General features: G+C 35.8%; 2 protein-coding genes and 1 non-coding gene across 3 annotated transcripts; 2 read left to right on the top strand and 1 right to left on the bottom strand.

Annotated features, from left to right (window-relative positions):
• The first annotated feature begins 36101 nt into the window (after window positions 1-36101).
• Window positions 36102-39531, top strand: LOC147516718 (RNA-binding NOB1-like protein). The gene is made up of 5 exons (XM_086589191.1): window positions 36102-36453; window positions 36540-37647; window positions 38043-38211; window positions 38842-38961; window positions 39222-39531. The coding sequence occupies exons 1-5, from the start codon at window positions 36144-36146 to the stop codon at window positions 39366-39368; spliced, it is 1854 nt and encodes a 617-aa protein (XP_086445317.1). The 5' UTR covers window positions 36102-36143; the 3' UTR covers window positions 39369-39531.
• A 6681-nt stretch (window positions 39532-46212) lies between these two features.
• TRNAA-AGC (transfer RNA alanine (anticodon AGC)) lies at window positions 46213-46285 on the bottom strand. Its single transcript has one exon. It is a non-coding gene; the product is annotated as a tRNA-Ala (tRNA).
• A 9348-nt stretch (window positions 46286-55633) lies between these two features.
• Window positions 55634-59868, top strand: LOC147516720 (phospholipase A1 PLIP2, chloroplastic-like). The gene is made up of 5 exons (XM_086589192.1): window positions 55634-56413; window positions 56828-57331; window positions 57685-57744; window positions 58003-58419; window positions 59069-59868. The coding sequence occupies exons 1-5, from the start codon at window positions 55769-55771 to the stop codon at window positions 59645-59647; spliced, it is 2205 nt and encodes a 734-aa protein (XP_086445318.1). The 5' UTR covers window positions 55634-55768; the 3' UTR covers window positions 59648-59868.
• Window positions 59869-60607: the final 739 nt, after the last annotated feature.

The raw sequence follows: 60607 nt of genomic DNA on the forward strand, positions 1-60607 counted from the left end.
TTAAATACATCTTCTAGAATTGGGGTTTTTAGCAACTCTCGCTCGCTATAATTCTAAATGTTTGGGCTTATTGTGAGTATACGCTCTAAACATATGCCTGAGGTAACAAACACAACACATGTATTAACGAGTAGAATTAGGAGATGTCTAGTACTCAGTCCCACAAACTTCCTTTTCTCTACAAATTTTAGCATCCCACCAAAACCACAAAGTTCATAGATATAAACATGTGCATATGTATGTTGTGAAGTACAATCATACCTTAGAACAAGTATACTGCAGAACCATGAAACAAACAGAAATCAAAAGTTAACCCTAGAATGGTGAATAATTACATATTAGTTTAGAGAGAGAGGATATTACAACGATGGAGAGTAGTACTAAGATGTGTGGTGGTCAAGGTTGAGATTAATTATTCAGAAACTAAACGATAAACAGTCTGAAGGATATCGATGTATGGGGTAGCAACATCGTTAATCTTCAAACTGGTTCTCGTTTATATTTGAAAAACCATCTTTTTCCTATTTTTGAGTGCCCAGCCAAATGAGCAATGCCTAGAAATATGTTGATGTGGTAAACTCAAGAACTTAATTTATAGGAATTTGGCTTGGTTTGGCTTAGATTTAAGGCAACCAATATTGCACTTCAACAGACACACACTCAAAGTGTGACATCACCTCTCCTCCTGATTAAAAGAACTCTCATTCCCTTCTCTCCTTTCTCAATACATAATTAAGCTATCACTCAAGTACTCAACTCTCAAATTGAAAAATGGCCATTATTCACTTCTTGGAGGTTTGGAGTTTAGTGTTGCAATGAGAACCTCAACTTTTGGCTTGAAGAAAGATGTAAAAGATGTTTTAATGAATATTTCTGATAGTCTTTATTGATATAACCAGCAGATATATATACAAGAAGAACCTCCATGAATACAGAAGATCTCCTAGATTCACATATCTAGGAAAAGGTAGTACACTTACTAAGATTACAAGATACTTGCTAATACTAAAGAAAGTAACAAATATTCCAACACCCTCCCTCAAGTTGGTGCGTGGATATCGTACATGCCCAACTTGACAAGAGAGTCAATAGACACCTTGCTAGCCACTGCTTTAGTAGGACATCTGCTAGTTGGTCTTCAGACTTTACAAATGGAAAAGTAATAATTCCAGCTTCAAGTTTCTCTTTGATAAAATGTCTATCAATCTCCACATGCTTCATTCGATCATGTTGAACAGGATTATGAGCTATCTCTATAGCTGACGTATTGTTACAATACATATTCATTTTCTGGTTTAAAACCCAAGTCCTTCAACAAAGTTCTCAACCACAGCAACTCACATACCCCATATGCCATACCTCTATATTCAGCTTCAGCACTTGATCTTGATACTACTGCCTGTTTTTTACTCCTCCAAGTCACAAGGTTTCTACCTACAAAAGTGAAGTATCCTGAGGTAGACCTTCTGTTGTCGGCTGAACCTGCCCAATCTGCATCAGTGTAGCCTTCTACTTTTAGGTGATCATTAGTTGAGAACAATAAGCCTTTACCTGGAGCAGATTTCAAATATCTCAATATGTGTTCTACAACATCCATATGAGGTTTATGTGGGTCATGCATGAATTGACTCACGACACTAATTGCATATGCAATATCTGGCCTGGTATGCGATAAATAGATCAGTTTCCCTACAAGCTTCTAATATCTCCCCTTATCGGTTGGAGTTGCATTCAAACACAGAAACAGCTTGTGGTTATGCTTAATGGGAGTATCAATTGGCTTACATCCGAGCATTCCCATCTCAGATAATAAATCAAGAATATATTTCGGCTGGGATAAGAAAATACCATTTTTTGATCGGGCTACCTCAATCCCAATGAAATATTTAAGGTCTCCAAGCTATTTCATTTTAAATTCAGAAGCCAGATACTATTGTAAACTAGAAATCTCCTCATGACCATCACCTGTCAACACCATATCATCAACATAGATAATCAAAGCAGTGATTTTACCTCTTATGTGTTTTAAAAACAAAGTGTGATCCGAGTTGCTTTGTTTGTAGCCGAACTTCTTCATAGACTTTGTGAACCTGCCAAACCAAGCTCTTGGGGACTGTTTTAACCCATACAATGCCTTCTTTAGTTTACAGACCATTGTTGTATCTGAGTATTCTAGTATACCTGGGGGAGGATCCATATATACTTCTTTAGTAAGATCTCCATGCAAGAAAGCATTTTTTACATCAAACTGAAGAAGAGTCCAATCTTTATTAGCTGCCAATGGCAAAAGTACTCTCACAGTATTGAGTTTAGCAACCGGTGCAAAAGTTTCTTGATAATCTACACCATAAGATTGTGTATACCCTTTTGCAACCAGTCGAGCTTTGTATCTCTCAATAACCCCATCTGCTTTGAGCTTGACTATAAATACCCATCTGCACCCCCACTGTCTTCTTTCCCTTTGGTAAGATTACAAGTTCCCAAGTGGTATTCTTTTTTAGTGCTGTCATTTCTTCTGCCATAGCTTTGGTCCATCTAGATCTACTAAATCTCCCTGCATCTTACTAGGAATAGAGACAGATGATAACTGGAATACATAAGATGCATATGACTTGGACAACTTGTGGATGACACATGGTTGCTTATGGGATATTTCACTTTAGCTTTAGGATCAGGTTCATATTTAATTGGTGGTTAGCCACGGTTAGATCGAGGTGGAAGATGATATTGAACTAGTTCAGAATTAAGACTAGGTAGATTAACATCATGAATATTAGACTCACCAACATTATGAGTATTGGAACCAACAATAATAGAATCCGGCGATACCTCTAATGGGTCTTTTGGAGAAGATTGGATTAGTAGATCCGTTATAGGAGGTAATGTACTATCATGGACTTGATCTTCACATCCTTCACTTAAGCACTCAGTGGAGGTTGCATCGACTTCTTCTATTGAGTTTTTATCACTAGGTGATTATGGTCTCGATAAATCAAAGACCATTATATCATCATGATTCTGCATTTCATTTCTATTCTCCCCCTGAAGTGAAGAATCAGTGATCTCTGTATAAAAAAGGTCATGTTCATGGAAAATGACATCCATTGAGACAAAAAAAAATTTAGAAGATGGATGATAACACTTATAACCCTTCTGAGTTGAGCCATACCCAACAAAGACACACTTCAACGCACGTGGATCAAGTTTGGTGCATTATTGTGTATGTAAGTGAACATACACCACACACCGGAAGATATAAGGTGCTAAATGAACAATGGGCAGAAGCGTACAATGATCAGAAAGCACATATAAGGGTCTCCGAAATAGGACAACACTAGAAGGTGTACGATTCATCAAGTAAACAACAGAGTTCAAAGCTTCGCCCCATAAGTGAGATGGGACATGACCACCAATTAATAAAGACTGAGTGACCTCCAAAAGATGTCTGTTTTTTCGTTTGGCAACCCCATTTTGTTGAGGGGAATAAAAACAAGATGTTTGATGTAGAATACTAGTCGAATGCATAAAGCCAGTCAATTCCTTTTTGAAATACTCACCCCCATTATCAGAGCGAACAACCTTTACAGAGATTCCAAACTGTGTGAGCACCATCTGATGAAAAAGGGGAAAAACTATACAGACATCACTTTTATGTTTCAAAAAATATACCCAGGTCATCCGAGTGTAGTCATCGACAAATGTAATAAACCATTCCATCCCGTTATGTGTAGGACGTGGGGCAGGACCCCAAACATCTGAATGAACTAAAGAAAAAGGAGCATCAACTTTATTATCACTCGAAGAGAAAACAGTACGATGGCTTTTTCGCCATTACACAAGTTTCAAAAGAAAAATCAGAAAGACTACAACCATTAAATAAAGATGGAAATAATCTCCTAAGATAACCAAATGATGGATGTCCTAGTCGTCTATGCCAAAGCCAAATCTCGCCTTTATTTTTATTAACCTTATCGTCACTCATAACATGAGCTTGTATTCCTTGATTGGACCGTTGAAAACCATCCTCCAAATAGTACAATCCTCTACTTTGTTTACCACTGCCAATCCTCTCATTGGTATGGATATTTTGAAAAATACAGTGAGTAGGAAAAAACAAGGCAATACAATTATTAGATTTGGTTAATTGGCTAACAGAGAGAAGGTTATAGTTTAGTGATGGAACAAATAAAACATCATGGATAGATAAAGAAGGGGACAGAGGTACAGTGCCAACACCAACAACTAGAGATGACACACCATTAGCATTAGTAATGACTGATTTGGAACAACTAGAGGAGAAATGGTTAAATTTATAGCGATCACAAGTCATATGATTAGTAGCACCCGTGTCAATTATCCAATCACTATTTCCAGTAAAAGCAATAAGAGCAGAGTTAGATATACCCGGGCAACAAAAATGGGCAAAGAATGACTAAGTGACTCTTCTTCATATAAAGAGTAGACATGACAGCGGAATCGTTATTGGAATGCACAACAACGGAATCATTATTGGTAGGTAAGTCTGTCATTATGATATAGAACACAAACAATGAACTAGATCAATAGACAAAAACGATAAGGAAGAATAGGGTAATAAATACAATCTGATATAGTGTAATAAATTGTATTATATGACCAGAAAAAGAAACCAAACAAAAAAAAAAAAACTCTGATTCCTATAGTAATGGGGTAGTGGAAAGGAAATCGGAGTTGGTTTGAGTAGTTCGCGAGCTACTCGTTTTATAAGCCCATACATAGTATATAATTTATAATTTATATGCCATTTTATACTTTATACCTAACTATAATTTACAATTTATACTAGTTTTAATGTTTTAATTACATTTTTTTCGAGTTTGAGTTCAAACGAGCATAACTGAACTCGAGCTTGAACCTAAGCTCGAGCTCGAAATGTAAAACGAGCCGAGCTCTAGTTATTAGTAGAACTAGACGAGTCGAGCTTGAGCTTCAATATTAAGCTCGAAGGCGAGTTCAGGTCGAGCTTCTGCATGTGCGAGTCGAGCTTGAGTACAACAAAACTCGACTCGGGTAGCTTGATGACCAGCCCTAGAGAAGAGAGCCTTTGCCTTTATCTTCTTATTCCAATTTTTGTTCCTGGAAAAAGAAAGGGTAGCTAGGGGGGTAGGGCATGTGTCAAATTCTAGTGCATTTGATGTTGTGTACTTGTGTTAAATGATTCACTTTATTCACGGCTTGGCTTGACGAGCCAGATTCTACAACTACTTTCTTTCACTTGATCAAGTCTCCACATTAGGAGATTTCTGGGTGTTAGATGTAGAAAATTGACGGTAGAGAAATTGAGAAAGAAAATGAGTATGGAAGAGCGAGTAAAGTAGTAAACCGATCCCTTCCTATAAAACTTAAAGGGCAACTGAGAATGAGAGGAGAGCGATTTCATTACCGTGCTGGGCTCACTTGGTGTGTTGGGTAATCCATGGACTGGGCTATGGACCTTCTTTTATAGCCTACCGGGCTTGGACTTTGCGTTTTTCTTAACCTGAGTGCAAAATCTCACGTGGTTACTTATAAGCGTTACTCCTAAGCAAGTAATTTTTACACGTGCACTTATTTACCGTAGGGTTAGTTACTTAGCGTTAGTCCTAAGCAGGGGCGAGACAAGTGGGTGGCTGGGCCCCCCAAAGTTTGACCCAACATTAGGGCCCCATCTTCCAGAAAATTAATACACCATTAGTGTCTTTGTGCATTGAGTCATCATTTATACTCTTCTAAACCACATTCTACTCAAATCTATTTTGTAAAATCAATTGAATATATTTGTTAAAACTATCATTTATGGGCCCCGCTTGTGGAGTTTGACTTGGGCCCCCCAAAACCTCAGGGCCGCCACTATTTGCACACTACAATTTTCCCTTCGACAAGTTTGGGGTTCAATTGACCTGGCCTACAAAATGCAGCATCAGAAATTCCACTACCATTAGACAAGCTTCGAGCATAGACAAGAGGGAAAAATCTTTTGTTAGGTAATTCTAGACCACTGTAAAGAGAAACTCCGCTGAAAAGGTGATCCAAATACTAGAAAATATGTAACAGTCAGCTGGGATAGGGTGTGTAAGCCCCTTTCTAAAGGTGGTTTGGGGATTCAAAGACTCATGCACATGAATTCAGTAGTGCTGATGAAGTTGGCTTGGGAAATCAAGCAGGGAGAAAGTAAATTTGCTTTATTCATGAAAGCAAAATATTTTAATCTAGATGGAGAGATGAGTGAATCTTACAAGCCCACTTCTATTTGGCCTGGAATCAAGAAAGTTTTAACTGATGTAATACAATGGGTTGTTGCTATTGGAGAAAAGGTCGATATATGGAGAGACAATTGGCTGGGAAATAAGTGCTTGAAGAACTTGCTTAACATTAACTCTGTGGACCTGAAAGGTTGTTTGGCAAAAGTGTGTGGTTTGTTGGAAGGAGATAACTACCACATTCCTGATGCAGTACAAGCGGTAATGAATAGTGTCAATAAAAGCTCGGCATCGGTACTGAAATGTAGTGTTGATTTTGAAGACTATGTTGTCTGGTGCCTTGACTTGCAGGGTCACTTTTCAGTGAAGTCTGCATATGAAGAGATTTGGTCAAGAAAGCTGGTGGTTGAATGGTACAAGACTATATGGAGTGGATGTATCCACCCTCGTACATCAGCACTAGCCTGGAAAATCATACAAAGGGGAATATCAGCTGATCATTGTATACAACAAACTGGTATTCCTTTATCCTCTTGTTGTCGATTGTGTGGAGCTGAGGCTAAAACTAACAAACATCTGTTCTGGCAATGCAAGTTCTCAAGATCTAAACAGTTATGGAGCTGGATCAAACAGGTTTATCACATCAGTATTGCCATTGATAACCTACAAGACATTTTGAAGCCTAGTCAGAGATGGAGCTCTAGGATACAGGATTTGTGGAAATCTGGTATTGCTTCATGTATAGTGATCGAGCATCTGGAAAGAAAGAAATAAGGTTCACTTTGATGGTAAGAAACCGAGTCTTGTGAACTGTAAACAATATGTAAGACTACAACTCAAGATTACAGTAAACTCTCAACAGGCCACTACTATAATAACCCGCTAGAACTTGGCATTAAAAAAATTTGGAATGTGGCTGTTAGACTACGTTGGGCACCACAAGTTAAACATTGTAATTGGATCCCGCCCAAGCTAAATACAATCAAACTTAACACAGATGGTGCATCAATGAGAAATCCTGAACCCTCTGGCATTGGCATCTTCTTCAGAGGAAGCAGAGGCCAATTCTTTTACACACTCAGCATGAACATAGGTCATGGAGATAACTATAGAGTTGAGTGTATGGCCATCATTGTAGGTGTTGAGACAGCACTTCGGAAGAGGTGGAGAAAAATCTAGATCAAAACCGACTCTGAAGCAACAGCTCGAGCTTTTGAAACTGGATTGGTGCCATGGATGTTGCAACCTAGATGGCTAACATGCACTGAGAACTTGCATAGGTGGAGAATCTCAACAATTTGGAGAGAGGGAAACTTCACAGCTGATTTACTTGCAAAATAGGGTGCCACACTAACTGAGAACGAGGCATCTACCACTGATAGTGAACTAGCTTGGTTACAGAAGTGGGAGGTACCTTTTCAGCTTTTCTACATATTTAAATTGATACACCATACTCCTTTATGGTTATAGTCATGATCAAAGTAGGATCATGAAATAGGGGCCAACATGTTGGAGTTATCCCTCACATGAGGAGAAAAAGGAGTTCAGTTTGCGTGGAGAAGCTTGAGCGAGCCCGCGCCCATGCCATGGACAACTTACAGTACTTTGAGGGCGCACTTGCTCGACATTTGCCTTGCCAAGAGCGTGCCCGCACCCATGCCTATTTTCGACAGAATTCTATTTTTGTGGAACCATGAGTTTGCAATATAAGGTTTGGATTTTTGGCAAAACCTAACACGAAAAGCACACATAACACAGAAAGAAAACCCAATCTTGAAAGCAATCAAGATTGAGAGATAACCTTTACAGAGAGACAAGTATGTAAAGAAACATGACTGATCTAGTAAGGTGAGAGATTGAAAGGAGTGATTGTAATCTTCCTTCCCACTTTATAAAAGGATTAGCTCTAGTTAATAGTATCTTTGTGTTGTGGTATGCGTTTTACTTCTTTACATTATTATCTGTTGTTAATAGTTGTTTAGAGAGTTGGGCATGTTAGCTAGGTTGTAGTTGATATTTAGAATTTGTCTGGAGTTGAAGTGAGTTCAAATACAAGTTATATGTGTAGTGGGGATCGATTGATATCGGATTAAACCCCAACAAGTGGTATCGGAGCCTTGGTTAGATTAACCTAGTGTATTATCCAAATCTTGGTCAGAAGGTGTTTGACAAAATTCCTGAGAGAAGGTTTGAGTTTAAATAACTTGTAGAGATAGACCATTCTATGAACACTCACATGACGAGTCTGAATAGGAAGAACTACACCATTTGGAAAGCCAAGATGGAAGACTTGCTATATTGCAAGGACTTGGCACAACCCATTGAGAATGAAGGTGAAAAACCTGAATCGGTTGCTGCTACTGAGTGGAGCAAGCTTGACATAAAAGTAATTGGGTACATTTGACAGTGGATTGACGATAGTGTCTTTCACCATATATCCCAAGATACTACAGCTTTTGTCTTATGGAAGAAACTCGAAGACCTCTATGAGAGGAAGTCGGGCGAAAACAAAGTGCTGCTCGTTAAAAAGTTTGCCAACACAAAGGTTATTCAATGTCTGAGCATCTTAATGAAGTACAGAATACCATCAATTAGTTACATTTGATGAAGATTAAAATGGGAAATGAAGTTGAGGCTTTGTTTATATTAGGCTCTCTACCCGAAAGTTGGGAAACGTTAGCAATTTCTATACACTGATCAGCTAAGGATGGAATCATTTCCATGGAGATGGCTACCGCGTCTTTGTTGAATGAGGAGACTAGAAGGAGTTTAAGAAGCAGCTCCTATCACACAGAGATCCTTGTCACAGAGAAACAAGGGAGTGGTAGAAGCAGAAAACCATCTCATTCTAGAGGTGATGACAAAAGCAAATGTAGGGGTGAAGCTAGAACTCCTAAGGCAGAGAGGCAATGTTACTACTGTGCCACCAAGGGTCATTTCAAGTATGAGTGCAGAACACTGAAGAGGGATGAGAAGAATAACTGTGTACATGAAAACATGGTAAAGAGGAATGGAAACTCAGGCAGAGATACTACCGCACTAGTCGATGATGATCTAGTAGGAATTGTGTCAGATTGTGGTAAGTGTTGTCTCAGTACCTCATGTCAGGGCACAGAGTGAGTGGTAGATACGGGTGCTTCCTATAAAAGTTTCTTCACTACCTACAAATCGGGTGATTTTGGTGAGGTGAAGATGGGCAACAATGAAGTCTCGAAGATTGTAGGCATTGGGGATGTTCATATAGAAACCAATGTCGGATACACCTTGATACTCAAGGATGTAAGACATGTCTTTGACATTCGACTAAGCCTAATTTCCACTGGAAAGTTAGATGATGATGGCTTTGTAAACTCGTTTGGTAACGGGGTATGGAAACTGAGCAAAGGTTCCATTATAGCAACCAAAGGGAAGAAAACTTGATCTCTTTACAAAACACAGGCTAGTTTGTGTAAAGCAAAAGTAAATACGGCAGAAGAAGAAACTTCCTCCAAACTATGGCACAAGAGACTGTGTCATATAGGAGAAAAAGGCATGGAAGTTCTTGCCAAGCAAAAAGGCATTGCCAGACATCAAAGGTACACATTTAAGTAGATGTACTCACTGTTTGGTAGGAAAGCAACACAAGGTGTCTTTCCAAAGATTCCCGTCTCACAGAAAGGACAATGTCCTTGAACTAGTGCACAAAGATTTATGTGGTCCTATAAAAGTAAAGTCCCATGGGAGAGCTTTATACTTTGTGACCTTCATTGATGATGCGTCAAGAAAGATATGGGCATATAGTCTGAAGACCAAGGATGAAGTACTTTGCGTGTTTGAGAAATTCCATAGCATGGTGGAAAGAGAGACAGGGAAACTTTTAAAGTGTATTCGCTCAGATAATATGGGTGAGTATATTGAGCCGTTTGAAGAGTATTTCCAGAATCATAGGATTCATCATGAGCAGACCGTTCCCAAAACTCCGTAGTAAAATGGTATAGCCGAGAGGATGAATCATACCATTGTAGAGAGGATGAGATGCATGATGTCTCACTCTAAGCTACCTAGAAGCTACTGGGTAGAAGCAATGCGCACAGCCGTACATGTTATCAACCTATCGCCGTCGAAGCCTCTGAATAGTGATTATCCAGAGAGAGTATGGGCAGGCAGAGATGTTGATTATGGATACTTGAGGGTATTTGGGTGCAAGGCATTTGTGCATATTCTGAAGGATGAGAGATCCAAGCTTGATGACAAAGTCAAGCAGTGTATTTTTCTAGGTTATAGGGATGAGAAGTTTGGCTACAAACTCTATGATTCGATTAACAAGAAGGTAATCTGAAGTCAAGATGTTATGTTCTTGGAAGACCAAACCATAACAGATTTCGAGGAGGGTGAGAAGCTACAAGCTTTCACTAATGATCTTGTTGATTCAGAACCAGAAGTTCTTACTATGGAATGTGCAGAAGGCATTGAGAATGCAGAGAACCATGGGCTTAAAGCTCATGATGAGAATCCTATTGCTCATGATGGGATAGAACCTATTGATATAGAAGATGTAGATGAAGTGCATGAACCACCACTAGATCAAGCAGAAGTGCATCCTCCTGAGGCACCAGCAGATGGGGCAAGGAGGTCAGACAGAGAGAGACAAGCTTCAACTAAGTATCCACCACATACGTATGTTCTACTATCGAATGGTGGAGAACCTATGTACTATCAAGAGGCTCTTGAATGTACAGACAAAGAGAAGTGGTTGAAGGTCATGCATGATGAGATGGATTTTTTGCATAAGAATCACACTTATGAGTTAGTTGAGAAATCGGAAGGAAGAAAAATTCTCAAGAATAAGTGGATCTACAAAGTCAAGCATGAGGAGAATAATCCACACTCAAGGCACAAAGCTCGCCTTGTTGTGAGGGATTTGGTCAAAAGAAAGGTATTGACTTTGATGAGATTTTCTCTCCTATAGTGAAGATGATTTCTATCCGGGTGGTATTGGCTATGACCGCAAGTACGAACCTGGAGGTTGAGCAGCTAGATGTTAAGACAACTTTTCTTCATGGAAACCTTGAAGAAGATGTCTACCTAGACCAGCCAGAGGGGCTTGAGGTCAAAAGCAAGGAGCACCTAGTATGCAAGCTGATAAAGAACTTGTATGGGTTGAAGCAGGCACCGAGACAGTGGTACATAAAGTTTGATTCATTTATGGCGAAGAAAGGATACAAGAAGTCTGCTTCCAATCATTGTGTGTTTGTTTAGAAATTTCTAGACGGGGATTTCATAGTGCTCTTGTTGTATGTGGATGATATGTTGATAGTTGGCCCGAACATCAACAAGATATCCAAACTGAAGAAAGACTTGAGTAAGTCCGTTGAGATGAAAGATTTGGGTCAAGTAAAACAAATACTTGGGATGTGGATCACTCGTGATAGAAAGAGTGGGAAGTTGTGGCTTTCTCAAGAAAGCTATATTGAGAAGGTGTTGAAGAGATTCAACATGGATCAAGCGAAGGCAATCAATTGTTCACTTGGTGGCCAGTTCTGCATGACCAAAGAGATGTGTCCAAAGGGTGAGCATGAGCAGAGTAAAATGGAAAAGATTCCTTATGCATCCGCAGTGGGCAGATTGATGTATGTAATGGTGTGTACAATACCGAATATTGCTTTCGTCGTTGGTGTTGTAAGCTGATTTCTGTCAAATCTGGGTAAGGAGCATTGGAAAGGTGTTAAGTGGATATTGAGATATCTCGAAGGCACTTCCAAATTGTTCTTGTGTTTTGGTGGAAGTAAACCCTTACTTTAAGGCTACACTGATGCAGACATGACAGGTGATGTTGACTCGATGAAGCCCACCTCCGATTAATTATCTGGTTACTTTTGCAGGAAGAGCAGTTTCTTGGCAATCTAAGTTGCAAAAGTCTGTTGCCCTCTCCACTACAGAAGCTGAGTATATTGCAGCCACTGAGTGTTGCAAAGAGATATTATGGATGAAGAGGTTCTTCGATAAACTAGGGCTAAAGCAGAAACAGTTTGTAATTCTATGTGACAGTCAGAGCACCATCCATTTGAGCAAGAATTAGAGTTTTCATTCTAGATCCAAGTACATACATGTGCGTTATCATTGGATTAGAGAAGTACTCAAAGACAAGCATTTGTGCATTGAGAAGATCCATACCGACAAGAACGGGTCAGATATGATGACCAAAGTCTTACCGAAAAGTAAGTTTGATGTTTGCTGTTTGCTGTGTGATAATAGGGAAAACAATAGTTTTACCTACGAATAAGTGATGAAACTCAAACGTAAGTAAAACTAAAACTATTTTGTGCTTATATATCAAAGTTCTACACTCTCGATGCTATTGCAATAAGTGGAGTAGAGAATTCGTTTCACTCCTAGTTCTTTAGAATTAACGTTAACAACGATTATCAGTTCTATCAAAGTCAATAAGAGTACGGATTAATGTAATTATGCTAACAACGAGGGAAATAACGTAATCGAAATGTTCTAAATAATAAGACGGCAATTAAAATACTAAGGTTCGAATCTAGATAAAGAATTAGGGGGATTTGATTCCACCTTAATTCGACTTAATCAACTAGCAAGAATTATCGTAATCCTAATTGCAATGCTTTCACATAACAATTAGGTCTTTCTAATCCCTAATTGTTCATGGTAATCTCTACCAACTAACAACTAGCATGTGAAGCAATCAAACACATTCTCATGGTGAACTAACTACTTTCTAGAATGGAATAGATCATTACCAACAATTCTACGCTAATAACAATCAAGTTTCCTCAAGGCTTCCTCCAACCCCTCTAATGGAAGTTTTAGCCTTGAATCATTATACTATCATTTCTAACACAAGAATAATCAAAACAAGTCATTATTGAATAACTAATTAACTTTATTAATCAAATTTAACAATAGTCTAAGATTCAAAATTAAGTATTGAAATTAACTTTATTAAATACTGAAATATAAACTAAGTATTTTATTCTAAAATTCAAAACTTGTTCTAACAACTAATAAAATTGACAACTAACTATATTCATCCATAAAAACTAATTTAATGAATTAAAAACCAAGAATTTTGATCATTCACTAATTACCAACTAACTAAAAACTAATTGACTAAGTAAAAAAAACTCCGTAGCTTAAGAGCTAAGTCTTTGTCTCTTCATATGGAGGAGACAAGATCCACAATTTTGTGCATAGGCAGAGGTGTCATGTTTTGGGCCGGAAAATCGAGCCCAAAACCTTATTACTTCAGTCCACAAAGGGGTTTTCAACTGGATTTGACTTCAATAGCCTTTTCGTCCATTTTTGCTCCTCTAATTGGGTCAAGGCTTGGACTATTAGAAAGCTCTTTCTGAGACGGTCGTTTTGACATAAGGTAGGCCCAATTCTAAGGTCTGAGTCCAAAGATATGGCCTTCGAAATTCCTGCTGACTTTTGTGCGCTATTTCTGTCCGCTTTGACTTTTCAACTTTGATCGGGCTTTAAAAAGGTTTTTTCTCTTTGAATCTTGGTCTTTAATCATAGAACTTCTTAGCAACCAACCTTTGTTCCATTATCTCACAAAAGGGGAGCATTTCTGTACATATTCGACTCCAATGCCTGAAATACATAAGAACACGATAACAGTACTAACTCTTACTTATTAATCACATAATTGGTCAAAAAGCAATATTGTGCTACCGTCGGAATGGTAGCAGACTCCTCCTGTTGATTTGGAAATTACATGGAGGTATTCCCCCTCACTGTTCAGGAGGGGGAGATTGTTGGAGTTATCCCTCACATGAGGAGAAAAATGAGTTCAGTTTGCGTGGAGAGCTTGGCCAAGACGCGCTCAGTTAGTCTTGCTCAAAGGTGGCATGCCATGGACAACTTACAAGATTACTTTAATGGCAGCTCAACATTTACCTTGCCAAGTGCACACCAGCACCCATGCTGGCCTATTTTCGGCAGAATTCTATTTTTGTGGAACTGCGAGTTTGCAATATAAAGTTTGGGTTTTTGGCAAAACCTAACACGAAAAACACACAAAACACAGAGAGAAAACCCAATCTTGAAAGCAATCAAGATTGAGAGATAACCTTTATAGAAAGACAAGTCTGTAAAGAGAGAGGAGTGATCTAGTAAGGTGAAAGACTGAAAGGAGTGATTGTAATCTTTCTTTCCACTTTATAAAAGGATTAGCTCTTGTGGAAGTAGGCACCATTGGCCGAACCACGGTATATCTTTGTGTTGTGGTATGTGTTTTACTTCTTTACATTATTATCTGTTGTTAATAGTTGTTTAGAGAGTTGGGCATGTTAGCTAGGTTATAGTTGATATTTAGAATTTGTCTGGAATTGAAGTGAGTTCAAATACAAGTTATCGGTGTAGTGGGTATCGATTGATATCGGATTAAACCCCAACACAACATGTTGGCCACCGTATACAACACCTTTTGTATTTTGTTTCAAGTTTTAATATATTCTCACTTACCAAGCTAAAAAAAAAGAAACTCTGCCTAAAAACACTGTCGTTTGCTAATACAAAGGTCGGCTGGAAACCTTCTGTCAATGGTTCCAGCTCCAACCAGTATAATCCAGGGAGGTATGCTAGCCATAGTACCCAAAAAGGGACCCTGCGAATGCTGAAACTAGAACATTATGCTCCATGGCCCCAAATTGTGATATAGCCACGGGATCAAGGTGATAAGGTTTTTGAATATTACTAATAGATCGAGAAAGAGATTATGTTAACTCCATCTTCAATGGCCTTATCGTAGGCAGCAACAATATCAGCAGTGCTGCAAGAATAAATTGGCCAACATACCTTGTATACTACAATTCTGGATTTGGGTGCAATTCTAGTAGCCGTTCCAGGTGCATAACGAAAAAAGGATGCATTCACAACTACGCTTCCAGACACTGTAGAAGACGTGTGTGGAGTGTGGACCATGGCCTTCAAAGTCTCTTGGAGAATTATAACCTATAATTTCATCAGGTCCCCTGGAGAAAAATATGACTCCAACTAGTTTTCTGTTACAGTGCACCTTCGCGAAATTCTAGCCTTCACTGCGTTCTCCTTTCCAATGAGAGGGAATTGCAGAAAGACCATTGTCATTGTAACTTTGTCTTTCAGGCCATACGCCAGTATCAAAAACTCCAATGACGATTTCTGAACTGTAATTTGAATTTTTGATCAAGCCACTACGAGTTGGCACAAGAGGTTACTGTTAATCAGGCCAATGAACTGCAGTAAATGAGTTGTGTGAATCTGAAGTTTTTCATTTGGGAAAATGGCAAGAACTTCTGGGCGTGTGTTAAGTAGTTCAGCTTGCTATGAAGTTAACTCCGCAGCAAAACCATGAAAGACCTTTCTGTCAACATGGAGAAGACTACTTTGTTTGGAACTATTTTCCAAGTTGAGCGGGTTTACTGCGAGACTACTCAAGGTTGATTGGTACCAATTAATGTTCAACACCTGTGAATGTTGAAGGCCGGCTTCATATCATTTCTCACTCGAATTATGTACTTCTGAGACTCATTGTTGTTTGGTTGGCTGGACGAAGGTGAAGTAAGCATAGCACAGAAAACCAAAAACCAAAAAATCTCCATTGGAGAGAATTGAAACAAGAGACAGAGAGAATATTGGAGACAGAGGAATTAGTCTTGAGTTTAATAGATGAGTATGACTTTATAATGAAGTAATAGACTGAAAAGTACTAAATGCTTAGGAAGTGCTAAACGTTAATTTATTGAAGTGGTATTGTTGTGAGTGAGAAATTTTGGTCAGAGTTGTTTTGGTAATTTCAGATTCTCTTTCAATTTTTCATATTTAAGTACTAATATGAATTTCCTCTCCAGTATGCTTCTAATTGAACTACATGTGAGGGACTAATATTCACATCCAGTAAATATCAAACATGTGTCTAGCACAAATGGAACTACCGCGCTTTCCTCCAGGTCGCCAAATTACACCCCGCACCCTCAGCTATCTTCATAGCAACTCGCACAAAGAGTACGATCTCTTCAGAGAGATCTACCTACCAGTTTGACTAATATAGCGATCTCCAGAAGATCCACACTTGCTTATGCAATAACAGATGTTACAGGTGTCACCATCAAGACCGGACCTCCATATGCGCACTCCATTACTCCACCATAACTCGCCATCATGGCTCATTAAATAACATCAAGTCCATAACTTGACCTGACGCCCGCAGAGGAGGAAGCACGGACAACTTGCCTATATAAAGAGAAGAGGAACTACGTCTGACTTTATTCAAGTTTGGCTAAAGAACTTGATACGTAGGCAGCTCGCATCTATCGCAAACTTAGTCAACTCATACCAAATCCCCAATCTCCCTCCAATTCAAGACCTGTGAAGCCTAGACCAATTCGAGCATTTACATAATTAGCGCCGTCTGTGGCTCGATTTCTTGAGAAAAACCAATCTTCAACTCTAAAATACCTCAAGCCCACGAAGCATGGAAAGCCTACAAGAGCAAGTGAAGAGTCTGGTCAACCAGATGGGAACGATGAACGACAGCATCACCCTACTTCGCCAAGAAAACGCCGCGCTCAAAACTCAGGTCGCAATCCAAACACCAAACAGCAACACCGTTGAGGACGACATTCTCGAAGTAAACCAGTAAATCAACGAACTATTCTAGCGAATTGATCAGAGCACTGTTAAGCGAGATGCCACTCAGATCGTCTAGAAGATGCTAAAGACATATCGGGCTTCCCCGTTCATAACTAAGGTACTCAGTAAACCCTCTCCTCAAGACTTCATCTAATTAAGGTTTGAGATGTATGACGGCAGCACGTGTCCTGGTCAACACGTAGCTCGCTACATCCAAAGTTTTGCACTCTATAGTGCTCAGGAGTGGGACCATCTGCAATGTCGCCTGTTACCTGCCAGTCTCAAAAATGGCGCTCTGGATTGGCTCTATACACTAGAACCAAACTCGATTGAAAGTTTTGAAAAGCTCACTAACCAATTTGCTGGCCAGTACGTTCACAACCAGTGCAAAAAAGCCGACCTCAATTCACTCTTCCAGCTATCTGATAAGTGCTCAAAAAGTGCATTTTAACCCTCGATTATACCTCTTGTTTAGCCATCTTAGTGGACTAATAGTGTTTGTAAGTTATGTTTTATGATTCTACAGGTGAAAGAGAGAGTTTTGTAGAATATTAGAGAAAATGGGTAAAACGGAGCAATTCAGAGTATTAAAGATCACATGGGAAGTCCGTGGACAATCATGGAGAAGGCCAAGGAATTAAAGCTATTAAAGATGCAACTTGGACCTATTTTAAAGCCTATTTGGAAGCCCGAGGCCAAAGGATTCGTTGCTTGGACCAAAGCTCGCAAAAGAGGATAGAAGGATGGAGCAAAAGAGGGAAAATACACTTCCGCGTCTGGGACGCATGGATCGTGCGTCCAAACGCATGAAACGACACTGTAGCCACTTCCTTCTCAGTTTTGGAGACGAAGTTGGACTTTGAAAGAAGTTGATTTGTATTAGGAAACAAATGGCGATTTGGAATGCTTCTAGAACTCATTGTAACCACTATAAATAGAGGACCTAAGTTCCTCATGTAATTTGCCAATTCACTTATACTCTTGTCTCCAGAATTTGAGGCAGAAAGAGATTAACAATAAAAGATTCGGTTTTAACTAGTCGAGTCTTAATAAATTAGTCTTTCTAGTCTTATATTCTTCGACTCTTCTTCTTCTCATTCTTCGTGTTCTTCCTTCTATATGGAAGGTTAATCTTCTCCTTCAAGGGAGGAGATGAAGCCGATACTTAAGGTTTAATGATTCTTCTAGTTCATGGTGTTCTTCAATCAGGTTAGTTCTTTATGTTTTTAGTTATTAGTTTCATTGCCCACACCAGGGGATGGAAGTATAGAATAAGGTTTATGTTTTGCAATATTAATATCATGCTAGTGTTCTTTACTTTTCTTCTAGTAGTATAGTTCTTTAGAGTTAGGGAAGTATTCTTTGTATTGCCTTAGAAGGGGTAGCTCAGGGAGTGGCTGCCTAGGGGAAGTATTCTTTGTATTTGCCTTAAGTGGTGATTCATTGAATGGCCGCCCTATTAGGAAAATAGGAAGTACTCCTTGATGTTTCTCTTGGTAATACATTGAATGGCTGCTCGAGCTTACATAAAAGGAAAAAAGATATTAATAGCATAAACATAGGAACAACCTTAAGTAGAGTTAATTATTAACAATGTTTTTTCCAAGAGAGTATCGACACTCGCTCGATTGCCTAATTGTAGTTTACTTGTGAGAACAACCATGAAGCATAAAGTCACATATCAAAAGTATCGGTGGATTTTAATCTCTTGAATTCCCTCTCATATAAATTCTCAATAGTTTAGTTTAGTTTAGTTTAGCATTAGAATCTACAATATCTATAATCATAGTTTTTAATCTCTCAAACCCCCTTTCCAGTCATGTCCTTCATATAAACATACACTTAAAAGTGGAACGATACCCTACTCATCTTTTACTTATTGAGGGATAATTAGGTTTTGATACGGTTCTATTTTGTTCAACGACCATCATCCATCTACATCATCTATCTACATCATCCATACACCATCAATAAACACACACAAAAAAGCGCGTGTCACTGTCTCAGAAGAGTGACAAATTAATCCTCTCCTTCTTAGGACGATTCAAAATAGAGTTGATGTCCATGGAGAGTGGCCTCAAGGAGTTCGCCACCTTGGCCTTCACCAACACTATCCAGAAACACACTTGGCTATCCAGGTCGCTAATAAAAAAGCGTCTTGAAAAACTGAAAAACTTGTACATGCGCGTGGACAAGTACATCAAGCTGTAATAGGGGCTAGAATGTGAAGGTGAAAAAAAGGAGGTCACGGCAATCATAGATGCCGCCCCATCCTCCAATAAGTGACCCAAACCACAAGGACAGAAGTCTGGCACCAGAACGCACACCAAGTGCGAGTTTGTTGTCCTTACCCGATCTCCCAGTTACATACTGGAAAAAATCAAGAAAGCGTCCTACTTCAAACCTGAGGTGAATCGACCAAACGATACCCCCAGGCAAACCATACTGCGTTTTCCATAAGGCAAAGTGTCATTAGACCAACGAGTGTTGGGGGCTGAAGCATTAGCTCCAGGACCTCATTGAAATAGGGCATATCAAGCATTACACTGAGATTGCATATGGTGACCTATGCCATAAATTGATGGTTCGCAGAGAAAGAAGTTGAAGTCCAGCTCGTACTGACAACCGTCGAGGTCGCTCTCAGGTTCGCGGCTGCTCTATGGAGCAATCTCGACATGAGCATCGCCATCACTCTTCTGACAGAGACAACAATCGAACCATCAACATGATCACCTTCCAAGACCACTTTGTCACGTCCTCCAGGGAGAAAAGGAGATGAGTGGGCACTCTCCAAGAAATTTACCAGTTCTCCTCCTAAGCAGCCCCCCCCCCCCCCCCATTCCATGCACAAGCAGCCGCAACTCAAGAGACATAACCTTCACTGAAGCCGACCTCAACAAGGTATGCCTCCCACACAATGACGATCTGGTTGTCCACGTCAAAATTAGCGACTGGATAGTCAAACACGTCCTGATAGACCCAGGCAGCTCGTGTGACATCTTGTTCTACCAAACCCTCAAGGAAATGAACCTACCCAAGTCAGTTCTGATAGATCCAATAGCCCCCCTCTATGGCTTCAATGGATCTTGAGCTGACCTAATCGAAGACATCATTCTACCTGTTTTAGTAAGGTTGCGGGAAGACAAGGTCACCATCAACACACGTTTCAGCATCCTGGATGTCAACTCGTCCTACACTACCATCTTAGGACGACGTTGGATCCACAAGATGCAAGTAGTGCCATCAACACTCCATCAAGTATTACGCTTCCCAGGCCCTAAAGGCATAATGGAGCTTTGAAGCAACCAGCTCAATACTCACAACTGTAATCAGATCCTCTCAGTCGACAATCCCATTGGGGCTTCACTCAGAAACAATGGAGAGATCACAAAAACCAAACTGGGAAAATACTTCATTGCTGAAGTCAAAACCTTTACAAAGGATCCACCTGCCGAACTGGCGAAGGAGAACGCTAGGGGCTCCTCCAAGACCCCAGAGGTCGCCCAACAGATTTAGGACAAAGAAGCATCACAAGAGACCAAAACCCCTAAGGTCGCTCAACGCACCAGTATGGCTACTCAGTCCGAACTCAAGGAGAAGGTCAACCTGGGAACCGAGGAAGACCCTAAGTTTGTTTATGTAGGAGTTAACCTTGATCCTACTCTCAAGGCTCAACTTGTAAGCTTTTTATCCCTAAATAAAGATGTTTTTTCTTGGTCGTACATCGATGTCCCTGGAATTGATCATAATATTTCATGTCATAAATTAAATGCTAACCCAAACGCCAAACCAGTTCGTCAGTGATCAGCTCCCAAATGTGCATTTTATTACCCTTACATTACTGCATTACAACCCTTCTTACGCATAATGAAAAAACAACTCATAGCTTTTATTGCATTTTTCAGGTTATAGAGAAATTCAAACCACTTATCATAAAAGCTGCATCTTAGCATCAAAAGGAGCCTTAATTACGCTTATTATGAAGACTCGAAGCTGCTATGAAAAAGTGCTAAAAAAGTCAAAGTCAAAGGTCAAGGACTCATAACCAAATAGCTGAAAGTCAAGTCCTCAACTCAAAAGACCAGAGATAGATGTCCTTAACACAAAAAAAAAAATCTCTAAAACCTATCTTGATCAAGAAGAAATCAAAAGGCAAAAGCATAAAGCAAAGGGTGAGGTGTCTCAAATGTAATGGAGAAGGGCAAATCAGTTATTTGCATAAAGTAGGGGTATAAGAACTAAAAGTTAGGGAGAGAGAATACACCTAGACTTATTCTAGTGCCATGGAGGATTTATTTTCTAGTCATTTTCATTCAAGTTAATTTACTTTTTGTTCTTCATTTTTCATTCAAGTCATTGACTTTTTGTTCTTCAATCAATCAATCATTTATTTTCTTTGTTGTTCTTCTTTCAAGTTATATTTCCAATCATTTAAACAACTTAGTCTCTTCAAACTTCTTTAATACAATAGATTTAAACTATACAAACGCCAAGTATTACCAGCGAACTGGCATCGCTTTCTCACAAAAATTCAAAAACTCATAAGTTAATTTAATCGGCCTAAATTAATACACTAATCTAATCATATAATTGAACCGCAAGCGCACAGCTATCGTTGAAAATAGTTGCAGCAAACAGGTCGATCCCACAGGGATTGCTACTTAGGACAAACGAGTATTAAAATTATACTTAACTAATTCAAACAATATTCTTTTTATGGAAAATTGAATTAACTACTCACTAAACTATTTAAACTACGAAAACTATAAACTAAATAATTGGGTTTTATCAAATGGAGAGAATTCTAGGACTGTTGAATCCACCTTAGACTCTGTTTATATTTCTAGGAGTAATTTTAATATTCAGATTTATCTGGTAGTACGAGGGAAAGGTAACCCCTTGCTTTCTCGAAGATATGATCGTGACAACTCTTAACTAAACATGTATCTTCTAAAAGTTCACTACTAATAATCAAACTCAAAAGATTACTCGTCTTTTTACGGCACGAGTAACATCTAAACTTGATACAAATAGTTAAAACAGACTTAATCAATAACGACGAATATCGAACTATATCGCAGGTGTGACATACTATATGAAAGATAAATTCTTGCTATCAAATTACGAACTTAGAAGAATATAACGATATTAAACCAACTGGAAATCATCAAAATCAATCCCAATACACAAACAGTAATCTAAAGTTTCATCAAAGTCCTAGACAAAGTTTAGTTACACATGATAATAATAGAACTAAAATTAAAGTAAGGTAAAGAAAAACTCATGTCGACAGTAAGTTCGGCTTGGCCTTCCTTCTTCTCGCTCTTCGGCTCTCTGTTCTTCTGTGTTGTGGAGAGCTCCCTCAACTCTCTGTCTCCGCTGTTTATATATTGGACTAACCCCAAGAGTTTGATTCTAATTAGAAAGTTTGGAGTTCGGTGGAACATATGCGAGCGATTCGGAATCGAATTGCAAACCCAAAGATCGACCTGCTCACATCTCTTAGGAATTGGATACTGTTTTTCTCCCAAAAAATGGAATTAGAAATAAGGGTTTAAGCCCATGGGTGATTAGATGGTGCGACTCTACTAAAATAGTGGTAGATTAGATATGGTGTTGGCTAATAGGTGGGGTTTTGGGTTTTGTTCGTAAGATAAGAACATAGAAATGGGAAAGATAGGTGCTGGTGATCCAGTGCTCCAAGTAGCTAGGTAATAGCAAGGCGTAAAAAACCAATGGCCTGGTGGGTTGCGGGCTTTAAAGTGTATATGGGCTGGTCTATTTAGGTGCTAAGAAATGGTAGGTACACATGGTCCGGTTTTTAGCTAATGGGCCTAAACTTAACTTTGGCCCATATTTTGACAAACATATCCATTCCTCACTTTGATAGTCATGTGCCCACTAATAAACTTCTAACCAGCTCACCAGTTTCCGCATTCTCCCAAACCATCACATTAATTTCTTGCCAGACCACAAACAATTCCATATTTTTCATTGGTGCATTCTACTTCCTGTTATTCTTTTATATCCTCTTTTCTTTCCTTAGCCCAATATTCACAAGCCCAACTAAAGGAAAATAATAACCCAGTAGTTCACCAATACTGTTTCGGGCACCTCTACTGAACTGCACAACCCTGCCAGGCCAACCAAACCAGGGGAACTAATGCACTGACATCCCGAATCTCGAAAGTTTCCACACTTTTAATCATGTTAAGTCCAATTCCTGTAAAATCACCAAAAATATACTAACTATATCAAACAAATAAATTAAACGAACTAACTAATATAAAATTGAGCGTAAATATAAAGCATTTATGTGCTTATCAACAACCTCATCCCAGCTCCCAGTTGCCCCTCACAAATAACTACCCCATAACCCCTCAGAACGAATTCTATACCATACACGCTCTCTACAACACTTAGGTTATGGATTTCTAGGTCACTCACATGTATATCGTACGCTTCCTTCAAATCTACAAAGTTGTTTACAACACTTTTATCTACAATCCTAGGCGGAAAACCACTAGACGATGGAGCCGCACCAGAACTCGCGCTACTTATAGCAACAACAAAGTCAGATTTAACATCTTCCTCCACACTTTCAAACCCTAGCGACTCATCTCTCACCTCATCAGATCAGGTATCATCCGAATCAGACATGGTGCTGTTTCTTTATCTTTCTTTTTACAAAACAAAATATGTACACAAACCTAGCTACTAGAGCAGATGAGAAATAAAAAATGGAAGAAACTAACATGACTCTCTAACTATTTTCCAATGCTGAAGAACTGAAGAAGCAATGACCGTTCTGATCTCCAAAATCATTTTATCCAAGCAAAACCTTTTTAGTTCCCAATGCACGCCATCATTATCCTAAGCCCTAGAATGACACGTACCCTTATGCATTGTCTTTTCAAATCTCCACAAAACGAGGCAGTTACTATTCCTAGTTAAAACCGCTCACATCGTCACATGTGCCATACACGTGCTATCGAACTCTCTTAGCAGCTCGCTCTGCTGAACATAACGACCTACTGAGATGGGGCTGTGTGAGGGACTAATATTCACATCCAATAAATATCAAACACGTGTCTAGTACAAGTGGACCTACCACGCACTCCTTCAGGTAGCCAAATTGCACCCCGCACCCTCAGCTCATTTCATAGCAACTTGCACAAAGAGTACGATCTCTTCAGAGAGATCTACCTACCAGTTTGACTAATATAGCGATCTCCAGAAGATCCACACTTGCTCATGCAATAACAGATAGTAATGTATGCCACAGCTATCACCATCGAGATCTCTAGTTGCGCACTCCATTACTCTACCACAACTTGTCATCATGGCTCATTAAATGACATCAAGTCCAGAACTTGACCTGATGCGGGAGAGGAGGAAGCGCGGGCAACTTGCCTATATAAAGAGAAGAGGAACTACGTCTAACTTTATTTAAGTTTGGCTAAAGAACTTGATACGTAGGTAGCTCGCATCTATCGTGAACTCAGTCAACTCATACCAAATCCCCAATCTCCCTCCAATTCAAGACCTGTGAAGCCTACACCAATTTGAGCCTTTACACTACATTATATCCCTTTGAGTGGCATTTTAGGTACATTACTTGCTTTGTCAATTGAGGCATATGCTATCGTTTACTTCATCAAATGGCGATAAATCACCTTGTCAAGATGAGATGTACTGTTCATTAACATTGTTACAAATTACATTCAAGATTCCTGATGTTCATGATAACATTGTTCTAAATCACATTCAAGTTTGATGTAAATGTGAGAGTGAGATAAGATATGGTCACATGGTTAGAAATCACTTTCAAGTTTAGTTCATCATAATTACATACCATGATCTCAAAGAGAATCTATATAAAAAAAAAATGGAAATGTTTAGAGGTTAGGCCAACCTCAACCTGCATTAATATCAGAATCTATTGTATACAGTACCATTAGCATCATCTACTAATATTACAGATAATCTCTTATCAAAAGGCCCTATACTATAGTTTACACTATGATTACTCATGTTACAAGTCTTTGCCATGAAGGCAGCAGCTCTATTAGTTTCCCTGAAGATGTGGTTGAATTCAATCCTCTCAAAGCATTGCATTGCGTAAAAAAAAAGGTGCCGACTAGTAAAGTCGGTAAAACCTTTGGGTGATGATACCAGAGGTCTGGGGCTCGAACCCCACCAACATCAAAGATTTTTTGATCTCATTTAAAACAGGCTTTCCAAATATATATATATATATATATATATATATATATATATATATATATATATATATATATATATATATATATATAGGTGTCGACCGCAAAGTCGGTAAAACCTTTGGGTGATGATACCAGAGGTATGGGGCTCAAACCCTGCCAGCATCAAAGAGTTACTGATCACATTTAAAACAGGCTTACCAATAAAAAAAAACTACATTAAGACATAACCAAGGTGTTGGTTCTAGTCCCTTTAGTATGTTGATTGTTCTCTTGGAACCTGAGTTGATTTCCAATTACCTTATACCTATCATGCTTACTGCCTTGATACCTTCCGTGATACCCAGTAGTTCCTGAAGCAAGGTTGACTTGTATTTGGAGCTATTGTTGTATGTTAGAAAAGCATTTCCATCTTTATCTCTAATCATTCCTCCATATCCAACACACTACGGTTGCAGAGTTCCATCAGGGTTGAGCATGAAGGAGCTAGGTTTCTACCAAACACATTGATTCACCATTCTAGAGATCCATACAGTTTGTAACCCCAACAAGCTCACCATTCTTCTAGTCTCGTCAGAATCTGAAATCTTCATGAGAACTTGTTGCAAGTAGTTTTTCATCTTTTTCGAAGTGTCCCAGGCAACATGGAGAGCAGTGTGTTGTTTTCCTTTGAATCTTCTATTGTTCCTTTCGCTCCAGATATCATACACCATAGCGCACACCATAACTCTAATAATCTTAACTACAGTAGTGTTGTTTCTTGTGATCCTTGATATCATACCGTTCATGATTAGATTCCATCACTGTAAGGTTTAAGCCTAGGTGTCTCTTTACCTCAGACCATATATCCTTTACATATAGACCTATATAGAACTTTGAATCCACTTTTGGCTTGGAATTGTGATATGGTGTGTTATGTACACTAGCCAGAAAATGCACGTGCTTGCACGTGGGTGACAAAAAAACTTACTAAAAACGTAAAAAGTACATGTACACAGTTTCCCATCTACAATTTTTCATGAATTATAACACCATCTCCATATATATCCTTTAAAACTGCATGTTAAAACTATATGAATTGTAAGACACTATCATCATGACAAAAAGAGGAGTAGGAAATGCACAAATTGAACCTCAAATTAGCGATCATACCACTTTAGGGCGTTGAAAATGTTGACCCATGTTGTATTCAAAAATAGGACGTCAGACCCAGGACACTTGCTGATGTCAGCGATAAAATGTGAATTTCCTACTATTCCCTTCTTCGTTTCTCCTATTAATACCATTTTACCTTGAGTTATGATAAAGACAAATCATTCTCTCCTTCAATTAGAGCGCTAATCTTACCAACCGTCAAAATAGAGAGTGTAGTATTTCAAAATTCCGCGTAGCTTAAAAAACTAAAAGAGTTTGACGAGGCTTTTGAATGCTGCCTTTTGAGTTTTGAATACACAGTAATTGAAAAAGAGAAAACGCCCGAAGTCTTCTCTCTTGTCTCTATTCCTTGGCTTTGTGAACTCCTCTCTACTCTCTCCTCTCTCTATCTTTTCATGGCCAAACTGTAAATCATTTTCGTTGGTCAGAAATCTTGCTGTTGTGTATCACTGCAAATTACGAAGAAATCAAATGAAAAAAACACGACAAAATTTGCTTTGTCGTTAATTTGGCAAATTTAGATCAAATTTGAGAGTTAAAGTGGTATTGCAACATAGTTTCCAACAATACTAACAATACTTCTTAAGAAAAAAAATAAATACCATGGATTGAGAATTGTATGGATATGTTCCCATCCTATGTATTTGTTTACACCATGTTCGCTATGTCTTTTGTACAAAAGCAAAAGCATCCAGAAAAGATATAGCAATGCCCACCTATACCCAACTATTGCTTCCATCACACACAAATAGGATTTGCACAAAAATATTGATAGCGATCCATGTACGAAAAATTGAAGACCATCATCTCGATAACTACTATAATCTTTAAAAAACCAAAAGAATTGAGTCCATACCATTTGCTTCCATATCCCTTCATATTCTATAAACCTGCAAAATGAAGTTGTTCTAAAACTAATAAGAAATATTAAGGGCAGTTGATTACATTTCCTGAAGGGGCTCATTAAGATCAATGAATGTGTTCCCATAGGTTGTTGTTGATTCCTACAACATAAATAATAATAATAATAATAATAATAATTAAGACAACTTGAGTAATATTAACAAAGCAAGACTTTTCGTACTTACCCGATTGAAAGTTTGAGTTGGATAGCTTTGGCCAACAATTGGTGATTGTTGCACATTACTTTCACCAAGACCCTACACAATTTGGCTCAAAAAGCAAGAATAGTCTGTAAACATGAGTAAGATGAAGAGATCTTTTCATTACCTAACTAGAATTATAGGGCTCAAGATTAGTCTTCGTAGCACAAGCTTCAACATTTTGGCCTGAAACAAGTAAATACCAATAACTGAACATGAGTTAAACATGAATGCACATGACGGTTTTACTTGATGTATTGAGTTGCTCATACCTCTTTTCCTTTTCCTTCCTTGGCTCATTTTAGACGTATCAGTGGATATTACAACTGAAGATTGTTGATTGCACAAGCTAACAACACAAGATTTATCATATAGGAATCAGTTCAACAAATACAAAGCTAAGAATGACTATAATTTACTATGATTTAGTGTCTGGCTTGGAGCTCTTTTTGTTCTTGTCTTGCCATATATGATGGTATTCTTTTTTGTCTCCCCTTGTGCTTCAAAATGGGTGGATCAACTAGTGGCTTAATTTGCTTTGTCCATATGGCTCCTTAAACATTTTTGGCTATCATTAAGTCCACTTTCAATATGATTTAGAGAACTGATTCTCATATTTTTCATTATAGACTCAACTTCTTTTAATACTTGATGGAAACCCGACATTGCTATCTTGTAAACTTTGATAGACGTAGCACCTTTAGTAGCGATATTAACAGCTTCAAAACAAAGGCTACTAAATCTGCTTGTATTAGCCCTATGACAATCAGCTACTATCTCCCATCCCTCTTTGTTTGTAACTGATCCAGACTTTGCATCCCTAGTCCATCTCTTTAATATATATTGATGAGGAAGGTGCAAAACATCCATAACAACAAAAATCTTCAAACATGCCTATAGAAGTAACCGGCAAATTCATACAATAGACAACTACAAGTGGCACTATTGTCTTCACAGTCAAAACTTACTGTTGGAAAAGTGTTTTCATGGCCCAATCTCCACACACGAATGAAATGTGGACCTTGTCCCAACTTCCTCAACTTTTTTTTGACGATATGAAAAACTTTCATGTAACTGATCCCGAAACCTTGTAAATATTTCTCTTGTGTAAATTTCTACAACTTCCTTCTCAATTTCCATTGAAAATCTCAAAGCACACTTTATATAATTGGTTTCATAGGCCTCGTCACTTTCAGCCTCCCTTCTAACAATGACAGCCATTTGGTATTGTTTCATAAATGTCAACAAGGGCAAACTACTTTTCAAGTAACCATCGAAGTATGCATTTATACTTTCACTGAGTTGGGTTGTGTACATGGCTACAAAAAATATGTCACAAGCATAAATAGATGCCTACTTTTGTCTCTTTTCATAAAGCCTTGCTAACCACTTGTTCCCTTCTAAGTCATACATTTCAATCATCTCTTTCCAACTAAGCTCAAACTCTTCGATCATCGGTCTCGTTCCCATACAAACAATACATGAAGTCATCCCAAAAGCCTTTTTTTGAATTAATCACATGTGACAAATTTGTCTTTGTATTTCTAGTAATATGTCATGTACAAAAGCGATGGCGTGTACCTGGTAATACCTTTTCTATTGCTCCTCCAATCCTTAATTCTTGATCGGTAAGAATCACTCTTAACTTGGTTGCTTACCATTCATTTACCTCATCCACATTTCATAACCCATTCAAATGACTCCTCGCATTCATTGTAAAGCATCGCACCTCCAAATATTATTGTTTGGAAATAATTATTGATGCCGACAATTGGTATAAATGGCATGCCATATCTATTTGTCCCATATGTAGGATCAAAACAAACAACATCCCCAAAATAATGATAATCCATCATTGATTGCACATCAGCCCAAAAAAAATGCTCGGTATGTCTATCTGAATCAATTTGGATAGAGTGAAAGAATGATGGATTATCCACTTCTTGACGCTCGAAGAATTCAAGAACAGACTGTGCATCTCCCACTAAAAGCTCATGGATGTCTTCGAATTTTACCAAAAAGGTTTCTGGCATCTCTTTCATTGTAGCCAACATTGCAGCTTCCTCCAACTTCAGTTCCCATGTATCGCATCATAAGATTTGTTTTGATCCCAGCTAACTGCATGTTCTGAAACACACGTTCTTGCTCTTCCGCTATCTTCCTTGAAGACCTCAGTTTGTGCCTTTTAGTCGGAGTTACAAGTGGATGATTGTGTTCTTCGATAACTCGAGAGACAATCCAAGTTTTGTCATCTTTTGTTCGGGTGTACATTATCGCATTGCATCCTGCCTGTTCTTGAATTGGATCTATTTTTCTGCCTTTCTTCAAACGGTTTTGAAGAATTGCTAAAACCTTGGAGTGAACAACAGTACGAGCATGCATTAATTTCTTTTGTGCATTGAGATTTAGAAGTCGAGCACCTCCTAACGCTGAATCCAATCCACCTTGCATAATTTTTGTAATAATTATATGCCTCATCTGGTGAATCAAATTCAATGCCAACACATAGACATAATTTATCCGTTTTATCTTCATAATCTCCCTCTTCTATTTCAACAATTTGAGACCCATTTATATTATTTTCAGCAACATCATCCTTGGCTTCATCAAAATCTTCAGAATTATAATTGCCATCCCCATAAATCTCTTCAAATTGATCTGGGTCAGTAAAAACTTCTTCATTCCCTTTAATGTTATCAAAACCAAAATCAATAGAAAAAATTATTGACATGGGTACTGGACTATAGTGGATTTTACATTATAGGTATTGTATTATATTTTTTGCAAAATAGGATTCCGTATATTTCAAATATTGCTAATATGGGTACTTGTTATGTACGTTGTTAAGTATTTATACGTATTTGATGATTTGGCAAACGGAGTTAACTAATTTTTCAACGGTCAAAATTTGTTTGCTTCATAATTGTACAACAGTCAAAATTTGAAATTAGTTGACTCCGTTTGCCAAATCATCCAATACATATAAATACTTAACAGCGTACATAACGAGTACCCATATTAGCAATATTTGAAATATACGGTACCCTATTTTTCAAAAAAAAAAATACTACATTACCCATAATGTAAAATCCACTATAGTTCAGTACCCATGTTAATAATTTTTTCAAATCAATATTGTATTGGTTTGGCAGAAAAAATATGAAGTTGGGAATGAGTTACTTGATAGAAAATCGAATTCCATAGAATGGCTAGTAAAGAAGGACACTAGCTAGAAAACATAAACTAAGGATTTCGGACGATTGTTCAACAAATCAGGCGGTGGTCAGTTGCCAAAACTAAAAGAGGGAAGGCGGCAATTTTCTAACTGGGTTGGGTTTATGATTAGATCGTTTAAGCAGTTGACCCAATGCGGAACCGGTTAGTTCGGGAGGTTTTTTATTAAACCCGAATGAACCGGACGGTTAGCCAGTGGGCCGAGCCAATACCAGTCTGGCTAATTCTGCTATTCTTAGAAATCTAAAATATATTGTTTACAAGCTAGCAGACTCGAACCTTGGTTCCACTACTGACTTATCTTATTCTTCAACTGATGTGCCACATTTTCCACAAAGTGTTGCTGATATATGTAGGTATATATATAAATTTACTACAAGTAGTGACCCATTGGTCCAACCACGTACTAACCTAGTGACCCATTCCCTTCACCCGGTTGACCACTGGGCTGGGTTTGATAACACTACTATTTTTTAGTTCTATATCCCATCTGGGTATGAGCTATCCATTTGGACGGCTTGGACGGCTATAAGCAAAGTGCACATTGATTCAAGGAGATCTCTCCTTATCAGTTCCCTTTTACCTATTTAAAATACGTGTAATTACTTTCTTACCCTTTTGTACTTAATTAACCTCTCTAAAACCTCTCTTTTTCAAAACCAATTTTTGTTCCTCTCGTCCTTTCCTTCTCTCTGCCATATCTCTTTATCGATTTTCTCTTCCATCCTCAAAATCCCTTCCTAAGCATTAGGAGGTTTCGCTTGTCTTGAAACTCACGGGAGAAAATTTGTGTTGCATGTTTGGAAGGAAACTTTGGTTTTTGCATAACTTATGGTAAACAAGTGAGTACCTTTTTTTCGTTTTTATCATAAATAGTTAGTGATGGTGATGGCAATTCAAGTTGTTATGGAGGGTGGAGGTGGTGGTGGTGGTGGTGGTGGAGAAGTGTTCAATAAAAAAAAATATTAACTACCTAAGCTCCACCCTTGGATTAAATGAATGAGATGATGTCATGTGTAATTTTTAATAATTGGTCCTACTCTTAATAGCAATATTTGCAGTTTGGTCCTCAAATAGGTCACGTGTACAATATGTGCAGGGTATTATGGGCATTTTCAAAAAAATATGGATGGAATAGACGTGAGTCGTTCGGTCAACTCACAGTTAAGGCAAAGTCAACGCACTTTAACGGCAATTTTGGACCAAAGTGCAATAAACAATTAATTGTGGATCAAATCCTAATACCACTATTATCACTAGGACCAAAATGCAAAAACCCAAAAAAAAATAATACAATACTATAACTCAAAAACTATGATAGCATATGGAGAAAAACAATATTAAAAAATTTCTATTATAGATCAATTTTGTTATAGTGATAAGCACGCACCGTCTACTCGTTTTTTTTCTATTTCACGCAGAAGGAATGCTTCACCAATGGCCATTTCAGGCTAGTAGTAGTAGTAATTAATAGTGTATGTAACGAACATCCTATCAAGTATGTGATGTGCACGCAGACACACAGTCCACACATAACGACTCTGCCAGCTCAACTCGACTCCAAGAACACAAGCACTCACTTACTCATCAAGATCAGTTCAGCATCAATGACTCGTCACTCAACTCATGACATTATCATCTGCCACCCTCGTCATTGTTATCATTAGCATCAGACCTTTACCCATTGCAACACTCAAATCATGACCATCATATCATTACATCTTTAACCACACTCTTTCTTTATCAACTCAAACAACATAATACCTGGAACCACCACACACGTGCAGCCTGTGGGACGTGTCGCTCATCCTAGCAGTACACATGTCCATACCACCACACATATCCTACCAAATATTGCTCATAACACCTATAAAAGTCAACCTCAGAACTACGTTGGCTTGATTCCAGTCTCACTCATAAAGTGTTGGATACGTAGGCATCTACAGGAACCATTTCCATCCACCAAAACCATTCCCTTTCTTCATGTAGATTAGAACTAAGTCATAAACATTTGGTGTAATATCATGTTAATCCCTTAGGATAAAAATAGGCATTTATAGTGTCGTTTGTCTTCAATTTTAGTGTGTGTTTATCACATCCCTGTGTTTTAAAAGCTGCAAAGTTACTAACTAACACAAAGGTTGAAATATGTGTGTTTAGTTATGTGTTTTACATTATTATCGGCGGTGCTAATTTGAAATCATTATTGGTAGTACTCAATAGTTCCAAATTGCACAATCAAAGCTAGTTTTTGGCTTCTCCAATTTTAACACCAAAGTTCACTAATATATCATCGTTGTTGAAGTTTTTATTTAAGGTCCTTGCAATGATGATAATAATATCGAAGTGTACAAATTTTCTTATTGTGATCATTTATCAGTAGGTCTCAATAGTGTCAATCTCCTGATATAGTTCGTTATAGTTGATATTAAGAAGAAACTTTATTTCGAATTAGTTTGTTTTGCCTTCGTTATTGGAATATTTGTATAGTGTCGTATTAGTAGTAGTGTTGTTTGTCTTCATTTTTAGTGTTTAATTTGTTTCTCACTTATATAGTGTTCAGTGATAGCTTATAAAATATCTTAATTTGGAAGTGCATGCTGCATGCAATGAAACTTTTTTTTTATCGCTTATATAATGTCTTGTAACGCTTTTATAGTATCGTCGAGAGCGCCAAGATACTATTTTTTTTTTAAGTCTTACATATTGTCGTGGAAAGCTTATATAGTGTTTGTGAACTCTTATATAATATCTTTGGAAGCACAGTGAAAATGTTTTTTTTTATAGCTTATATAGTGTCTTGGGAAGCTTGTATAGTTGCTTGAAAAGATTATATAGTATTGTCGAAAGTGCCAAGATACTATTTTCGAAACTTATATAGTGTCACATATATGTAATTTTGGAGATCGCAACGCTTTGAATTGGCGTGACTATAGTTGAATCGAACTTGATCCTTAGTAAGGTATCAAGTTGATTGGTTGATAGCTAGCCTTTTGGGGGCATTACGTACTATGGTTGATAGTTAGCCTTTTGGGGATGTTACTATGTTTGCATTTGATTTGTATATACCAAATTGGTTGGCTGATATTAAGCCCCGATTTTCTGAGTTTAATTTACTTGCAAAAATGTGAACTAGCACCAAAGAGTAAGTACAAACTAATGGTAGTAACTAAATTGAACATGTACAGTTGACAATAACTAGTTATGTGGTTTGGAGTTCGTAATTTGGAGATATTGATCCTAAGTAAGGTATCAATACGTTAGTATGGTACCCGTTGTGGGTGTTAATGTAGTTAGCCCCAGTTTTGGAGCTTGATTGACCTGCACTAGATTGAGCTAGTTCCAAAAAAGAATTAGTGCAAATCAATAAGAATTTGGAGAAAATAGAGCATTGAGCTCAAATTATAACTGGCTTGTACTTGCGCTGATCGCTGCAGCTAGCCCCAGCTCGGAGTGTAATCGAATTGCAGTAGGTCAAGCTGTAGATATAGAAATTGGTAGTATAATCAAGGTTGTCGATAGTTTTAGTCGGAACACTTGCATATTGGGGAGGGGGTCAATATGTGGGCGCCATTTGATAATCACAAAAAGAGTTTAGATAACAATTAATGTATTTAGATCAATTTCCTACTCTTAAACATACCATACAATATAAAAAGTACGGATTCATTCTATACCTAATCAACAAGACGCATATGAATTCAACTAATTTAAACAAGAGAAACAATGGTGAGAGTTTGAATAAGAATTTAACTATTGTGATGATACTATGAATTATACAATGAATTTAAACTTATACTAAACTTAAACTAAGCAATAGAATTATGCGAATCAAATATAGAGAAAGTTAGAAAGAGATTGAAATCCACTTTTCAATTCCTTAACATACTAGCATAAATTGTTGAGAAAAGCCTAGTCTTTATATTCTCACACGAGGCTCAAATATAAATCCTAGACTTTTAATGATTCCTAATTACTTTATACTATCTCTTGTCATAAACTAATTAGCATGAGAGAAAGTTTGTTTTCCATTCTCATGACAAAACTCACAATTCTCTCAAGAAAAACCTAAACTAGTTTGAAGTTCTAACCAACAATTCTATACTAACGAATTAAGTTCTCTTAAAGCTTCATTCAAACTCCCTCTAATGAGAGTTTAGCTTTGATTCATTGGACTATCATAAGCAATATAATAAGAAGAAGACATAATAGAAATAGAAAATTAATTAAAATAATAACTTGAAGGTATTTTAATGGAGTGGAGGCTACAATATAAACCCTAATTAAAACTAAACTATTGGGGAAGAAGATCTTAGACTTTTGCCTTAATTCTCTTTATAAACTAGAGGTTTAGGTTACAATTTTCGTGCATAAGCTTGGGAGCTGAGTTTTGGGCCACGAAATCAAGTCCAAAGGCAAAAGAATTAAATCCAAAAGGGTCCAAATTGTTAAACTTTGTTGTACTGCTCTTTTTGTCCACATTTACTACTCTAATTGGGTCGAGGCCTAAATCAGTAGGAAGCTCTCCTTGAGTCGGTCATCTTGATATATAATATGTCTAATTCTGAGTTCTTAGTCCAACGATACAGCTTATTGAAGTTTTGTTGACTTTCTGTTCTTTTTCTATCCGAGTTGACTTTGACTTTTCAGGTTTGACTAGGCTTTATAAGGTTTTTTCTCCTTTAAACTTGGACTTTAAACCATAAAACTTCTTTAGTAATCATCTTAATTCCTTTTTCCATATAAAAGTAATGTCTTTATATACATATTTAGTTCCAGTATGTACTTGTAATACACAAAATGAAGTAGATAGTGATAAACTCACATTATTATAAACATAATTGGCCTAAATGAAATACTATTAAGGGATTTAGACTACAGTTTTGAGTACTTATCAACCTGCAAGATGGCACTAAAAATGTCAAATGTCAAATGCCAATATTAGTCATTCAAAATGCCAGTTATGTGAACGATTCAACTCAGAATGAATCATCTATTCAAATATTATATTTTTCAGAAAGTGGTCCATATTGTGCCAAATATAAGGACCAGCTATGGAGTTTCTCCTTCATAAGAAAACCATAGGTCGTTGCTATTAAAAACATATAGTTATTGTCTTCGAAAAGAACTCAAAGTCGCCATTAAGCTTTTGAGTTTTGGTGACGTCCTCATTATAAGAGCTGGTTATTCCTCCTGAAATTGACTTGGAGTAATAGTGTCCATTCAAGCTCCAGTGAACTATTGACCAATTACTAAAAAAACAGGGAATGAATTAGTAGAAAACAGTTTTAATATTTGAGGCATTGTGCTGAAATCATAGTTGTATTGAGTATGCACAGAAACATGCTAGGGAACTAATATCCATATCCTTGCTAAGGTCAAGGTGGTGTAATGGTATAGCCCCCAGTTGGTAGTTTGAGTAACAAACTATACTTGTACAAACTTGATGGCCCATATCCGATTGGTGATAACGGGCCATGTGGGCTGGAGTCACTTGGTAACCAGCCCTAATTTTTCCTATTGTACAAATCACACCGTCGGTCAGTCGTATAGCCTTAAAACCTATCTTCGAAGCAGCCCAAAAACACATAATGGAAGAAACAAAAGCGTCATCTTGTTGGAGTAGTATAGTGCAAAAACCACCCGTTCCGAAACAGCAAGACAACGATGGGAGAAATCGACTAGTTGAGGAGTGTAAATCCAGTCAAGGAATATCAATAGCTGTTATTGATGCTAATGCGATCATACAAGGTGGAGACAAGTTAAAAGATTATGCTCATAAGTTTCTTTCCGTTTCGGAAGTCTTGGAAGAGATTAGAGATCCTGTTTCGAGGCATAAGCTCGCTTTTTTACCGTTTACTGTTGAGACTGTAGAGCCTTCTTCTCAAGCACTAAATGCAGGTATAACTATTTATTCATTAACGAATCTATATTGCATTGTTTGCCTGCTTCAGGTATCATTAACTTTTTTTATTTTAATTTGCCAGTTGTCAACTTTGCAAGGGCAACTGGTGATTTACACACCCTCTCAGATGTTGATCTCAAACTTATTGCGCTGACTTATACATTGGAAGCTCAGATTCATGGGACCAAGCATCTAAGGGATACCCCTCCCCCAGTCCATCTAGTTAATGTCAGAAAGATGCCTGAGAAAGAGTTGCCTGGATGGGGTTCTAACGTCCCTAATTTGGAAGAATGGGAAGCTTTAGAACATGCCGCGGAGGCGGGTTCAAATTCTGAATCCAAAATCCTCCCCTTGAAGGACCTAAACTTGAATGTCATCTCCATTGATAGTCATACTGGTTCTGAAGATTGTTCTACAGGAAAAGCTGCTGGTGTTTGCGAGGAACATGAAGATATAAGTTGCAGTTTTAGGAAGCCTAGAAGATATAGGCATGTCAAGAAAGAGATAAACATTGAAGGTAAAAAGATGGTTGCTGATGGAATTGATGCTTCTCAGGGACAAGTTGATGAGAATGGGAGCGATTGGCTGCCCGCTGTAAGTCGAAGAACTCACAGAAGATTTCTGAGAAGAAAAGCTAGACGGGAACTGTCTGAAGCATCTTCTGACAAAGAGGATTTCCAAGTAGAAACTAGCATGGAAGCAGTTGATGATAGTGAATGCCCTGAGCTATTGCATGAGAGTTCTGATGTGACAGGAACTGTAAATGAAGTTCGTGGTGGAATTGTGGAAGAGAAATGTGTTGATGGTGATCTTTCATCTATTTTGAAGCAAATGAGACTGGAAGAAGATTCATGTGATATGCAGCAAGATGAGACAGAAGTGAAATTGAGCTTTGAAGGGGCAGTTTGTATCTCAGGGGTGACAGGGGATTTATCCACTGATGCTGAAGAAAATGCCACTGAGATCTGCAGTGAAGGATCTGATCTCCCAGAGATGATTAATCAGACCAACGAGATTGTTGATGCATCATGTGCAGATGACATGAGTAGTGAGCAGAGCTGGATGTTGCGGTCCTTATCTGAATCTAGTGTTGCCTGTGTAACGAGTGACTTTGCGATGCAAAATGTAATTCTGCAGATTGGTCTGCGTCTTCTGGCACCTGGAGGGATGCAGATTCGTGAGCTACACAGGTTTAGTTCAGGACTTGTTTTGTTTATTCTTTCTTGCTTTTATTCTTTTTGTTTATGGTTTTACCGGTTGCATATTTTACAAGATTCCTTGATTATTTTTGTGGACTACTAGCCGTCAAGAAATATATGCAAATCTCTGCAACAAACATCATACTTAGTTGTTTGAATGGACATATGCAATCCTTTTTTGTTTGTCCCTTGGCCAATATGTATTTCTTATTGGCAGACGTACTCCAAACTTACCCAAGGATAGTTCCAAGCCTTCAACATCTTTAGTCTTACTAGATAGTGGTGCTGTCTTAGAATTCAGTAGTTTGTTTCAATTGTGGATACGTTCCTGGAGTAAGAGTGGTGGGATGTGTCTTTTCTTAGTCGTTAAGCATCTGTTTGTACAGGTGGATACTTAAGTGTCATGCATGCAATAAGGTGACAGCTGAGATTGGGAGGATATTCTGTCCAAAATGTGGAAATGGTGGTACTTTACGCAAGGTAGCAGTCACAGTTGGTGAAAATGGAATCGTTCTAGCAGCTCGTCGCCCACGCATTATTCTTCGGGGTACAAAAGTAAGTACATGAATTGTGAGCTTTTGCATAGTCCTTCTGTTAGATAATTCGGTACGAATATGAAACCATCTGTCTGGTTGGAGAATAATGTTATTATCAAGCCGTCTTTCCATAGAATATGAAACAACAGTTAATGTAATTCTTTTTGGACCACTGCAATGGCAAGATTTGTGGAATTAGGTAATTCTTTTTTGGTGCATATATGTCTGCCTGTCCATTGTAAAGACCTTTAGAATTTTCAAATTTGCATAGTGGGGGCAGAGAGTTTCTACCAAACAATTTTGTGTGTGTGTGGGGGATTATTGGTAATTTTTTAACATGAAGCTTTGTAACGATCAGAGATGCTATAGGCGCTTTTAAATTGTTCTAGATGCTATGTGATTAAGTATATATATACTGTAGGAACAATATGTTACAAAGTCATAGGCTCATAACATGCCTCTGTTTAAACTTGTGGATATTATATCCTTGGACTCTAGGAGTGCCCCTTCTGCCAATAAAACCATATATGCATTTTTGCTTTCTTGATTTGTTTGATAACTTAACATTACTATGTGTGCTTATTGTATCTCTGTTTTCAGTGTCTAGATTTTCAAATAAAATGCTCATACTTATCCTTGGTTATTTCAGTTTTCACTGCCATCACCTCAAGGAGGAAGAGATGCCATTGCCAAAAATCACATTCTACGCGAAGATCAACTTCCACACAAACTCCTGTACCCTAAGACAAAGAAGAAAGTGATTAAAGAGGTTAAGTTCTCGCTGCTTGTCTTTTAACCTTGTTTAAAAGCTTATTTTTATTTATATCTCGGTGGTTATGTGGAGTGGAATGTGATGGGTATGAACGTTGATTTGAAATTGTCTAAAGAGTGTAAACATTTAGCAGCAGTATTGATAATTTTGAATGCCTATTCCACTAAAGAAATACTGAGTAAATCAAAAGATTTTGTGATCTTCTTACGGTTAACCGCTTTTTCTAATATTTACTTATTTACTTTATTTTTTTTCAGGGAGATGATGTATTTGTTTCAGATGACATCTTTGGCCATATGTCTGATAAAAGAGCTCCCTTGCAGCCTCCTGTAGGAAAAGCACTAGCGGCTTTCAGTGGGAGAAGGAACCCTAATGATAATCACTACTCTCGTGCCAAGCACTAGATGTTAGTCTAGATGTTTGTTATAGCTGCTTTCTTATTTTATTTATATTTGGTTGCTGGAGTTTTATTTAGCAGATTGTGTTTGAAAACTAATTTATGCACTATGAGTATTTGCCTAATACTTTCTGAGGTTTAAACCATAACTGTTAAAGAGTTTTGGACAATGCGTGGTTGCCTTGTTTAAAGTAGAGAAAAAATCGTTTAAAGATTTACTATAGTTGTGCATGTGAATCTCACAATAGTTGAATATACTAATATGGACTGTAATCTGCTGAAGTCTCGTGCAAAGACACTGATCATTAAGAGGTCTCTGTATGGCTTTATTGAGTTGTGGAAGGAATTGTAGTGTCGAGCAAGCCAACTTGAAGCTGGTATTACGCTCACTATGGGTTGTATTGCGCACAGCATTGATCTAATTTGCTAAATCTGGTTGCCGAACAGGTTCTTCAAAAATCACTTTGCACGGTAGTTCAGACTTCAGAACTAATAAAAGATTTTATGTGTACTTGCGTACTTGTGTATACATCAGACTTCAGAAAATCAAAACTATACCGAAGTACATGTGTAGTTGTGTATGTTTGTACACTTACGTCACACGCTTATTTTTCATTCCATAGACAACGGAGTCGCAAGAAACGCAGAACGTAATAGACCATCACTACCAATTATCAATTAATAAAATTAGCACACATTCACTCGAAGTCTTGAACATTACACAGGAACGTAGGAATAGATAATCACTAGATTTTGGACCGGGCATACGCTCGGGATCTATTAAATATTTTGTGTGTTGAAAAAGCTTTACAAAATGTCTCACACAAATTTTCGAATCAGAATATATTTTTATTAAAAATAAATAGAAATACGTTAATGACCAGCGATTATGGTGCATAAGTACTTGGAAACTAAGGGATCAAATTGAGATAGTCTCTTCACTTTGTGGTTTAGGATATTAATCCGTAATTTTCAAATAGAATTATCTTAAACTCTATCTAGCTTGTATAATAGTTTACTTAGATTTATGGTGATTTAGTGGCACATTTTCGAATAAGAATATATTTTTATTGAAAATAAACCGAAATACGTTAATGAGCAACGATTATAGTGCATAAGTAATTAGAAACAAAGGGATCAAATTGAGATAGTCTCTTCATATTGTGGTTTAGAATATTAATCCGTAATTTTCAAATAAAATTATTTTAAACTCGATCTAGCTTGTATAATAATTTTATTAGATTTATGGTGATTTAGCGGTAAATCATCACCATTCGGCTTACGTAATGTGTACAAATCACTAAAACAGATTGATTGTTTCCATATCCTCAAAGAATATACTACTCCCACTTGAAAAGATTTTTCACATGAACGTGTCCTACGAATAGGTGTCATTATATTAAATTATTCTAAAAAATATTAGCAATTATGCATAGCTATGAGATATGAAAATTATACTAATTACTCATTTAAATTTCTTGACCACTCTCTATAAAAAGGAAGCACCAAGCCTTGATAAAACTCATCGATTTCTTTTTATTGTTAGGTTTAATAATAAAAGTTTGATTGAAGCTTTGTGAGAATGCCCAATATGACGAAGATAATATTGAAGTTACTTGAATAACAAGACATTCCCAATTACAATAAAAGAATTATAATAAACACTATTTAAAATGCAAAACTATATTTGTTGAGACATTTATTCCCCCTACATATAATACAAATATGTTTTAGGATTATTAGTTCAATGCATTTGCATCAAGTTTTTTATTTTCCATTAATTATTCTTTGAAGTTAGTTTAATATAGTACATTGCATCCAGTTTCCAATTTCTCATTAATTATTCTTTGAGGTTAGTTCAATGCAATTGCATCAAGTTTCCAATTTCCCGTTAATTATTATTTGAGGTTAGTTTAGTGTAATTGCATCTACTTATTTATGATTTCCCGTTCGTTATCCATTAAGGTTAATTCAGTACAGTTGCATCAAGTTTTCAATGTTTCGTTAATTAGTCTTTGAGATTAGTTCATTGCATTTGCATCCAGGTTCCAATCTCCCATTAATTACTCTTTGAGGTTAGTTCAATACATCTGCATCCAGTTTCTGATTTTCCGTTAATTGCTTTTCTAGGTTAGTTCGATAGTTTATAATTTGTTTGCATACATGTAAGAGTCTGTTTTTATAAACTCACTTTTGTTTTGGGTTCCTAATTACTCGTAATTGCTAATGTGAGAAAGCTAAAAAAGTGGACATTTATGCTTTGAGGTCAGTGCGATGCAGTTATATCCGACTTCCGATTTCTAGTTAACTATTTTTTTAGATTATTTCAATGCATTTGCATTCAATTTCTGATTTTCCGTTAGTTAATTTCTGATTTTAGTTTAATGCAGTTGCATCCAGTTGTTGGTTTTCCGTTAATTATTTTTTGAGGTTAGTTCAATGCAGTTGCATCCAATTTCCAATTTTATGTTAATTGTTCTTTGAGGTTAGTTCAATGCATTTGTATCAAGTTTTTGATTTCTCGTTAATTATTTTTTGAGGTTAGTTCAATGCAGTTACATCAAATTTATAATTTACCGTTAATTATTCATTTAGGTTAGTTCAGTGCAATTTCATCTATTTTTCAATGTTTCATTAATTAGTCTTTGAGATTAGTTCATTGCATTTAGATCTAGTTTCCGATTTTCTGTTAATAACTCTTTAAAGTTAGTCCAATATATCTGCATCTAGTTTCTAATTATTTGAGGTTAGTTCGATACAATTATATTCGGTTTCTAATTTCCCGCTAACTATTCTTTAAAGTTATTTCAATGCATTTGCATTTAGTTTCCGATTTCCCACCAATTATTCTATGAGGCTAGTTTAATGCAGTTGCATTCGGTTTTTGATTCTATGTTAATTATTTTTTGAGTTAAGTTCAATGCATTTGCATCCAGTTTTCGGTTTCCCATTAATTATTATTTGAGGTTTGTTTGATGTATTTGCATACCATTTCCGATTTTCCGTTAAATATTTTTCAAAGATTTGCATCCAATTTATAATTTTCCGTTAGTTATTCTCTGTCATTAGTTTAATGCAATTTGCATAAAGTTTCCGATTTCTCATTAATTACTCATTGAGCTCAGTTATGTATTTGAATCCAGTTTTCGATTTTCTTATAATTATCCAATGTGGTGTGTAATACAAACTTCTACTGATCCATCTGTAATGTCCTTACAAACATGACATAAAAAATAAATTATGCTTAATTTACTATGTGGGATCATCGAAGATTATCCAGTTCCCGATTTCCCGTTAATTATTCTTTAAATTATGCATGACTCATTATGTGAAATCTTCAAAGATTATCTACGAACGGGTGCTGTTATATTAATTATTCTGAAAAATATTTGCAAATATATAAAACTATTAGATATTGATATATATTATATTGATCACTCAACCAAATTTTTTATAACGTGAAAATCTCACTCTCCATTAAAAAAAACATAACTCGCCTTTGATAAAACCCTTCAACTTCATTTTGTTGTTTAATAATAGAAGTTTGATTGAAATTTTATGAGATTGCCTAATAAGAAGAAGTTCATATATATTGAAGCTACTCGAATGGCAAGGAGTTCTCAATCATACGGAAAGACATAATATAAACATTATTTTAAATGTAAAACTATACTTATCGAGACATTCCCATAACATATAACCCAACTATATTTTGAGGTTAGTTCAATGCATTTGCATACAGTTTTTGATTTTCCGTTATTTATATTTTGAGGTTAGTCAAATGCGGTTGCATCCAATTTTCTATTCCGTTATTTATTTTTTGAGATCGGTTCAATGTAGTTGCATCCGGTTTCGATTTTCGTTAATTATTCTTTTCGGTTAGTTCAATACATTTGCATCCAATTTCCTGTTAATTGTTCTTTGAGGTCAGTTCAATGCATTTGCATCCAGTTTCTGATTTTTCGTTAATTATTCTGTGAGATTAGTTTAATGCATTTGCATCCAGTTTCCAATTTTTCGTTTATTATTTGATAAAGTTGCATTTGCATATAGTTTTTGATTTCCCGTTAATTATTGTTTGAGGTTAGTTCAATGAATTTGCAACCAGTTTCCGATTTCCCGTTAATTACTTCTTGAGGTTTTGTATCCAGTGTATTTTTTGAGATTAGTTCAATGCAATTGTATCCGGTTTCCGATTTCTCGTTAATTATTTTTTAAGATTAGTTCCACGCATTTGCATTATGTTTCCAATTTATAATTAATTTTTCTTTGAGGTTAGTTTAATGCAGTTGCATCTAGTTTTCGATTTCTTGTTAATTTAATCTTTGAGGGTTAACTCAATGCATTTGCATCCAGTTTCTGATTTTCCGACAATTATTTTTTTTATGTTAGTTTGATGTATTTACATCCAAGTTTTGATTTTTCATTAATTATTATTTATGGTTAGTTTAATGCAGTTGTATCCATATTTAGATTTTCTATTAATTACTTTTTAAGATTTGTTTAATGATTGCATTTGCATTCAGTTTTCGATTTTTCGTTAAATATTATTTGAAGTTAGTTCGATATATTTGCATCCAGTTTTCGGTTCCCCATTAATTGTTTTTTGACGTTAGTTTTATTCAGTATTATACATATTTTAAAATATTTGTCATTATTGTTTTGCCGTTATTATTAGTATTATTTTCATTTTCTATTATATATTTTGTGATGTTATTTTTTGTATAATTGTTTTTAACTATGTTTTGATGCTGTGTTAAGGATATATTTGAAATAAGTCAGTGCTTTATCATAGACACTAAAATTGTATGATTTGTAATAGGGAATTAGTTTTTACAAATCACCTATTTTTTAGCAATTTTTTTTTATTTGATCAAATATATAAGAATTGGAACACTAAAAGTGTTTGATTCGTAATAGGAAATTATTTTCTACAAATCATTTATTTTTTAGCAATTTTTTTTATTTGATCAAATATATAAGAATTGGAAATACACTCAAACTCTCTAAATATAAGAATTAGAAATACATTCAAACTCTCCAAAGAGGTTCCATGTACGTGGAATTGTAGGCTATTAGAAAATACTATCTTTCATATTGCCACATAGGATAGAGAAAAGGCTAACTCTCATATTAGAGTGCCACATAGGAGAGAGAAAATCCTCTTTTAAAGGTTTCTGCTTTAGTATATAGATAGTAGATTACAATCAAGTTGGGATCCAACAAATAGAAGGAAATGGACGTTGCTTGAGATTGTCTACCAATTGTCTTCTGCTGAACAGGCTTACCCAATCCATCACGAGAACGTAGGAATAGTCCCTTTCCCAACAATTCTGGAAACAGAGGAATTCCCAGACTCTCATCTCTCCACAGTATAGGTGGAGAAAACACTTTTAGTGCCACAAATATATTTGGTAGCTCCACTGTCTACCCACCAGTCTATCATATTGCTAACCAGGTTAACCTCGGTAACAACAGCAGAGAAGTTGCCATCTTGAACCATATTGGCATGTGCCTTATCCTTATTTTTGTTTCCATCATTTGGAAGTTTCTTGTGTTTACAGTCATCCACAGTATGACTACGAGTACCACATACATAACAATAAATATCATGATTATATGGCTTCTTGAATTGAGGTTGGGACTGGCTGTTCTTGTTCCAAAGGGGTTCTTCTTATTGGTCTGGGTATAAGGGACTTTGTTCTTAGAAGAACTAGTACTACCAGGCTTTCCAGTAACAAGGTTAGCCTTAGACTTCAATTCATAAGTCTCTTCTTTTGTTACAGTAATACAGTTATCTTCCGCAATGCGAAGATTCACAGTGAGGTCTTCCATGATCATTTCTTTTTTCTTGTGTTTTAGGTTGTTCTTATATTCCTTCCAGGAAGAAGATAGTTTCTTAATAATAGTTGCAACCTTAAACCCCTTACAGATATTGTAACCCTCTTGTAGAATTTTATGAACAATAATCTGCTTAACAAGTTTCAAGGTATGTAGTCAAATAAAACTTCATATTCATATGCCAACGCTTAAAATTCTTTCCATCAAAAAATTTAGGCTTGACAAACAACTTAACATGAACGAAGTAAAAGAGTATACTATTTCACCTTCAGATTGTTGGAAAACGAATTAATACTGTGTTACCTGATGTCGAGTAGCAGTAATATATAAATAACCAATAAAATAGAGCAGTAAACAAACAATCGAGGCTTGTTAAATCACAATGTCCTTAAGGTGAAATTGGCGCCGGTATTCACGCTGACGGTCTCTAGCACACACCCCGGCCAGGATTCAATGACCAATTATCCCACAAGACAGCACTCAAGCGAGCTCTAGGAACTCTCATACGCACTCCAACATAAGTAAAACCATAGTTTGTAAACATAGAAGAAAAGTAAGTATTTAGTTGTGTAGTTCGACGGTTGATCTTATAGAAGAAGATAAAGACGACGTTAGCCAGATGCACTAGTCACGCAGTGTGATTGAGGAGATCCTGCGTGGAGGAAAAACGTGGTTTGACTATTTTTCTAATGCAAGAAAGAAAAAGCCCAAAAACAAGCCCACGTGATGCCCAATTGGAATAGTATAATACATTGCTAAACATGAACTCGTGTATAATACATTTTATAATTTTATTTTTTTTGCTTGGTTAATGCATTTTATAATTCATATTCCTAGAACCTAAAATGAACAAGCTAGCCACAAAAATTTGCATAGAAATAGTAGCTTCTGTAATAATGATTGGTGTTGACGAATACTGATCCCAGATCCCAATTATGATGAACTTAGCAGTAAGGAACCCTTAGGTAAAAAATAAAATTTGAGATACTTAACCACAACCGCTGCGGCATTGGAGATGCGGGGTATCGATCCCCGTACCTCTCGCATGCTAAGCGAGCGCTCTACCATCTGAGCTACATCCCCAATCAACTATATTCATGTATTTTAAATTAATTTATATTAAGGTGCCATAGACCATACCTCAAAGTTCCAGAAGAAGAGAACAAACATGGAAGCCTTCCCTGTATAATTGCAACAATGAATATGTAAATCTATAGTTACTCACTTACTCTACAAAAATCAACAATTTAAGGAACTTTTTCCTTTGTATATGAAGACAAAGTATTGATCAAGATAAACCAATTCAAGCAGACAAACTTTTACATTTCTAGTACCAATCCAAAAACATAGTCAAAAGTCAAAACAAGTGTTTTGGTCGAACATCAAAACATAAAATTTTCATGGTTCAATAGTAATATAGAATTACTGTCATAATCAACCTATCATGGTATCTTTAAAAACTTAAAAGATTTTGAATGTTGTCGGGTACTTAAGTGTTAAGTCCAAGATTAAGTAAGGCACTCCCAATCACCACGTATATGCTCTTGATTTAGTCAATGTCTTGATATTTTGGGTTTTAGTTTCACTTAAGTTAATTGATCTCCATATAAAAATTTAGACACCAACACTTGCATTCAGGAGGTGGGATCTACTCATTAACACATGATTCAAGGAGTAGGATTTCGTCCTTAGTTAGACTCTAAAGACCTGGATTCTTCCTGGTTTAGCTAACAGCATTACAGCATGTCAGTCTTCAGGATAATTTAATAACCAGATCCAAACAAGGAATTAAAAAATGATTAACAGATTGTTTATTCTGCAATGCTTTTGTTTGCTAAAGGGTAACTTTAATTAGTAAGAGGAAAATTACATGGAAGTAAATTATTCTGCAATTCTACAGACAGAAACTAACAACAGTTTAAGACTGTTGTTGTTTTTCCTATTTAAGGATATCTAGAATTCTAGATCTCTCCGGAGCAAGGACCAAAATATCAATATCGGTGAATATATCGGTGTACCCAAAAACCGATATATTTCGGATATATCTATTTTTTGTGTGACCAGTCTAAACTATTTAAAATATCATAAATATCGGATATATCGGAAATATATTGGAAATATCATATTTATACTAAAAAATAGTCAAAAAATCAAACGATATCTTTAGATATATATTATAGCTATACGCCTATACCCTCTTGGCTCTATTTTTCAAGGCTTTACAGAGTCTCCAACTTTTTCTAAACTCTAATACTAATTACGGAAAAAAAAAAAAAAAAAAAAAAAAAAAAAAAAAATCCAAATCTTTAGATATATATTATAGTTATACCCTCACCAATCTATTTTTTTGGAGCACTCTAGAGACTTCAATTTTTTCTAAACTCTATTACTAATTATAAAAAAGTATGATATAAATAAATAATCTCATCTAAAGTTTCACAGAATATCAAACTTTTCTAAAACATATAACTAATTATGGGAAAAAAAAACTAAATTACAAAAAATAATATTTTCAACCAAAAACGATTTTCCTAAAATCTTTACGCTACAAAGAATAGTTTCCACACTAATCTCAGACGAAGTTTAACATAACAAAGTTTCTTTCTAGAAAATGATAATGAAACAATGAAAGAACAAAGGAAAAAATGAATTGAGTTGCTTGAACATTTACTTTATGCATTTGTTAACCATACATGTAACTGGAAAAAAGGGAAAAAAAATAAACTAATCATAAAATAAGTAATAGTGTACACCAAAAACAAATAAAATTGTATTGTATGCAATATATATATGGGCATAACAAATAAAGTTGAATCAATTTGTGGTGTAAAATTTAGTCATAGTTAAAGATTTCAAAAACCACATGCCACAATAATTACGATATATTTTAATTAAATTTATGAATTTTATAATTTTCAATTTTAGCGGAATAACGAGATTCAGTTAAAACGGACATTGGCTTAAATAAATTATATAACTATTGATTTAGTTAAAATAGACGTTGGGCTTAAATAAATTATATACCAAACCAAACCAAACCAAACCAAAACAAATTACATGTGAAAAATTAAATTATATAAAAAAATAACATCACAAAATATATAATAGCAATTGGAAAAAAAAACCCCAATAATAACAAATATTTTCAAATATATATAATAATCGCATTTAAACTAACGCCAAAAGAACAATTACCAGAAACAGAAAACTATATGCAAATGCATTGAACTAACCTCAAATAATATTTAACAGGAAATCAGAAATTGGATGCACATGCAAACATTAAACTAATAAACTAATCTTAAAAATTAATTAATGGACAATCAGAATATTGATATAACTGCATTAAACTAACCTCAAAAAATAATTAACGGAAAATCAAAACTTAGATGCAAATACATCAAACTAACACCAACAAATAATTGTCGGGAAATTGGGAACTGGATGCAAATGCATTGAACTAACCCTAAGAGATTAAATTACTAGGAAATCGGAAATTGGATGCAACTGTATTGAACTAACCTAAAAAAAATAACTAAATTGCAAAAAGTAATATTTTCAACCAAAAACGATTTTCCTAAAACTCTTACGCCACAAATAATAGTTTCCACACTAATCTCATGTGAAGTTTAACATAACAAAGTTTCTTTCTAGAAAATGATAATGAAACTATGAAAGAACAAATGAAAAAAATGAATTGAGTTGCTTGAAGATTTACTTTATGCATTTGTTAACCACACATGTTACTGGAAAAAAAAAAAAAAAAAAAAAAAAAAAAAAAAAAAAAAAAAAAGTAAACTAATCATAAAATAAGTAATAGTGTACACCAAAAACAAATAAAATTGTATTGTATGCACTATATATATGGGTCTAACAAATAAAGTTGAATCAATTTGAGGTGTGAAATTTAGTCATAGTTAAGGATTTCAAAAACCACAGGCCACAATAATTACGACATATTCTAATTAAATTTATGAATTTTATAATTTCCAATTTTAGCGGAATAACGAGATTCAGTTAAAACGGACGTTGGCTTTAATAATTTATATAACTATTGATTTAGTTAAAGTAGACGTTGGGCTTAAATAAATTATATACCAAACCAAACCAAAACAAATTACATATGGAAAATTAAATTATACAAAAAATAACATCACAAAATATATAATAGCAACTGGAAAAAAAAACCCCCCCAATAATAACAAATATTTTCAAATATATATAATATTGCATGAAACTGACGTCAAAGAACAATTAATGAGAAACAGAAAACTATATGCAAATACATCGAACTAACCTCAAATAATATTTAACGGGAAATCGAAAATTGGATGCACATGCAAGCATTAAACTAATCTTAAAAATTAATTAATGGACAATTAGAATATTGATACAACTGCATTAAACTAACCTCAAAGAATAAATAACGGGAAATCAAAACTTGAATGCACATACATCAAACTAACACCAACAAATAATTATCTGGAAATCAAAAACTGGATGCAAATGCATTGAACTAACCCTCAGAGATTAAATTACCGGAAAATCGGAAACTGGATGCAACTGTATTGAACTAACCTAAAAAAAATAACTATAAATTGGAAACAGGATGCAAATGTGTGAAACTAATCTTTACAAATAATTAACGGGAAATCGGAAACTGGATGCAACTACACTAAACTAATTTCAAAAAATAAATTTGATGCAAATGCATTGAACTAACCTCAAGAAATAATTAACATAAAATCAGAAATTGGATGCAAATTCATTGAAATAACCTCAAATAATAATTAACGGGAAATCAGAAACTAGATGCAAATACAACCTCATCGAATAATAAACGAGAAATCGAAAACTGGCCGGATGCAAATGTATTAAACTAATCTAAAAAAATGATTAACGGAAAATTGGAAACTAGATGCAAATGGATTTAACTGAGCTCGAAGAATAATTAGCAGTAAATTGGAAATTGGATGCAAATGCATTAAATTACAGCAAATAATAATTAACAAGAAATCGGAAACTGGATGTAACTGCATTGAACTAACCTCAAAAAATAAATAACAGAAAATCAGAAATTTGATGCAAATGCATTGAACTAACTTCAAAATATAGTTGTGTTATATGTTGTGGAAATGTCTCGATAAGTATAGTTTTGTATTTAAAACGGTGTTTATCTAATCTTTTTTCGTATAATTGGGAACACTTTGCTATTCAAGTAGTTTCAATATGAACTTTATCTTATTAGACAATTTCATAAAACTTCAATCAAACTTTTATTATTAAACAACAAATGAAGTTGAAAGGTTTTATCAATGGCGAGTTATTTTTTTTTAATAGAGAGTACGTGAGATTTTCATGTTATAAGAAATTTGGATGAATGAGTAATATAATATCTGTATATAATAGTTATGCATATATAGTTGAATATATTTTTCATAATAATTAATATGACAGGACCCGTTCGTAGATAATCTTTGAAGATCCCACATAGTAAGTCAGGTATATAATTTAAATAATAATTAACGGAAAATCGGAAACTGGATAATGTTTGATGATCCAATATAGTAAATCAAGCATAATTTATTTTTATATCATGTTTGCAAGGACATTACATATGGATAAGTAGAAAGTTGGTATTACACACCACATTGGATAATTAAAAGAAAATCGAAAATTGGATTCAAATAGATTGAACTGAGCTCAAAGAGTAATTAACGGGAAATTAAAATTTTTTATGCAAATGCAATAAACTAAACTCAAAAAGTAATTAATTAGAAATCGGAAACTGGATGCAACTGTATTAAACTAACGTCAGAGAATAACTAATGAGAAATTAGAAATTGGATGCAAATACTTGAAAAATATTTAACTGTAAATCGGAAACGGTATGCAAAAATGCATCAAACAAACCTCAAATAATAATTAACGATGAATCAGAAACTAGATGCAAATGTATTGAACTAACCTCAAAATATAATTAACAGGAAATCAAAAACCAAATGCAACTGCATTGAACTAATCTCATAGAATAATTGTCAGGAAATCAGAAACTACATGCAAATACATTAAAATAACATCAAAGAATAGTTAACGAGAAATCATAAATCGGATGAAATTGCATTGAACTAATTAAAATCTCAAAACATAAATAATCATAAATCATAAACTAGATGCAGATGTATTAAACTAACCTTAAAGAGTTATAAATAAAAAATCGAAAGTTGTATGCAAGTATAATGAACTAATCTAAAGACTAATTAACGAATATAGAAACATAAAAAAATGGATGTAAATGCACTAAACTAACCTCAATAAATAATTAACGGGAAATCATAAATTTGATGCAACTGCATTGAACAAATCTCAAAAAATAATTAACGGGAAATCGAAAACTTGCTGCAAATACATTAAACTAACCTCGAAAAATAATTAATGGAAAATCAGAAATTGGATGCAACTGCATTGAACTAACCTTAAAGAATAATTAACGGAAAATAGAAAACTAGATGTAACTGCATTAAACTAAAATCATATATTAACTAATAGGTCGGGAAATCAGAAATTTGATGCAATATCCTTGATGAATATTTAATGGAAAATCAGAAACTGGATGCAAATGCATTAAAATAACCTTAAATAATAGTTAACTAGAAATCGAAAACCGGATGTAACTACATCGAACTACCCTCAAAGCATAAATAACTGGAAATTGATTGGAAACTAGATGCGAACTAACTTCGAAAAGTAATTAACGGGAAATCAGAAACTGGATGCAAATGTATTAAACTAACATCAAAGAGTAATTAACGGAAAATTGGAACCTTAATGCAAATGCAATTAACTAATCTCAAATAGTCATTAACGAAACATTGAAAACTAGATGGAACTGCACTAAATTAATTTTAATGAATTACTAACGGAAAATCGTAAACTTGGTGCAACTGCACTAAAGTAACCTCAAATAATAATTAACGGAAAATCAAAAACTTGATACAACTACATTGAATTAATCTCAAAGAATAATTAATGGAAAATCGGAAACTAGATCCAACTACATACATTGAACTAGCCTCAAAGAATAATTAACGTAAAATTAAAAACTTAATGTAAATGCATTGAACTAACCTCAAAATATAGTTGTATTATATATAGGGAGAATATAATATCTCGACAAGTATAGTTTTGCATTTTAAGTAGTACTTATTATAATTATTTTATTATGATTGAGAATGTATTGCTATTTAAGTAGCTTCAATATCATCTTCGCCACATTGAGCATTCTCACAAAATTTCAATCAAACTTCTATTATTAAACATAACAACTAAAATAAATCGACGGGTTTTACCAAGATTTGGTGCTTTCGTTTGATAGAGAGTGGTACAAAAAATTTAAACAAGTGATTAATATAATTTTCATATCTCATAGCTATGAATAGTTGCTAATATTTTTTAGAATAATTTAATATAACGACACCCGTTCGTAGGACGGGTTCAAAAGGTAGTATATCGTATATATCGATTATATCGGCGATATAAAGTTTTATATTAAAAATTCCGATATAAATGGTTCAATATTCAGTAGATATATATCGGAAATATCGATATCGGTGTACCAAAAAATCGATATATATCGGAGATATTTTGGTCCTTGCTCGGAGTGACTGTATTAACTTTCAGTTCTTGTGAAATTGGCATGATGGAATTGTAGATAGCCCAAGACCTGTAGGTTCGAGTCCTATTTATAGGATTTCATTGACAACTTATTCGAGTAGGGTTTCGAACCTAGGATATTTTCCAATATACGAGCAATTTTGACCAATTTTACTAGTACCAATCAATTGAAATTATTATGATCCATTTTGGTGTTATCTTACGAAACGGACCGGGCCCTCTATAAATGTAATAGAAATAGGGGCAATATAGAGGTATTGGAAATCCATTTATATATTGTTCTCTTAAATTTGAAGATAGGTGGCCATATCAAGGTCCATTGGTGATGCCCTCACTGTCGAGAAACAAAATGGCTTTCCTTAATTTTTATTTGTTCATTTCTTATAATACAGGCTTCAAGGTGATCCAGTGCACATTGTAGATTGTAATGGTTCGATCGAAATTAACAAAACCTTAGCACGGCCTTGGATGTGCTCACTAATAAAGCGATCAATACCAGATCTACGTTCAGAACAATTTTGTGAAGGGATTAACGTAGTACCATTTTATTGGACTTTGCACTACTTTGTTTGGTCACATTATTAACAGGCCCGATTATGGACTCAAAAAGGTGGATGGTTCACCACTCCACCCGATCCAAAACTCATCTATCCAATAATCCAACCCACATTTCATTTAGTCGTAAAACTGCCAATGCCCAAAGTCAAAATCGCCGAATGGAGAGTTCCACATGAAGACGTAAGTAGACTCCAAATTTATTTCTTATACTCCACGTTTTGTCTTTAGTTGATCCAACCATACCACGTGGTGATCTCCTAAGAAGTTAAATTGACTTGAAAGTGCTTGTGGTTCCATTTTCACATTTTTTGTATATGCCCAAAAAGATGCATTTGATGCATTGGATGACATATTATGGCAGATTACAAATGGGAAAGGTTGATGAACTACTCGCTCAAGGGCATTAAACATTTAAACCATGATCAAACTACTCATACAATGGCAAATTTATGATTAAATTGTACTTAACTTATTCACACTCACACATGACCCAACCAGTCATCTTTTTTTTGTGGAATGCCTTATGGAACAAAATTTTGACCACTAATAAGCCACGAAATGGTGGTCCGTCACCCCAATTATTTTCCAAACAGTCAAGTTGGTAACCAGTTTTTGTTACAATTATGATCAAAACACTAAAAGTGTGTATTTGGTTGGTGAGGATTTGAGGAATGAGCAATTGGATCTAACATGTGAGATTAGTCAGAATCAGACACCTTTTCAAACAAAGATAGTCTCATAGTCTCTCACTAACAAGTAACAACAGACATTTACCATTATTATTAATTTAAAATTTTCTTGCCATATTTATTGAAAAAAAAATTACCACTGTTAACTTGGCTTGGAAAACACCATAAAGTGTTTAAACAGATTTTAATTATTGCACTCTAAAATCATAATAACATTGCAATCATGGTCCGACTTATTGTCATGGGCTTGTGCTTATTAACCGAGTAGGGAACTACAAAGAGTTGTGATTTCTCAGTGGCAACGTGTACGTGCCCTGTGCCCTGTGCCCAGTTGAACACCATGGTCGGCAAATAAACATCAATTTAGAATTTTCAAAAATAACATAAAATAAATATACAAACTCAGACTCATCCATTCCAATGTTGTAACTTTGGGTTTCTCTTAAATGTGGTTCTATCCAAGGCCCAAAATATCGATATCGATAAATATATCGGTGTACCCAAAAACCGATATATATCGGATATATCTATTTTTTTGGTAACCAGTCCAAACTATTTAAAATATCGAAAATATCGGATATATCGGAAATATCATAAATATATTGGAAATATCGGATTTATATTTTAAAATGGTCAAAAAGTCAACTGATATATATATCGATTATATCGGAAATATCGATTATATCGGTGATATAAAGTTTCATATCGGAAATTCCGATATATATCGGAAAAAAAAGAATTCTATATTCGGTGGATATATGTCGGAAATATCGATGTCAGTGTACCAAAATACCGATATATATCGGATATATCTGCGATATTTTGGTCCATGGTTCTATCCAAGACCCAAAATATCGATATCGATAAATATATCGATGTATCCAAAAACCGATATATATATTGGATATATCAGATATATCTATTTTTTTTGGTGAATAGTCCAAACTATTTAAAATATCGGAAATATTGAATATATCGAAAATATAATATCAAAAATATATTGAAAATATCATATTTATATTAAAAAATAGTAAAAAAGTCAACTGATATATATCATAAATATCAGATATATTGATTATATCGGCGATATAAAGTTTTATATCAAAAAATTTGATATATATCGAGAAAAAAAATTCTATATTTGATAGATATATGTCAGAAATATCAATATCGGTGTACCAAAATACCGATATATATTAACTATATATCGAATATATCGGCGATATATTGGTCCTTGGTTCTATCTAGATAGTTATTTGAATGAGGCCAATACATTTAAAAGTTCCAACCAAATATGGATGGCACCAAAATATCGTGATGGCTCAAAAAAATTCAAAGAATTGAAAATTGGTGCACGATGTGGAGCCATGACAGAGTTGAACAGTTATGTCCATCACATTATTTCCAATTTTGTTGGGAAAGAAAAGAAATATTCCCCTACAGCCCGTTCCAACCCACCTTAAACTACACATAGAAACAGCTTTTCTGTTCCCCTCCTATAAAACTGGTCACCTTCTTTCTTAAAAAAAAACTCCGTACGCCTCTGAACAGCGCACGTTAGAACTTGTCAACACCAGCCCATTCTTTTTCATCTCTGTATCAAAGAATACACCACTAGAAACAGAGAGAAAGAGAGAAAGAAGACATGGATGGTCTTTGTTTTCAAACAAAGATCAATGGGTACTCTTCAAAAATCACAAAGAATGGAGGTATGGATAGTTATAAGCAAAAGGCGCACGTTAGTGCTTTGGGTCGTTCTGGTTCAAATACAAATTTAGTTTCTTTAGAGACTTGTAGTAGTAGTAGTAGCAGTAATAGTAATAAGTTTTCGTTTACTAAACCATTGAGATCGTTTTGGCGTAAGGGGGCTGATAGAATTAGCCTTGGTGATGAACCTAGTATTGTTGTTGTTGTTCAAGGAGATAAAGAGGAAGGAGAAAGTGATGTAAGTGCAAAGGAAGTTATGATGATGAGATCTGAAGAGGAAGAGGAGGAGAAGAGTGAGAATTGGGTTTTGAAGATATTGAGAATTAGATCACTTTGGAAAGAAAAAGATGGGAGCTCAAATGTAGAGGAGAAGAAAGAAGAAGGTGAGGAAAGTGGAGAATGTTCATGTTGTAATGAGGAACAATATGAAGCTCTGGGGGTAGATTGTGATGAAAAGGAGGTGATGCAATTCGATAGGGAATCGTTTTCGAGATTGCTTAGACGGGTGTCATTGCGCGAAGCCAGATTATATGCTCAGATGTCATATTTGGGGAGTTTAGCTTATAATATACCCAAGATCAAGGTACTGCATTTTACTTATTTTGAGTATCTTTGTGAAGTTTTTGAATACTGAATTATGTATAGGGAAAATTGCGGAACCCCTTATTTATTTAGTTTTGAATTGTTTTGTTTGGTAGAATAAGATTTAGAAATTTGAGATCAAGGTTTTAAACTTTTATGCAGATTTTGAGCTTTGTATTATTCATAACAAAGCTCAGTTATGAATTGAATTCATCTTATAGTTTCTTCATTCTGTAGAAACACTGTCAAAATAAGCTCCAGTTAAATGTTTATATTTAGGACTCAGAATTAATGTATTCCTTGTGCTTAGAAATGTTGCAGCCTTAGGAATACTTCATATGGTAAATGAATGTGGGATCAAGTTAGAAATGTTAAGGAGGTTGATTTTGATTTCTTATTCTCTTTTTGACTCCAGCCTGGAAATCTTTTGAGATATGACGGCTTGCGCTATGTGACATCATCAGTTGATAAGAAAACCCAACCGTTAGAAGCAGAGAAAGAGAAGACGGTAAACCAAGTTGAAGTAGCAGAAGAGAAGCCAAAGCAAGTGAAGGAAATGATGGAGCATCACAAAAAGAGTGTTCATAGTGTAAGTGCGTCTGCAGCTTATCAGATAGCTGCTTCAGCTGCTTCCTTTGTGCAGGCTCATACTAGAAGTATTCTTCCCTTCAGATCTTCAAAGAGTGAGAGAAAGGAGGATTCATCAGATGGGAGCATTGGACTCAATGGAAGTGTTGAGATAACAAGCTCAGAGATGGCCTCATTTGTGGCCACTACTAATTCTTTGACAGCAGTGGTTTCAGCGAAAGAGGAAATGAAGCAAACCGTTGCCAAGGACTTTAAATCGGTGCACTCTTCCCCATGCGAGTGGTTTGTATGTGATGATGATGAGAGCGGGACAAGATTTTTTGCAATTCAGGTGAAGAGAAATTATCCGGAAATAGTTTATATATATTGTGTCAAGTACTAAAGGTTATAGCAACTCCTACACATCGAGACATGTTGCCATTCTGGAGCATCTATAGGTAGACTCCCTAATGGCTATCTAATAGCTACAGAAGAAATGTCATCTCCTACGTGGACCTTGTGATATTACAATGTAGAAAATTCATCTTGGTGCATCTATAACACCTCAACTCTTTGATCCGGCTAACTAGATTACGCTTGTTACTGTATGGTGTACAACTTCGAATATTACCCCATCTCCATGTAGTTATATCTCCTTATTCATTTTGTGACTGACTTAAAATGCAAGTGTCTTGTTTGTTGCAGGGGTCAGAAACGTTGGCTTCTTGGCAAGCAAATTTACTCTTTGAACCTATTCATTTTGAGGTAACTTATAATTCCGTCTCCAAATATCATCATTGTGATATGTACTGTCTCGAGAAACTAGTTGTCCTCAGCATAATCCCATTTCTCCATTCATTTATATGTTTAATAATATACTAGGTCACTAGCAATCAATTTGTTAATTATCTTTTTCTTGTATTCGAGAATTCTTCTGCCTTATGTCGCATTGTTCTTAATTCTTATGTAGTTCTTAAGTTTGTAATCGGTCATCTGCATGAAACCAACTATTGTTCGATCCAGGGATTAGACGTGCTTGTACACAGAGGTATATATGAAGCTGCCAAAGGGATCTATGAGCAGATTTTGCCAGAAATCCGAAGTCACCTCAAGTCTACTGGTAGGTCTGCAACCTTCCGCTTCACGGGCCATTCTCTAGGGGGGAGCTTGTCGCTGCTCATAAATCTTATGTTGATAATACGTGGTGAAGTGCCACTCTCTTCCTTGCTTCCTGTTATAACGTTTGGTTCGCCAACCATCATGTGTGGAGGTGACCAGCTGCTCCGAAGGTTGGGGCTTCCACGGAATCATGTTCAATCTATTACCATGCACCGAGACATTGTACCAAGGGCCTTCTCTTGCAATTACCCAGATCGGGTGATTGATATACTCAGGACTGTCAATCGCAACTTCCGAAACCATCCATGTCTCAAGAATCAGGTACAATATCTATTTCATAATATGGCCTTCTTTGTTTTGTACTAATGTAGTTATCAATCAATGTATGCCTTTTGTTGTTAATTCTGATTCAAGTGTTTTTGGTCTTGGTTGAGGTAATCAGATTAAGCGAAGCGTCTAGGACCAACTCATAGAAGTGAAAAAACTTTTTTATATTATATGGTGGTTTAGTTGTCCCTTTCATAGTTGATCTGCTTGGCATAAGTTACTTACACAGAGGCTGTATTTGTATATTTCAACTCCAACTGCATTGACTACACACAGGACCTAAGATTGATCTGTAAACCTGTATATCACTATATTGTAGGCTTGGTAGCATAAGCATGCTCCTGTAGCTTAGTTAGTGGTCTACTGGAGTTGTTATCACTGGCTTCGTTTTAAAATCTGCCAGCACCCGGAGTCAACAATCTCGGAAAAAATTGATAATTGGTGGCAACACCAAATTCTCGTTTTCATATCAGAGTTTAAGTCATATGTTTTAGTCACTAGTATATATTCCTTGCGCAATTTTTTCTCTTCAGTAACTTGTCCTTCCTCTGTTTTTCTCCTTTTGTTAAACTTCGTAGAAGTGTGTAAAAGATGCTTAGAAATAGTAATGTATTTGTTTATTTATGTCTTTTCCCTATTACAGAAACTGCTATATGCTCCCTTGGGGGAGATTCTGATCCTACAGCCAGATGATCAAATATCTCCTCATCACCACCTCCTCCCATCTGGTAATGGCTTATACGTCCTAAGCTGTTCTATGTCAGACACAAACGATCCAGAAAAGCAACTTCAAGCCGCACAGACTGTGTTCTTGAATTCCCCTCACCCACTTGAGATCCTAAGTGATAAGTCTTCTTATGGATCTGGCGGAACAATTTACAGGGATCACGACGTGAAAGCTTACCTGAGATCAGTACGCGGTGTAATTCGTCATGAACTCAACCGCATTAGGAAGGCCAAGAGGGAGCACCGCCGCAGCGTTTGGTGGCCGCTCATTGTCCCACAAGGCATTCATAATGGTATTGATGTGGGCAGGCAGGTTGCAACAAGCAATATAACTTTAAGCCAGTTAAGTTTCTCTGGCTTATTTCGAACTGGGGGAGAATCATTGAAGCGGTTTAGCAGACTTGTAGCATCACAGCATATGCATTTGCTCATCGTGCTCCTTTTTCCTGCACGGTTATTGCTTGTAGGGATTCACACTGTATTCGGTTTTCATTGATGTCACTAGTAGTGATTTTGTGATTAGTGCTGATAGTGATAAGCATCATTGTGTGTGTGACACTGGGTTAGAGGAGGGGTTAGTAATTCTTTTTAGAATAGTTATGCAAGTAATTGCTTTCTTGTATGTGAGATGGGAAAAATCCCAGGTTCGATATTTAAAGAAGAAACATTGTAGAGTACTAATGATTCAGAAGAGGTTATACTTTCAGTTTACAAAAAGCATGGCATTGCTTCCTTTCTTTTTCTGCCTCTCCTAAGTTATTTTAACTAATTATACGGAGCAAGTAGAACTCAGACGTGTGGCCTTTACAGGGTATATAAAATGCATACAGATTCTACTTGCATAAATTGGAAAGGCCAAATAGCTGAAAATGATGGAACCATTTTTGTTTTCCTACACAAAAATATCTCAATCATCAAATTGTTCATTTTTGTTCTCAATTTTGAGACGCAATGGTATGCAGAACAAGGAAGACATACAATTTCCTTACGCATTCTGCGAATTCTTCAAGCACATAAAGATTGTGATTCTGAGCAGCCGTTGGGGTCATAAATCTATGTGTTCAATCAATGATAACAACTAGCATCTAAGGGTCTTGATGGCAACTTTTATTGGCCGCTATTAATTATTTTTCTCCAGGCTTATGATTGCCATAAAGTTCTCAACTAATTTGACAACTTTTATTTCAGTTAATTTTTTCTTTTTTTTTTCAGTTAACTTTCTTTCTTGTTAATAATTTTTTTTTCTAATTTTTCTGTCAATATACAGTCTTTCTAGCTTTTCCCCAGCTTTAAACAATTCTTTGGACTCTTCTTCTCTCTTCAAATAGTTTTTCCCTTCCTATCTTTGTGCATGTCTTCACACTCCCAACCAATTTTCTCAACAAGATTTTGTGAAAGTGTCTCTTTCACAGTTGTATAGAGTTTATTACAAGTAGCTAACATGTACTGGGCATGC

The sequence above is a fragment of the Coptis chinensis genome, chromosome 2 (genome assembly GCF_015680905.1).
Source record: "Coptis chinensis isolate HL-2020 chromosome 2, ASM1568090v1, whole genome shotgun sequence".
Lineage (NCBI taxonomy): Eukaryota > Viridiplantae > Streptophyta > Magnoliopsida > Ranunculales > Ranunculaceae > Coptis > Coptis chinensis.

Excerpts from the sequence above, each read along its gene's own strand:
- LOC147516720 (XM_086589192.1), top strand. The coding sequence starts at position 55,769 with ATGGATGGTCTTTGTTTTCAAACAAAGATCAATGGGTACTCTTCAAAA. Across the intron at positions 57,745-58,002 it reads TTGAACCTATTCATTTTGAG|GGATTAGACGTGCTTGTACA; the intron begins GTAACTTATAAT and ends TGTTCGATCCAG. Across the intron at positions 58,420-59,068 it reads ATCCATGTCTCAAGAATCAG|AAACTGCTATATGCTCCCTT; the intron begins GTACAATATCTA and ends TCCCTATTACAG.
- LOC147516718 (XM_086589191.1), top strand. The coding sequence starts at position 36,144 with ATGGAAGAAACAAAAGCGTCATCTTGTTGGAGTAGTATAGTGCAAAAA. Across the intron at positions 36,454-36,539 it reads TTCTCAAGCACTAAATGCAG|TTGTCAACTTTGCAAGGGCA; the intron begins GTATAACTATTT and ends TTAATTTGCCAG. Across the intron at positions 38,212-38,841 it reads TTATTCTTCGGGGTACAAAA|TTTTCACTGCCATCACCTCA; the intron begins GTAAGTACATGA and ends TGGTTATTTCAG.